The sequence below is a fragment of the Myxocyprinus asiaticus genome, chromosome 5, assembly GCF_019703515.2.
Source record: "Myxocyprinus asiaticus isolate MX2 ecotype Aquarium Trade chromosome 5, UBuf_Myxa_2, whole genome shotgun sequence".
Taxonomy (NCBI): domain Eukaryota; kingdom Metazoa; phylum Chordata; class Actinopteri; order Cypriniformes; family Catostomidae; genus Myxocyprinus; species Myxocyprinus asiaticus.
In genome coordinates this window covers 1850628-1922716 of record NC_059348.1, presented here as the reverse complement: position 1 = coordinate 1922716, position 72089 = coordinate 1850628, and the positions used below count along the sequence as shown (strand labels likewise).

General features: G+C 39.2%; 1 pseudogene; it reads right to left on the bottom strand.

Annotated features, from left to right (window-relative positions):
- Nucleotides 1-17539: 17539 nt before the first annotated feature.
- LOC127440545 (zinc finger protein 850-like) lies at nucleotides 17540-71739 on the bottom strand (annotated as a pseudogene).
- Between the last annotated feature and the right edge of the window lie 350 nt (nucleotides 71740-72089).

Genomic DNA, 72089 nt, shown 5'->3' with positions numbered 1-72089 from the left:
ATGTGAAATAAATGATCAATACAGAGAAAATGAACTTTATGGAGTATGTTGACAATGCCTTAAGAACCATTTATCCTTCTTTGAGTCTACGTCGATTTGCAATCGGATTACCCAAAGTATTTAACTAATACACCAGCACTTTGAGCAAAAGTCTGGAGATGTACTTGCGTGTCGTTGCGTTTCCTTGTGTTGTGTTTCCTCATGTTGCTTGGTTCTTTGGCGTTTGAAGAAAGTTTCTTTCTGTCGATGTCTTGGACTCTGTTATGATCGCTGATAGTTATTGTCTGGATGGCTGATAAAGTGGGCTTTGAAGCGAGGCCTTCCGCAAGGAAGACTCGCGACTCCCGTTGGGTGTGTGAGCCATAGAGAAAGAGTGAAAGGCTTCCTCGGGATTCCGGGTACCGAGTTTTCCTAGACTCTACATGGCACGGAGGATCTGGAGCTGAAGAGCAAGAGAGCCGAAGAAGAGAAGACCATGAGGGAGTTCAAGAGAGCGTTGCAAGAGAGAAGAAAAAACTTTCTTCCTGTTTTGGAAACATTTGAACTGAAATTGGCCACACCCCAAAAGGTGTCCTGAGCCAATCAGAAATTACATTTCAGTCACATGGTCGACTTGTCTGCCCTTTTCAGAGTTGATTTACGATCCTTTGTGTGCAAAATTCCCGCCCAAAAATAGTGAATGTTTAATCATGAACTTTTATATCTTGAAAGCGTTGCAAGAGACATGACATTCGTTGTCATCAACATTCTCTACGTAAGCAAGCAAGTATTTACATACTAAACGTGACATACTTTCATAAATATTACACGTGTAAGTAACAAAACATGAAAATCCCTGATTACCAATCATACTGGTTAATTCATTGGTTTTACAACATGGATAATACTTTACACATTATGAGAAACCTGATTGTTGGGGTATTTTAACAGGTGAAGCCTTGAATAGTACAAGATTTAAAGATTATAATCATCGATTTGTTAGTTAGAAGTGATTACAAATCACTACACATTTTAAAAGGTACATCGGCTATAATCATTAATTTGTCAGTTATAAAAGTAATCACAGGTCAAAGTAATTTTCAGAATTATCTAGCAAGTCTAGGTATTGTGTACATTGTGGATCTAAATGCATTCTGTCCATTTTACAGGGTTGACTCAGTGAAAGTACAACGTTCATGGATTCCTTCACGAGTCTCCGTTTCCTGATATGGCCGTGGATTTATGCATTTATGGTCACAAGGTCTTACTTGGCCATTTGGTCTCACAGAGGGTTTAAGTTTGTGGAACAAAGAAGGGTTGTCCATATGGTTTAGCTCTGTCATTACAAACCCTAGTTTGAGATTAAGCAGGAATAGTAGAGATGGTCTCCTTCAGCAATTTAGACGCCATGGATTCGTTTTATGACTCTCTAATGGCTTGTTGGGCGCTCTCTCTGATCTGTGGAATTTGGTGTTGTGTTCATTTGATGGCTTCATTCGTGGATACTCCTACAGGTGTGTGGTGAGCAGGGCGTGGCCGAGCGGCATCTGGGCAGAGCGAGGCCAGAGAGATAAGTGGTGAATGAGTTCCACCTGTGCGCCACACCGGTCTCGCGTTCCAGTGAGGAGTGGCGGGAGTATTTGAGGAGAGTAGACAGAGACAGATGGGGAAAAAGAGACACACAGAGCTGTGTGTGTCTGTGTGTGTCTGTGTTGGTGTTGTAATATTGAAAAGCAATATGTTTTGGTACACTGAAAAGTGGTGCATTAAAGTGTCTTACGTGGATTGTTCACCTGGCTCCTGCTTACTCCTGAGGAAAGGCAGAGGTCTGCCACAAGGTGAGTGATATGCAGGTGCTGTCAGTCGACAGCTCATGTCTGGTATTCGGGCTGGGTCTTTCAAAAGCCACCATCAACCCAGAAAGACTATGTGCCTAAGGTTCTATCCATGCCCTTCGGGGCTCAGGTGGTCCGCCTACAAGCATTCTTTCCCCCACCGTTTAATTTGGATGAGGAGCATTCGATGCATTTGTGTGTTATGCCTTGTGTAGGCATTACACATGTATGTAGAGTACACCCACCAGTTTAGGCTGTCAGATCAGTTCTCTCACTGGACCGTTGATGCGATCGCCCTCGCTGATGAATCATAGGGCATGAGATGCCCTATTGGTGTGAAAGCACATTCAACTAGAGGCATGGCATCTTCATGGGCATGGACAAATGGTGTGTCCTTGCAGGACATATGCTTTGCAGCAGGTTGGTCGTCACAAATACTATGTGGCGCCCATCTCTTCCAAAGTCCTCTTTGTCTAGAGGGCTTATTGTTCCAACACTCAGCAGGTGAGACCAGGCCCTTTTATTACGGGTGGGCTACCTGACATATGTATATATTAGTACAGCCGCCTGTATATAGGCTGTTGTTGAAATTATCCCAATTAGAAGTGACAAGCACTTCCAATAGGAATGCATTTATTTTCCCAACCTTTGGTTGTGAAGAGGTTACATTTAAACTGTGTATTTATATGGTTCATATAGATTCCCAGGTTGAGATTAACTTCCATCTGGTTTTCACAATGTAGGGTTATTCATAAATTCATACACTTGAAGACATGTCTTTAATAAGTCACAATCCTGTAGGCCTGTGACTTCCTATTCTTTTTCAAGTGTTTATACCTCAGGGGGTATGACATCACTTAGAGCAGCGTGATGGGACTCTGTTCCCCTAGCGAGTTCTCGCAATGTTGAGTGAACTGAATCAAAAGTGAATGTCTCTGGTTACACATAAGAGGAAGGAACTGCGACATTATGAAAGCTAGCCACACTACTGCATCATAGTTTAGAGGTTCGAGCGATGCACTCTTGTCCCTCAGTCAGATAATTCTGAAGAAATGGTGTTTGCGCACCCACTTATAAAGGCCAACTGCGTGCCTAAAGAGGTGGGGTTCAAACACCATTGCAAGTCTCAGGATTGGCGTTATTGTACAAGGGCTTCAACTAAGTCATCGGAAGGAATCCCCTAGCGAGTTCTTGCAATGTCTCGTTCCCTTCATCTCAGGGAACCGAGGTTACATGTGTAAATGGAGATGTTTTCTTCTGGTGATGTTTATTGCTGGTTGGCAATCCAGTTTATGGTGCATTACTGCCACCTACTGAGCTGGACAGTGAAATGTCAGAAGAAAGTCTTTCAGTGGAGTTGAACATCAGCTGAAGATAATGAAATTGGCTAAATTTAATCAAAAAGAGGTCACACACCTTATATAGGATTAAATCCTAAACGGAGTGTACTTTAAAGGTAGCCTACCCTAAGCAGTTTACTTGTAAACAGACAAGTTATGTTTAATTCATTCTTAAGGGCCAACAAACATGTGGAATGCAGTTCTGCCCTGTTAATGATATGAAATGTATATCATGATAAATATCAATATCGAACGATATAAAAAAAAATATTGTGAAATTTATTTTGGCCATATCGCCTAGCCTTATGCTAATCCACTGTAAAGTGTGTATTACATGTAGACCATATATTTATATGATTAAATCACAGCATTTGTGCTTTAAACCTAAATCAACTTTATTTATATAGCATTTAAAACAGAGTTGACCAAAGTGCTTCACAGTAATAAAATGTACAACATAACTTTTCAAAATTACCACAAACGCCAGTTATCTAAAATACAGACACTCCAACAGTGTCCTACATTTAATTTGTCAGACTCAACGGCCAGTGTAAAGAGATGAGATTTCAGACCTTACTTAAATGTCTTCAGTGATTACACTGAGCAGTGTTGCGAACTATTTATCCAGAAAAGTGAAGCTTCCGGCAAAAACGTCATAATAAAAGCACGATTCAAAATAAAAGCTAGATGCCTGAAATTAAAGAAATTGTGCCAGAAATATATTACAACTGTATAGTAAAATTATTATTCTGAAAAAATAATAGGAATAATAATAATGATAATAAAAAGGAAAACATCATTAGGAAAGAATAAAACTTTCAGTAGGCACTACTTAAAAACACTTAAGCAATGCACCCTTGATTTAGAAACACCTGAAGGAAACATGCATTTATTTTAATTTATTATTGATTTTGAAATGTAACTTTTTAAATAGACTAAATGGGTTTGTTCAATAGCACATTATCACATTAGCATATTTTTGCTGTAGCATTTAAACTGGTATCGAGAACTGTGAAATTTCACTGGTATCGGTACCGACTACTGAAATTTTGGTACCGTGAAAACACTAATCGCATGTATGTGACTTTATTTTTTATATAATTTTTTCAACAACTAAAGTATTATTTTGTTGTGGATGTCCCAATGTGGATACTGGATTTGCACTTTTCAGAGAGCTCAATAAAATCTTCAAATTATATTTTGGTTGCATTTGTGAGATAATAAATGTAATTAATTTTGTAATATAGGCACATAGTATTGCTATATCTATTGCAGGCCCCTGAATCAAACTGAATCGAAATCACATTGTGGCAGACTTTAAGGTATTGGCAAACATCGGATCGTGATAAAACTGCCGATTTACACCCGTTATGTTCTAGTGTGGTTATTAAATTACAAAGGCTGTGATTTAATGAGATAAATACTAGAGATGGGCATTTTGTGTACTCGAGTACTTGAAGTAATTACTCGAGTACTGGTCGAGTAATCTGTGTGCGTGCACTTCTCTAGAGTTTAGAGCACTGTCTTTGCCCCAGACAGAATGTCATGCTGCTTTCTGTTGGGGTTTGTTGCTGTGATGATTCATGCATCCTCCCATTTAACTCACACTTTAAGTTGGACTTACAACTCTTGCAGAAATTTTCAGCTCTGATTTCGCTAGTCGGCACCGAGGGAGATTTACAGTCAATGATAAACCTTCACTTTTATTAAATAATTTACACTGAGTCAAAGTTTCCACTTTACATTATATGACAATAAAACTTGTTTAGCAAATGTTTGCAGAGACAGATGTTCAAAACACTAGATTAAACTTTCTTTTGATTATCGTAAACCTGTAGAACAAATGCTAGCATTGCAACATCGTTTATCAGTTTGGTTGCTATGAGACGCCTCTGTTGAAAATCAAGTTACCACTGAAAATCACAACGTACTTAATTTCAAAATTAAAAAAGGCCCATCTTTGACACTTTTGTGTACAGTTGTCTGGTATTTGTCACTGAATTTCAAATTCAGTGAAAAGTCATGTCAAGCATTTTCATTATCGATCATCATTTTCATGATCGATCATTGCTGTCACTTCCGAGTACTCAGGTACTCGAGTACTCGTGCCCATCCTTGGATATTAAAAAAAAAAAAAAAAAATCTATTCTAGAATAAATCTTATGGACTGATGAAAAAAAAAATGTATAGTCTCTACCAGATGGGTTCAAAAGTCTCCAAATATCTGTAAGACCAAGATTTTTACACATGCTGTGAAGCATCAATGTTGCTCTAGGGGGCTTACACACTTTTGCTTCACTATGATCAAGGACTGAGTCCATCAAAAGATTAAAGTCTCCTCCCAAAATTATATCATGAGGGGTGCCAACAGCTTGCAACATCCCTTCAAGATCTATAAAAAAGCCCTGATCATCAGTGTTAGGTGCGTATATATTAGCCAAAATCAAATCTCGTGCCCATCCTTAATAAATACATTTACATTTAGTCATTTAGCAGACAATTTTATCCAAAACGACTTACAAAATGAGGAACATAAGCAATTAGTCATACAAAATCCAACAATATCTGCAGTATAGCACTGCTAAGTTCTAATTATAGCTGGAGTAGTATAGAAGTTAGAGCAGAAGAAAGACAGATATCGAAAAATATCATATGATAAAGGATTGAATAAGTGCTCATCGAAGAGATGTGTCTTTAACTGTTTGTTTTTTTATTAACATTTTTTTATTGATTCCTACAAAATATATATACAAGAGCAAAAAAATAAATAAAAATAAACAAACAAACAAACAAAAAACATATTTATATATATATATATATATATATATATATATATATATATATATATATATATATATGGAATCATTCAAACATTTAAACCCCACAACAACCCCTCCCAATCCCCAACCCTGCCCTGACCCCCAACAAACATCCCTGTGGTCACATAGAAGTATATACACATGATTATAGACACACATAAAAATAAAAAGAATATAATAATAATAATTACACATCCAGTAATATCAGGTATCCACCCCATTTCTCTATAAACAAATTCAATTTTCCTAGCCTTCTAAACGACCCTTCTTCAAAAGCCGCCACCCTCCCCATCTCTGAGCACCACTCATGAAATGAGGGCGCTCCAGCTGACCTCCAACCCCTTAAAAGAACCTGTCTGGCGATCATGACACTAGTTAGGATCCAACTCTTTATGTGCCTATTCTCAACGTCGATGACCGCCCCATCACCCAAAATACAGAGTCTGGGGCAAAATGAAAGCCGAGTGCCCAATACATCACATACAAGACTCTGAACCTTCAACCAAAACTCCTGGATCTTAACACACCCCCAAAAGACATGGGTTATGTCTCCATCCTCAGATTGGCATCACCAGCAGGTGGGTGTGCCTTTAAGACCAAGCCTATACATTTTAGAGGGGGTCCAATAAAATCGATGTAAAATCTTGAATTGCATAAGGCACACCCTTGCATCTCTAGATGCAGACTTGATGTTTTTTAGAATCCTAGCCCACTCTCCCTCCTCCAATAACAAGTTTAAATCTTTCTCCCATAATCTCTTGAGAGAGGTTGAAGCTCCGTCCCACAGACTCTGAATTAGCAGGGAGTAATTCACTGATGCCTCATGACCTTTTCCAAACGCAGTAATCACCACTCCCAGAGTATCTGCTGCTTTAGGGGGGTGTATGCTACTCCCAGAAATAGTACAGAGCAGGTGGCGCAGCTGTAAATACCTAAAGAAATGAGACCTGGGAATCCCAAAATGTTGAACCATATTTTCAAAGGACCTCAACACTCCACTCTCATATAGGTCACCAAGCGTATTAACCTCCCTCACAATCCACTCTGTCCAGCAGAAAGGGGACTTATTAATACATAATATGGGTTCAGCCATATGCTCGAAGCAACATTCAAATAAATATCAGAATTAAACACTCTGGACACTTTTGTCCATACCGAGAGCAAATGCGAGATAACGGGATGTAACGTAACTTCTTAATTTGATAGAAAGGCTTTATAATGGTGAAATAGGGGCAAGAACTTCCTGTTCGATACAAATCCAGGGAGGGGCTCTCTCAGGTGGAAACGACCAATGAGCTAAATGTCTGAGACCGAATGCATAATAATAAAACAAAATCTTGGGTATGCCTAGCCCACCTTTGTCAATCAACCTATGTAACTTATTGAAATGTAATCTGGGACATTTACCATTCCAAATTAAGGACTTCTCTATGCTATAAAATAGCTTGAAATAAGAAAGGGGGACATCTACAGGGAGAGATTGTAGCAGGTAGTTAAATTTTGGAATACAATTCATTTTTATAACATTAACCTTCCCAATCATAGATAAATGTAATGAAGCCCACCTGCCCACATTGCTCGAAAACCTTTTTATTAAAGGGTCCAAATGAACTCTAACTAAATCAGACAAATTTGCTGGGAATAAAATGCCCAAATACTTAATGCCCTGTTTGGACCACTGGAAGGTGCCAACTGAAAAGCCGTTACTGGGCAGTACGCTGTCAGAGCCAAAGCTTCAGACTTAGACCAACTGACTTTGTATCCTGAGAACTTAGAAAAGGAATTAATAATTCTGTGGAGGCAAGGCATAGATATAATGGGGACGGAGACGAATAACAAAATATAATCTGCGTAAAGCAAAAGCTTACGTGCCATACCTCCCGCCACCACCCCTGGAAAATCATCTTCCTTTCTTATTGTGGCTGCTAATGGTTCCATGGCAAGACAGAACAATAATGGGGAAAGAGTGCCACCCTGCCGGGTGCCCCTATCCAGAGTAAAATAATCTGAAATTAATCCATTTGTTTGTACCGCTGCTACCGGGTGTCTATAAAGTAACTTAATCCATCCAATAAAAGTATTCCCGAACCCATATATTTCCAAAACCTTTTAAAAAGATAATCCCATTCTACCATATCAAATGCCTTTTCGGCATCAAGTGAGATGGCAGCGACCGGAGTCTGATCATTCGCCACTGACCACATGATATTGATGAAACTACTAATGTTATCAGAAGAGCTGTGGCCCCGAATGAAACCCACCTGATCTATATATATAAGAGATGTCATAACTTTACTTAATCGATTAGCCAGAATTTTTCACAATATTTTAACATCTAGCTGGATCAGGGAAATTGGACGGTAACTTTTACACTCGCTTGGATCTTTGTCCTTTTTAAGGATCAGACTGATCCGGGCTTGTGTCATGGTTGGCGGAAGCTTTCCATTCTTTAATGATTCCGTATAAACTTCTAGCAAAAGTGGAGCCCGTTCCATTGCATAAGATCTAAAAAATTCAGCAGCAAAGCCATCTGGCCCAGGAGACTTGCCTGTAGGCAAGGCCTTAATTACCTCGCCAAGCTCTTCCAAGTTTATCTCAGAATCAAGAGAATTTTTTTGCTCAGCCATCAGTTAAGAAGTTCTAATGGTTCCACAAGGTTTCTAATATCCTCATAAGTGGATGAAGACATGGAACTATAGAGATCAAGATAGAATTCTTTAAAAGCATTATTAATATCAATGGCTGAGGTAAATATTTCACCACCAGAAGATTTCACTGAGTGAATGGTAGAAAAAAATCTCTCTGTTTTATACAGTGCATCCGGAAAGTATTCACAGCGCTTCACTTTTTCCACATTTTGTTATGTTACAGCCTCATTCCAAAATGGATTAAATTCATTATTTTCCTCAAAATTCTACAAACAATAATCCATAATAACAATGTGAAAGAAGTTTGTTTGAGATCTTTGCAAATTTATTAAAAATAAAAAACAAAAAAAAAATCACATGTACATAAGTATTCACAGCCTTTGCTCAATACTTTGTTGAAGCACCTTTGGCACCAATTACAGCCTCAAGTCTTTTTGAGTATGATGCTACAAGCTTGGCACACCTATTTTTGGGCAGTTTCTCCTATTCTTCTTTGCAGGACCTCTCAAGCTCCATCAGGTTGGATGGGGAGCTTCGGTGCACAGCCATTTTCAGATCTCTCCAGAGATGTTCAATCGGGTTCAAGTCTGGGCTCTGGCTAGGCCACTCAAGGACATTCCCAGAGTTGTCCCGTAGCCACTCCTTTGTTATCTTGGCTGTGTGCTTAGGGTCGTTGTCCTGTTGGAAGATGAACCTTCGCCCCAGTCTGAGGTCCAGAGCGCTCTGGAGTAGGTTTTCATCAAGGATATCTCTGTACAGTGCTGCATTCATCTTTCCCTCGATCCTGACTAGTCTCCCAGTTCCTGCCGCTGAAAAACTGATGCTGCCACCACCATGCTTCACTGTAGGGATGGTATTGGTCAGGTGATGAGCGGTGCCTGATTTCCTCCAGACATGATGCTTGCCATTCAGGCCAAAGAGTTCAGTCTTTGTTTCTCATGGTGTGAGAGTCCTTCAGGTGCCTTTTGGCAAACACCAGGCGGGCTGTCATGTGCCTTTTACTGAGGAGTGGCTTCCGTCTGGCCACTCTACCATACAGGCCTGATTGGTGGAGTGCTGCAGAGATGGTTGTTCTTCTGGAATGTTCTCCTCTCTCCACAGAGAAATACTGGAGCTCTGTCAGAGTGACCATCAGGTTCTTGGTCACCTCCCTGACTAAGGCCCTTCTCCCCCGATCACTCAGTTTAACCAGGCGGCCAGCTCTAGGAAGAGTCCTGGTGATTCCAAACTTCTTCCATTTACAGATGATGGAGGCCATTGTGCTCATTGGGACCTTCAATGCTGCAGAAATTTTTCTGAACCCATCCCCAGATCTGTGCCTCGATACAATCCTGTCTCGGAGGTCTACAGACAATTCATTGGACTTCATGGCTTGGTTTGTGCTCTGACATGCACTGTTAACTGTGGAACCTTATATAGACAGGTGTGTGCCTTTCCAAACCATGTCCAATCAACTGAATTTACCACAGGTGGACTCCAATCAAGTTGTAGAAACATCTCAAGGATGATCAGTGGAAACAGGATGCACCTGAGCTCAATTTTGAGTGTCATGGCAAAGGTTGTGAATACTTATGTACATGTGATTTTTTTCGTTTTTTATTTTTAATAAATTTGCAAAGATTTCAAACAAACTTCTTTCACGTTGTCATTATGGGGTATTGTTTGTAGAATTTTGAGGAAAATAATGAATTTAATCCATTTTGGAATAAGGCTGTAACATAACAAAATGTGGAAAAAGTGAAGCGCTGTGAATACTTTCCGGATGCACTGTATATCTAGCCAGAAGTTTTCCTGCATTTTCCCCTGACTCAAAGTATGACTGTCTTGCCCTGAATAGCCAAAACTCCATCTTCCATGACAAAATAGTATTATATCTGTATTTCAATTGGGTCAATTCTCTGAGGCCTTCAGACAACATTCGGCGCTTCAGCTCTGCCTCGGCACTTTTAATATTCCCTTCCAACTCCACGAGTTCTCGTGCTTTGGATTTTTTGATAAATGAAACATACTGTATGATCCGAACCCTAAGAACTGCCTTAAGTGCCTCCCAAGCCACGCCCACAGAGGAAATTGAGGACCAGTTGGTCTCCATATAAACATTGATTTTAGCCATTAACATTTGTTGGAATTCAGGATTTTGCAAAAGGGATACATTAAAGCACCAACTATATGATTTATTTTTCTCCAAATGTGGCAACACCTATAAAGTCACCAGGGTGTGATCTGAGACTAAGATGTTTTCAATTGAGCAATCCACAACAGATGAAAAGAGGGACTTAGATACAAAAAAAATCTTATGGACTAATGAAATTTTTTTAATAGTCCCTACCAAATTGGTTCAAAAGTCTCCAAATATCTATAAGACCAAGATTTTTACACATCCTGTGAAGCATCAATGTTGCCCTAGGGGTCTTACACACTTTTGCTTCACTATGATCAAGAACTGAGTCCATCAAAAGATTAAAGTTTCCTCCCAATATTATAGCATGAGGGGTGCACTGCTTGCAACATCCCTTCAAGATCTATAAAAAAGCCCTGATCATCAGTGTTGGGAGCATAAATATTAGCCAAAATCAACCTTTGCCCCTGAATTTCTGCTAAAACAATAATGACTCCTCCTAATTTATCTTTAATCTGTTTGAGACATTTGAATTGTAGATGTTTACTTATCATTGTAATGACTCCTCTGCTCTTACTTGAGCCAGCACTAAAGAAAACATGTCCACCCCATATCTTCCCAAATTTTTCAGCTTCCTGCAGGGAAAGATGTGTTTCTTGAAGAAACACTATCAAAGTTCTTACACTTAAGAAGATAAATAACCTTCCTTCTTTTTATGGGGTGCCCAAACCAATTCGCATTCCATGTGGAGAGAGACAATCCACTCATTTGACATTTTGACATATGAGGAAAAAATAGATTGTGTCAAAAACAAAATTATAAAGACTACATTCCAACATTAGTGCAACAATCAAACCCCGAACTTCCCCTCGGCTGTTACATGAGTGTAACAAATTCCTTAATCACTCTAATGATTTGCAAGAAATATTCCACAAAACAAACTCCATTCAAAAGGAGGCATAAACACAAAGAACGTGCAGATTCAACCACAAACTGTCCTGAAGGAGTGTTATTCCACAAAACATACTCAGCCGCTAGGCGGAACCAACACAAAAAGAAACACATAAAGGCGTTCAGTTTCCTCGGACAATCAAGTGCATGTTCAGTGAGTCAGGTCCACTCGGCTGCATTGAGAGCATCACACAATGACTTACTCATTCCATTGACTTTATAAAGGTCATCGCTTGCTGTGGGCATGTAAATATTTTGCAGTCATCCTTAGTATCTATTCTCAACTTGGCCAGGAACATCAGTGCAAAAGTGACCTTCCGTTGATGTAAGAGTTTCTTGTATTCCTTGAATCAATCACGTTTCTCTTTTGTCGAATTCACAAATTCTGGGAACAAGAAAATGCTGTGGTTCTTCTAAGAAAGCCTTTGTTTACTCCTCGCATCGCGTAACACAAGATCTTTATCGGATGATCTCAGAAATTTGGCCAGAAATGATCGGGGCCTGTCTCCCCACGCAGATCTCTAAGCTGGGTCTCTGTGAGCTCGCTCAATTTCCAGCTTATGGCCTGTTATGTCAAGCAGACTCGGGAAGAGCTCGTCTAGGAATTTCACCATATCTCGGCCTTCTTCGTCTTCAGGAATTCCAACAATTCGGAAGTTGTTTTGCCAGTTATGATTCTCAAGGTCTTCCAACTTTTCCCAAACGCGCTCGAAGTCCATCTTGGTCGCTAGGGAATTAGCAGCTAATTCCCTCTCCGATCACTCCAGATAAACTATCAGTTTCTCAACATCAGACACTCTTGTAACCAACTCAGTGAATTTCATCTCCATGGCAGTGATCGATCGACGTGTTACAGCAAGATCCTCCAAGTCAGCAATGACCTTTGTCAGCATTGCCGTCATGTTTGACAGTTGACGCTGAATCTCTTCCACCACACCGGCCAAATTGAGTCCCTGGTCTGGGGCCTTGTCAAGGGTATTAGCTTGAGCACGTAAGTGTCTTTTAATGTCTCTAGAGCACGAGGATTTTGAATTCTTTGACATATTGTCTTCATAGAACAATTATGGACCAGAGCATATTGAATCTCACCGGTTTATGACACAAAAAGCATTAAGACCAGCAAAGTGCGCAGAACTCACCGTTTACACGTCCGAACCTCGCATAGCACCACGCGACTTCCTAAAACTCATTTTATAACCACTCCACAGATTTAATAATAGCAAACTATAGTTTTGGCAAGTCATTTAGGACATCTACTTTGTGCATGGCACGAGTAATTTGTCCAACAATTGTTTACAGACATATTGTTTCACTTTTAATTGACTATATTACAATTCCAGTGGGTCAGAAGTTTACATAGACTAAGTTAACTATGCCTTTAAGCAGCTTGGAAAATTCCAGAAAATGATGTCAAGCCTTTAGACAATTAGCTTCTGATAGGAGGTGTACTGAATTGGAGGTGTACCTGTGGATGTATTATAAGGCCTACCTTCAAACTCAGTGTCTCTTTACTTGACATCATGGGAAAATCTAAAGAAATCAGCCAAGAATCCACAAAAAATGTGGACCTCCACATGTCTGGTTCATCCTTGGGAGCAAGTTCCAAACGCCTTAAGGTACCACATTCATCTATACAAATAGTATGCAAGTATAAACACCATGGGACCACGCAGCCTTCATATCACTCAGGAAGGAGGCACATTCTGTCTCCTGGAGATGAATGTAGTTTGGTGCGAAAAGTACAAATTAATCCCAGTACAACAGCAAAGGACCTTGTGAAGAAGTATCTATATCCACAGTAAAAATGAGTCCTATATCGACATAACCTGAAAGGCTGCTCACCAAGGAAGAAGCCACTGCTCCAAAACCACCATAAGAAAGCCAGACTACAGTTTGCAAGTTTGCACATGAGGACAAAGATCTTACTTTTTGGAGAAATGTCCTCTGGTCTGATGAAACAAAAATTGAACTGTTTGGCCATAATGACCATTGTTATGTTTGGAGGAAAAAGGTGAGGCTTGCAAGCCGAAGAACACCATCCCAACCGTGAAGCATGGGGGTGGCAGAATCATGTTGTGGGGGTGCTTTGCTGCAGGAGGGACTGGTGCACTTCACAAAATAGATCATGAGGAAGGAAAATTATGTGGATATATTGTAGCAACATCTCAAGACATCAGCCAGGAAGTTAAAGCTCAGTCACAAATGGATCTTCCAAATGGACAGTGACCCCCAGCATACCTCCAAAGTTGCAGCAAAATGGCTTAAGGACAACAAAGTCAAGGTATTGGAGTGGCCATCACAAAGCCCTGACCTCAACCCGATAGAAAATTTGTGAGCAGAACTGAAAAATGTGTGCGAGCAAGGAGGCCTACAAACCTGACTCAGTTACACCAGTTCTGTCTGGAGGAATGGGCAAAAATTCAAGCAACTTATTGTGAGAAGCTTGTGGAAGGCTACCCAAAACGTATGACCCAAGTTAAACAATTTAAAGGCAATGCTACCAAATACTAACAAAGTGTATGTAAACTTCTGACCCACTGGGAATGTGATGAAAGAAATAAAAGCTGAAATACATAATTCTCTCTTATATTATTCTGACATGTCACATTCTTAAAATATAATGATCCTAACTGACCTAAGACCTGTTTTCTATGATTAAATATCAGGAATTGTGAAAAACTGAGTTTAAATGTATTTGGCTAAGGTCAAGGTCAAATTTATTTATAAAGCACATTTAAAATCAACCAGAGTTGAACCAAAGTGCTATACAATTAGAAAAGCAAAGCCACAGAGCTCAATAAACACGATACAGCCAGGCTAAGGTGTATGTAAACTTCTGACTTCAACTGTATATTGGGTGATGGGGCAGTTATTAAAGTAGGTGACAAATATACAAAAAGCTGGGTCCAATCTGTAATGATTGACAGAGAGCTAATTCCTTAGAGGATGGAAGTCAAAAGGCGCTCCCTCATTTCAAGAATTGTTCACTGAATTGGTAATGGTGGCGGCATAGCTTGGTAGCATGGTAGATTAGATGCATATGGTAAGAAACGGGACAAATACTTGATCTTTCTGGAGGGCTCTCAGTGAGGACCATGTGGAGAGAAACATGATTGTGGTTGAAATTGTGAATTGTATCCTTTTCTCTCTTTATTTGTTGATTTATATATATATATATATATAGTACTGTGCAAAAGTCTTAGGCACATAAGATGTTTCACAAAAACATTTGTCTTAAGATGGTTATTTATATCTGCTACTTTAGTGTGTCAATAGGAAATATACATTTTAAACTCCCAAACATTCCTTTTGCAAATAGAATAGAAGAACAGGGAGCCCTGCAACAGATGGCGTGGCCCTCACAGAGCCCCCCACTGAACATCGGGTCAGTATGGGATTACATGAAGACACAGAAGTAATTGAGACAGCCTAAATAAATAAAAGAACTGTGGTGAATTCTTCAAGTAGCTAGGAACATCCTATTTGCCAACAACCAAGAAAAACTGTGTAGGAGAATTGGTGCTGTTTTGAAGGCAAATATTGATTTAGTTCTTTTTCTGTTTACTGGACTTTGTATGATGTTAATTGATTAATGAAAACTATTTGTCATTATTTTCTTAAGAAATCCTCACTTTGAAAGTTTTTCACAAGTGCCTAAAACTTTTGCACAGTACTGTATATATATATATATATATATATATATATATATATATATATATATATATATATATATATATATATATATATAAGAAACATCCCTTTTTCAGGACACTGTATTTTAAAGATAATTTTGTCAAAATCCAAATAACTTTACAGATCTTTATTGTAACGGGTTTAAACAATGTTTTCCATGCTTGTTCAATGAACCATAAACAATTAATGAACATGCACCCATGGAACAGTCGTTAAGACATTAACAGCTTACAGACGGTAGGCAATTAAGGTCACAGTTATAAAAACATAAGACATTAAAGAGACCTTTCTACTGACTCAGAAAAACACAAAAGAAAGATGCCCAGGGTTCCTGCTCACCTGCGTGAATGTGCCTTAGGCATGCTGCATGGAGGCATGAGGACTGCAGATCTGGCCAGGGCAATAAATTGCAATGTCTGTACTGTGAGACACCTAAGACAGTGCTGCAGGGAGACAGGAAAGACAGCTGATCGTCCTCACAGGGGCAGACCACGTGTAACAACACCTGCACAGGATCGGTACATCCGAATATCACACCTGCAGGACAGGTACAGGATGGCGCCCGAGTTACACCAGGAATGCACAATCCCTCCATCAGTGCTCAGACTGTCCGCAACAGGCTAAGAGAGGCTGGACTGAGGGCTTGTAGGCCTGTTGTAAGGCAGGTCCTTACCAGACATCACCGGCAACAACGTCGCCTATGGGCACAAACCCACCTTCGCTGGACCGGACAGGACTGGCAAAAAGTGTTCTTCACTGACGGGTCACGGTTTTGTCTCACCAGGGGTGATGGTTGGACTCACGTTTATCATCGAAGGAATGAGCCTTACACCAAGGCCTCTACTCTGGAGCGGGATCGATTTGGAGGTGGAGGGTCCGTCATGGTCTGGGGCGGTGTGTCACAGCATCATCGGACTGAGCTTGTTGTCATTGCAGGCAATCTCAACGCTGTGCGTTACAGGGAAGACATCCTCCTCCCTCATGTGGTACCCTTTCTGCAGGCTCATCCTGACATAACCCTCCAGCATGACAATGCCACCAGCCATACTGCTCATTCAGTGCATGATTTCCTGCAAGACAGGAATGTCAGTGTTCTGCCATGGCCAGCGAAGAGCCCGGATCTCAATCCCATTGAGCACGTCTGGGACCTGTTGAGGGCTAGGGCCATTCCCCCCAGAAATGTCCGGGAACTTGCAAGTGCCTTGGTGGAAGAGTGGGGTAACATCTCACAGCAAGAACTGGCAAATCTGGTGCAGTCCATGAGGAGGAAATGCACTGCTGTACTTAATGCAGCTGGTGGGAGTTAAAAAGGGATAATGGTTTATTATGTACATATATATTGTGTTTTGTTCTGTGTTTATATAAGAATCAGTAAAAAATTAAAAAAAAAATAAAATAAAAAAAAACATCTGGTATTATTAATTTATATATATATATATATATATATATATATATATATATATATATATATATATATATTCACTTACGCATATTTAACAAGTCATCGGCCTGTAGGCCTGTGACTCCTTATACACATCTGTATTTAAGTGTTTATACCCCTGGAGGTGTGACGTCACATAGTGCGGCGGGATGGAATTCTGTTCTCCATAGCAATGAGTGAACTGAATTGAAAGGGAACATTCTCCGGTTACACATGTACCTCGGTTCCCTGAGATGAAGGGAACAAGACATTGCAAAAGCTGGCCACACTATTACTTCAGAGATCTGAGGAAAGAGTAATGCCCTCTGTCTCTCAGATAGAAAATCTTAAGTAATGGTGATTGAGCACCCACTTATATAGGCCAAATGCACACCTAAAGGGACGGGGCTCAAACACCATTGCCAATCAGAGGATTGGCGTTATTGTACAATGATTACAACTAGGTCGTCGAGGAAAGTATTCCCCATAGCAATGTCTTGTTCCCTTCATCTCAGGGAACCGAGGTTACATGTGTAACCGGAGACATTATATTGCAATAAGCTAATGGGAGGCGTGAGAGATGCTGCCTACCTTTGAAACTTGTGGTTTCACTGCTGGGTGTCGCTGTTTGACAGAGTGACTTTACAAATATGACTGCTATACAAATTGTTTGAACTCACATTTTGTAATATTTTATTTGTTTTATTTATGTACAGTCATTTATTTTGCTCATCTGAATTTGAGGAGACACTGCTTCCCTTGCCTACTCACCTGTCTCTATATGAAATGGTACATCTCATAACAAAAACATTTATACACACATTTTGGTGGCTTAATAGGAGTGAATATATCACATATGTTTCACCACATGGAGCACTTTAGGCCAAATTTAGAAATTTAGGCATGCTATATAAATTTTGAGCTATGACCCTACATAGGATGAGCGGGTATAGAAGAAGTTTTTACTCTGCAACGCCAAATTTTACTCGGATTTGGGATATGACACTCTGCAAGTGTTCATTAAATAGGCTACACAAAACAAGTTTTGGCTTCTTTTTTATTTGGTAATTTCAATTAACATATTTGTGGATGGTTATAAGACAAATGACTGACATCATTAATGTTTCTCATTCAAACATAAACTCATGCACTCCTCAGTTTGACTGCAATCAAAATACACAGTAGGAATTGAAATAACATTTCAAGAAATATATTCTCTGGTTAAAGGTAAATTCACCCCAAAATGAAAATTTGTCATTTATTTGCACTTCTGTCCAATATGCTACATCAGACATTTCATGCCAGGTTTTGTGTTATGAAAGAACCAATGATGTTCAATATCATTCACATCAAACATGGTGTGTCTGATGTGCCATATTCGAATTGAATGCAACCATTCTAGAGAGATTTGAGAGCTTCTGCAGATGGAAGATTTCCAGTGAGGAACAGACTTTTATATGTTCCTCACACAAAGCTATTGCTTCAGATCACTTGGAATAGCACACAATATGCAGGGTTGGGAGTTACTTTTAAAATGTATTCCTCTACAGATTACAGAATACATGCTGTAAAATGTTATTTTTTAACTTACTCTGTCAGATTACTTGAGGCCAGTAATGTAATCTTAATACTTTGGATTACTTCTTCAGCACTGGCAGATGGCATTCTTTGAAAAAGCCTAAATATCTTACGCAGAGTAGCTTCTCAAGTAAATTTATTTAAAGGATTTATTAGATGTTTTTACAGGAAAACAAGAAAAAAATTCTTATTAAGAATATGATTTTTGCAGTACACCTTCATCCTAATATTAAATTAATTATAAAATATACAAAAATAATGCATGGTAATAGGTGCAAGATAGGGCTATTAATAGCATTTTTGAATGGCTAAATGTTTTCCAATTGAATAGACCAAATATTAAATGAAACAAATGATAATAAAATGCAAAGTAATCAAAATACTTTTTGAAAGAAACTGTATTCTGATTACCAGCTATTTAAATTGTCATTGTAGTGTAATACAGTTACTAATATGTATTCTGTTAATCCCCAACCTTGACAATATGTATGGACTACCTTTAAGTTGCTTTTTTCCCCACTTTTGGAACTTGACAGCCCCAGTACCCTTAAAAAAAGGACTCTGGAAATTCTACAAAAGTCTGTTTGAAATGTATGGGTTTAGAACGAAATGAGGGTAAATAAAGACAGAATTTTCCACAATGTGAGCACTTGTAGGTTTATCTCCTGTATGAAATATTTTGTGCCTTTTCAAGTATATGACTCACGCTCAAAGCACACATGAGGTTTCTCACAATATGTACAATATTTTCTGGTGCTACAATAAGTTGCCACAATAAGAACAAATGTGTGGCCTCTCTTTTACATGCCTTTTCAGTTGTGTTTGGAGACTTCCTTAAAGAAAGAAGAATGAACAATGGTGTAATTCCCCCCCTCCCCCCGAATGCATTTCTATATGACCTACATAAGAAGATCATGTAAGAACAATGGTGTAATTTCCCCCCCAAATACGTTTTTATATGACCTACATAGTTTGCTCAATATGTGAAACTCTTCCCACACTGAGGGCATGTTTATGGCTTCTCTCCAGTGTGAATTCTACTGTGATACCTAAGCTTTGCTCTATGAATGAAACTCTTTCCACACTGAGGGCATGTGTAAGGTTTCTCTCCAGAGTGAATTCTTGTGTGAACCTCAAGGTTTCCTTTATAAATGAAACTCTTTCCACACTGAGGGCATGTGAACGGCTTCTCTCCATAGTGAACTTTCATGTGATTCTTCAGGCTTGCTCTATGAATAAAACTCTTTCCACACTGACTGCAAGGGAAAGGCCTCTCTTCAGAGTGAACTCTCATGTGATTCCTAAGGTTTGCTCTATGAATGAAACTCTTCCCACACTGATCGCATGGGAAAGGCTTCTCTCCAGAGTGAATTCTAATGTGAACCTCAAAGTTTGCTTTATCTGTGAAATGCTTTCCACATTGAAGGCATGTGAAAAGCTTCTCTCTAGAGTGAATGCTCAGGTGACTCTCAAGGCTTCCTCTCATGGCGAAACTCTTTCCACACTGATGGCATACAAAAGGCTTCTCTCCAGTGTGAGTTCTAATGTGATCATTAAGGTTGTATTTATGTAAGTAACTCTTTCCACACTGATCACATTTATAAGGTCTGTTTCCAGAGTGAACTTTCATGTGCTGCTTAAGCTTTGCTCTATGAATGAAACTCTTCCCACACTGATCACACGAGAAAGGCTTCTCTCCAGAATGAAGGCTCATGTGATTCTTCAGGTTTGCTTTAAGACTGAAACTCTTTCCACACTGATCGCACGAGAAAGGCTTCTCTCCAGAGTGAATGCTCATGTGATTCTTTAGGCTTACTTTATAAAGGAAACTCTTTCCACACTGATCGCATGTGAAAGGCTTCTCTCCAGAGTGAACTCTCATGTGATTCTTAAGGCCTTCTTTTTGAACGAAACTCTTTTCACACTGATCGCACGGGAAAGGCTTCTCTCCAGAGTGAACTTTAAAGTGACCCATAAGTTGTTCTTTAGATGTGAAACTCTCTTTACATTGAAGGCAGGAGAAAAAAACTTGGGCTCCAGTTCTTTGATGTCTTTTTTGTGAGAAATTTTCAGTCTCTGAGCAACTTCTATCTTCAGTTTTGAAATGAGATTCCCCATAAAGATGTTTCTCCTCCAATGTCAGTTCTTGATTTTCCTCTTTCACTTCCATCAGGTCTAAAATGAACATATTAAATTGTTAAAATTAATTTCAAAAGTGACAAATGTGACATGAGTAGAAAGAATAGTGACTTCAGTTTAACGGCAAAAAGCAACAATCCATTTTCTTGTAATCTTTCATTCTTATATTATTTCCATCAAATCTAGTTTATGACATGTACACAATGTTCATTTAGATCAGTGTTTCTTAATTCTTTCCTGGAGGAACACTAACACTACACATTTTGTATACACACACAACTTAAGTGACTAGTGTATAAAACTTGCCGTAGATTTCATCCCAAAAGTGTGCAGATTTTGCATACGCAATATTTTTTTCATATTTATAAAACCATACGTACACCATACGTAAACAAAACTCCCTTCATAAATCCCAGTGAAAGGAAGAGTTATTGTGCATTATAATTCCTCACTTCCTTTCCACCACATAATAAAGCAATATCACATATGCAAGAGTGCTGTTATGTAGTGGTCGACCAATGTTTTTTTTTAATGGCCCATGCCGATATCCAGAGGGCAAGGTGGCTGATAGTCGGATTTAATGCTGATTAGGAATGTCATAAAATATTGATATACAGATTATTGTTCAGCACATTTTCCTGATACGTTTTTGAGCCATCAATATATTTAAATTAGCCGACATTTTGTGCTTTTCAATTCACTGTCAGTTGGCCTTCGGTTTAATGTAATCTGGCGCAATAGCTTTGGGAGACCACAAGGGGGAGGTATAACAATTACTGTACTTAATACTGAAGGATGTGTCGATGCGGTGCAGGTGCTGTCCAAAGTTGTGAATCTAGTCACCATACACACAAAAGATACAAAGGTTTTTGTATTTCTTCAAGAATGACCAAAGTGGGGCCTGGGTAGCTCAGTGAGCAAAGATGCTTACTACTACTCTTGGAGTCATGAGATCGAATCCAGAGTGTGCTTAGTGACTCCAGCCAGGCTTCTGAAGCAACCAATTGGCCCATTTGCTAGGGTAGGTAGAGTCACATGGGTTTCCTTCCTCATGGTCACGATGTGGTGGTTCTCACTCTTGGTGGGGGACGTGGTAAGTTGTGCATGGATGCCGAGGTGAATAGTGTGAGACTCCACACGTGCTAAGTCTCCGCGGTAACGCACTCAGCAAGCCATGTGATTAGATGCGTGTGCTGACTGTCTCAGAAGCGGAGGCAACTGAGATTCGTCCTCCATTACCCAGATCGAGGCAAGTAACTGCGCCACCACGAGGAAACAGAGAGCACTGTGAATTGGGCATGCCAAATTGGGGAGAAAAGAGGATAATATCGACACACACACACACACAAAAAAAAAAGAATAAACAATGTGACATTAATGAGTTTGCAGGTTAGCGTATGAAACTCTTGTAACTGCGCAAACTGGATAATGGGAAATGGCAAAGTTTATTATGCAATTTCTCTGTATGTAGCCTTGAAAAGGTTTCGTTCAAGCTGTCAAACCACAAAAAGACATTCTTGTAACTGTAAATATATTGTGTAGGCTATATGAAAAACTCAATATCATCCAGTGATGGCTAGAGTAAATAATCTTTGCCCATTGATAATGAGTTGAGTCGAATTTAATGGAAAACTATACGAGTTGTGTGCCGTGGTGCTGCAGAATTTGAGCAGCTTCCCGATTCATAGCTGGGCGTCACCAACAAACCATTTATAGGACAAAGGCTATTGAGCAATGAGCAGCCCAATATTGCAGAAAAAAATGCAGATAGAGACTTTTCTCACAAAAGACCAAATCAAACTAATTGCACATACATGGCACAGTGAATATAACATTCACTTATGAAGTTGTTCTCACACACTAGTGTGGATCAAATAAGCAGCAATCTCCTGACAACTTTCAGTTTACACTACCTGGATTGCTTGTTTGAAGTGTGACGGACTGACTGTCATGCAACATTTGTGAGTCAGAGGAACAGGGTTTTGTCTGCTTCTCAGGAAGAAAACGCTGGATTTTTGGGACGCAACTAATTAAACAACAAATAAACATGCAAAAACAAATCTGAGTATATACCTGATATAACGTGAGTTGAGACAGACAGCGTGTGGAGCAATAGACACAGTTTACACAATTATGAGTGCTTTCAGTTTCACTCCCTCCAACACGCAAGCTCTCAGTGTCAATCAAACAAGTGCACTCTCAATCAGTCACTCATCCCAGCGCTATTTTGTGAGAACCCCATTTAAATCATATAAACACTCACTAAGCACTTTATTAGGAACACCTGTACACCTGCTTATTCATGTGATTATCTAATCAGCCAATCATGTGGCAGCAGTGTAATATATAAAATAAAGCAGATACGGGTCAGGAGCTTCAGTTAATGTTCAGGAATTAAAATTTATCTCAGTGATTTCAACCGTGGAATGATTGTTGGTGTCAGAAGGGCAGGTTTGAGTATTTCTGTAACTGCTGATCTCCTGGGATTTTCATGCACAACAGTCTCTAGAGTTTACTCAGAATGGTGCCAAAAACAAAAAAACATCCAGTGAACGGCAGTTCTGCGGACAGAAATGCCTTGTTGATGAGAGAGGTCAACGGAGAATGGCCAGACTGGTTAGAGGTGACAGAAAGGCTACGGTAACTCAGATAACCCCTTTTACAATTGTAGTGAGTAGACAAGTTGAACTTTGAGGCGGATGGGCTACAACAGCAGAATACAACATTGGGTCCACTTCTGTCAGCCAAGAACAGAAAGCTGAGGCTGCAGTGGGCACACGCTCAGCAAAACTAGACAATTGAAGACTGTAAAAAAGTATCCTGGTCTGATAATTGAGGCACACAGATCATAGGGTTAGAATTTGGCACCAACAGCATGAATCCATGGACCCAACCTGCCTTGTGTCAACAGTCCAAGCTGGTGGTCGTTAATACCAATTAATCATCGCTTGAATGCCACAGCCTATTTGAGTATTGTTGCTGACCATGTACACCCTTCATTGCCACAATTTACCCATCTTCTAATGGCTACTTCCAGCATGATAATGCACCATGTCACATAGCAAAAGTCGTCTCAAACTGGTTTCATGAACATGATAATGAGCTCACTGTTCTTCAGTGGCCTTCCCATTCACCGAATCTGAATCCAATAGAACACTTTCTGGATGTAGTAGAACGGGAGATTTGCAGCATGAATGTGCAGCTGACAAATCTGCAGAAACTGTGTGATGCAGTCACATCAACATGGACTAGAATCTCAAAGGAATTTTTCCAACATCTTGTGGAATCCATGCCACGAATAATTTAGGCTGTTTTGAGAGCTAAGGGATTATATACCAGTATTAGTATAGTGTTCCTAATACAGTGCTCAGTGATTGTTTGTCACAATACCACTAATAACAACAATTACAGTTTAACCTTCAATGACGGCACAGCGTCTTCACACAGTTGCTTAATTACTGGTGGCATTAAAACAAAATTGCAAAGATGGTAAACAAATCATACATACTAATGATTTCTCACTGGAGCAGTTATGGGGCTTGTAATGGATATCTCTCTCTTATTTTTGAATGTATCTCTGCTGTGCGTAATGCTCTCATTTACTAGTTTCCAGTATGTCACAATGATCTTATAACTGTTTACGATGCAAATAAAATGTTAGCATTTCACAATAAATGTAAACTGGATTTAATTTTTCAGCATGGGGCATTAACATATAACTGCAGTAAATAACTTGCAAAAGTGTGGCAAAGGGCACTTTTAAAAGAAATACAGTATCTGTGATTGGATCTGTATCGGCCAATCACAGTGTTAAAATATCAGTGATAGTATCGGCCTCCAGTTTCCTGATCGGTGCACCACTACTGGATTTGCTCAAGTTTTGCAAGGTTCTTGCATTACATCTGTTTAAACGAGGTATCCACATATTTGCAGACAGTATATGATAAAAGTTTTATTGATATTTGCTCTTGTCCACTGACCTCATGCCCGTGTGTCATGGCTCTGATACACGGGACAGTTTTAAGATGTTGTACGCCAGTCTATTACTGTAGTAACACGATGGCATGTAACAACAAAACAAACTGGTATTGGTTGTTTACATGTTACAGACAGCTCTTTCACATGCAAGCAGGTGATTCTTTGCGCCCTCACGGCTTGATAAACGATTCGGTCTAACAAGAAATGTAATCAGCCAAAGCCGATAATTACAAAACTTCTGAATATTGGCCAGTTTATGGGCCTCTGCGAGATATTGGTCAATCACTACTGTTATGACCATATATCAGTACTTGGCCTGCGGCACTCACACTGCCACGCTGATAGATGGACAAAACATCATGATACCAAGTATCATATTGCATTCATATAATAGCTCAATGGACAAGTCAATAAATAAGTTAGGGAGAACCAAGAAGCACCCCAAAAAGCCTCAAGCCTCTGTTACTAATTTGAAAGCATCACTTCAGAACTAGTAACGATGGCTTGGGCTGTTTTGAACAAGTTACTGGAGTATGTGAGAGAGAGAGAGAGTGAGCGAGCGAGCGACTGAGCATGTGTGATTACCTGCGTCTATTAATTAAGATTGAATGTTGTTTGTCACACACTGTAGAATGCACATCTGACGGTAAAGCATCTATTTTGATATAGATCATTCATCACCTCCTGAGACCGAAGCATGACTGCTGCGTGCATTTCCCATTTCCCTTTTTGATTTGTAACTAGTAGAACCTAATAAACATGAAGAAAAAAAAAAAAAGAATCTAGAGCAAATAATTTTCATAAAAATGTATGTCCTCATATGTGGACCGGGCCTAAGTTGTGAAATTTTAAATAAAACCAAGCTATAGAAAGTCAGGTTTTTTTTTTAAATCAAATTGTTAATTATGTTTCCAGGAGTGTTATTCATGTTTTTGAGACGTTACAGATATTACAGCTGATTTTATGTAAAGCTGCTTTGGAACAATGTGTATTGGGAAAAGCACAAATAAAAAACTGTACAAACAAAAATGATTTGACTTGATTTGACTTTTATGTTACAATGTTTTTTTCTAATTTGGCATCAAAATCTCAATGTTCTTTCTTTGCACTGTCAAACAATACTGAAGCATTTTACCAATCAGATAATTCATTCTGATTCAAAGTAATGGCTAGCCTCATCCAATCAGTGCAAGCCATGCTAAAATAAAATTAAGCATTATACATTCTGAATCTATGTACTGATCACCATTGTCCCATGTCTGCCAAAGTGCAAATGAACTTCTGAACAAAAAAGCAAATCAGACACACGCATTGCCGGCATTTCTTTCGTCTGTTCATCAAAATATAATCAGGTGTGTTTCCTTAACCACACATGTTTGTGTCTAGCACCATTTTTTGTAGACAGTGGTGGGTAAATATGCGAAATTACCCACCACTGCACTTGAAAACCCTGCTGTTAGAATTTAAATATTGTGGGGGCACGAAATGTAGTTTATGGCATCCAGTTTGATAAGCCTTTTAAAACTAAACTATTCATTAAAGCAGTGTCAGACAGAAACTGCAGAATGACTTCTAACAAATACTCTCCACAACACCTCTCAAAGTTTTGGATTATGCATAATAACTAGTGCCCAATCGATTTTTCGGCTGGCCGATATTATTGTATCGGCGTATATGTTCACCGATTTGCGCAGATATGAAAATTGTTTTTTTTTTCAGAACATATAATGCAGAAAACAAAGCTTGGGGTGATTTAGAATAATGTCATAATGTAGTTTGTCCAAGCGGTGCGGAGTTAAGCGATGTCTTCACGGTAAGTTGCTAACTAGTTTGTGAAATACATACTGGAAAGTTAATAAACAATGAATTTTGTACCCCCTTCAAGCGAACAATTCCAGTCATTGCATTTACAAAATGTAATATTTAAAAGTCTGGTTTTCCACCATTGAAAGTTTCCCCTAAACTTGTATAGCAGAATACGGTGTAACAACGCTGCCGCTGGCAGGTGTAAATGCTTCTTGTTTTACAACCTGCCCCTAATTGACTGGCAGTATTAATATAGTCAGCATTTGACTGATACTAAACAGTACTACTGATATTTATTTAGCTATTTATTTTATTTGTATTTATTCTTTATTTAAATGGTCAGCATTTGACTGATACTAAACAGTACTGATGTTTTAGCTATTATATTTTATTTTTATTTATTCTTTATTTAAATGGTCAGCCATTGACTGATACTAAACATACAGTACTGGTTTTATTTAGCTATAATTTTAACTTATTATTTATTTAAATAGTCAGCAACTGATTGATACTGAACATACAGTACTGATGTTTATTTAGCTATTTGTTGTATTTTTATTTATTCTTTATTTTCTCAGTGTTCATTTCTATAATTTGTTGACAATGTATAATAATAATGCCAAATATTCTTTGATAAAAATATTTAAGAAAGCAGCCTTCTTAGTAACTTTGCATATTCATATCGGTGCAAAATCAGTGCACAATCCACATAGAAAAGGTCAGTTTTCATTCCAGCTCAAAAACTAACTATATCGGCTACCATATCGGTAATCGGGGGATATTTTACAATATTATTATAACCCAATAATATTATTTACAATATTATTAATATCTATTATATCTAGAATGTTTTATCATTGTAGCATAAAGATAAACATGTTTTTTTAATTTCTATTTTTATTTTTATAGATTTTTCATCAGGGAGACGATTTTAAAATCGTCTGGCTCAAGAATCGCAATTTTTAACAGAACAGATTTTTTTTTCCCCCAGCCCTAGATGCTAAGGGAGTAAATTGCAAGTTTCATCATGATATGATCTTGTATCGATCTCTTAGCCTGCGATCCGATGTTTGCCAATACCTCAAACTCTGCCACGATTCGATTTCAATTCAATTCAGAGGCCTGAGACTGATATTATTTGCCTATTTTACACAATCAATTACATTTCTCCCAAATGCAACCAAAATGTAATTTGAATATTTTCAAATATAACTCTCTGAAAAGAGCAACTCCAGTATCCACACTGAGAAATGCATAAAAAATACATTTGAAATCAGAAGTTTACATACACTTTAGCCAAATACATTTAAACTCAGATTTTCACAAGTCCTGACATTTAATCGTAGAAAACATTCCGTCTTAGGTCAGTTAGGATCACTATTTTAAGAATGTGATATATCAGGATAATAGAAGAGAGAATGATTTATTTCAGCTTTTATTTCTTTCATCACATTTCCAGTGGGTCAGAAGTTTACATACAGTTTGTTAGTATTTGGTAGCATTGCCTTTAAATTGTTTAACTTGGTCAAGCGTTTTGGGTAGCCTTCCACAAGCTTCTCATAATAAGTTGCTGGAATTCCGGCCCATTCCTCCAGACATAACTGGTGTAAATGAGTCAGGTTTGTAGGCCTCCTTGCTCGCACACGCTTATTCAGTTCTGTCCACAAATTTTCTATTGGACTGAGGTCAGGCCTTTGTGATGGCCACTCCAATACCTTGACTTTGTTGTCCTTAAGCCATTTTGCCACAACTTTAGAGGTATGCTTGGGGTCATTTTCCATTTGGAAGACCCATTTGCTGTTGCTTCAATATATCCACATAATTTTCCTTCCTCATGATGCCATCTATTTTGTGAAGTGCACCTGCAGTAAAGCACCTTCACAACATGATGCTGTCACCCCCATGCTACATGGTTGAGATGGTGTTCTTCGGCTTGCAAGCCTCACCCTTTTTCCTCCAAAAATAACGGTGGTCATTATGGCCAAACAGTTAAATTTTCTTTGTCCCCATGTGCACTTGCAAATTGTAGTGTGGCTTTTTTATGGCGGTTTTGGAGCAGTGGCTTCTTCCTTGCTGAGAAGCCTTTCAAGTTATGTCAATATAGGACTCGTTTTTCTGTGGATATAGATACTTGTCTACTTGTTTCCTCCAGCATCTTCACAAGATTCTTTGCTGTTGTTCTGAGATTGATTTGCACTTTTCGCCCCAAACTACACTCATCTCTAGGAGACAGAATGCTTCTCCTTCCTGAGTAGTATGATGGCTGCATGGTCCCATGGTGTTAATACTTGTGTACTATTGTTTGTATAGGTACAGATGAACGTGGTACCTCAGATGTTTGGAAATTTTTTTTATTTTCCCATGATGTCAAGCAAAGTGGCACTGAGTTTGAAGGTAAGCCTTAAAATACATCCACAGGTACACCTCCAATTGACTCCAATTAGCCTATCAGAAGATAACTGGCTAATTGCCTAAAGGCTTGACATAATTTTCTAGAATTTTCCAAGCTACTTAAAGGCATAGTTAACTTAGTGTATGTAAAGTTCTGACCCACTAGAATTGTGACATAGTCAATTAAAAGTGAAACAATCTGTCTATAAACAATTGTTGGAAAAATTACTCATGTCATGCACAAAGTAGATGTCCTAAATGACTTGCCAAAACTATATTTTACTAATATGAAATCTGTGGAGTGGTTCAAAAATGAGTTTTAATGACTTCAGCCTAAGTTTATGTAAACTTCTGACTTCAACTGTATAATACAGGAAAATAAATAATATTAAAAAAATAAAGTCACATACATGTGATGTTTAATCAATCGTTTGATAACAGCTCATTGCCTTGTGGAATGGGGGAAACACTACAGTGACACTTTGTCTTCTCTACAACAGTCAAGCAAGTCTTTCGATCCAAAATACTTACATACCCATGACAGGAGAGTATGTGCTATCCGCGTTTTTTTATGGATACAACTCCCACAGATGTGTTGAAAAATTCTGTTTCAGTTAACTGTGATAAATGTGATGTGAATATTTGAAAAGTCTTCTAATTGATGTCGGAGCAGGGCAGGTGTTTTCTCTTTCCCTCATCTGTGCTGTTTAGAATATTGTGGCTATTTAGCCATTTGACATGGTTGAATTGTTCCATAGTGCTTAAAATAGAAAATTCTCATGCAGAATCCAAATGGTTTATATTCACCATGATATCGAGGGTAGCCCGATTTAAACGTGCATTTGAGCTTCTCTGTGCTATCCTGTCACCAGAGCTCACAGCCCTGTTGACGGGCATGCACGGATAGAGCAGAGCGCAACTTCAGGCTTCAATCACTCTGCGCACATTCGTGTCCTACATGAGAAGTATATTTAGCACTTATAAAACAAGATGAATATCATAAGGTTGCTGCATCACCAGATGGAAATGTGTACAGACGTGGCTGGCATCAGAATGTGAAAATAAAGGTGCATCTTTATAAAATAGACATCAATGTTTTCATGTTGAATCGATGACATCACATCACTGGTGATTAGATCAATGCATCGATACAAATCTATGGATCGTTACAACCCTACTGGATGCATTAAAGCGAAAGTTCTAAACCGTTTATTTGTATTGTTGCAATGAGCTCATTATTAAAACAGGTGAATCATGTGGTGTGGGTTCACAGAAGTCAGCACAGAGCAGAAAAATCTGCAAACTGTGTCAGCTCTAGACGACGATAATCCCTCGTAATACAAGCAAGCTGTTTTACCATCTCAAAATGAAGCACGCAAAAGAATATTATGAAAGCCAAAAGATAAGCTCTGCATTAATTCGGTCAACAACAAAAAAAATCTGCAAGAACTGTTTATTTTCGTTGGATATTTTTTTACTTATTGTATGTAGGGGAGAGCGGGGCACAAACTAACACGGGCTAGTTGTAACACACATGGTTTAAACGTTTCCACACACGCTGGTAATTCAAAACTTCATTTGTTTACTTGTTGCCATATCAACACCATATCATATTTGCGAAAAAAATTGCGCAAAAATAAAAAAAATCTTGAATTTTTAAGTAACAAAAGTAAAAAATTCACACGAAAGTTCATCTTCATCTCTGTTTTGTTTTTTTATAAAAAAAATTATTGATTCGAACAAACAGGATTACACAAACAGAGCATAGCAACACCTCCTGAACCCCCCCACCTGCTACACACAACCAGTGGTCTGACACAAAATGAAAATAACCACACATATATATACAGAAAAAAAACAAACAAAAAACATTTAAAAGGAAACACTTAAGAATAAATAAATATATAAAAAACAATCTAATTTAACAAATATATATCCAAACCAAACAAAATGTCTCTCTCCACAACCCGTCACCGAGCACCCCCCATAAAGGGCAAAAACCTGCCCCATTTCTTATCATATGCAGTTGAATTGCCAAGCCGTCTACATGACATCTCTTCAAATGACGCTACCTTGCCCAATTTGGTGCACCATTCATAAAAACAGAGGGAGAGCCCGTCGACTTCCATCCCCTCACAATTATCTGTCTCCCGATCATCACGCCGGTGAGGACCCACCTCTTCACATACCCATCAGCTATATCCATAACCGCCCCATCACCCAACACACAAAGTCTGGGACAGAAAAGAACCTGAGTGCCCAGGACCTCGGAAACAAAATTCTGGACTCTCAACCAAAACTCCTGAATCTTCGAACAAAACCAGAAGGCATGTAATAAATCTCCATCCTCCAACTGGCATCGCCAACAGGTGGGTGTCTCTTTTAAACCCAGAATATACAATCTAGAGGGGTTCCAATATAATCAATGCAAAATCTTAAATTGCATCAGATGGACCCTTGCATCTCTAGATGTAGACTTGATGTTTTTCAGAATCCTATTCCACACTCCATCCTCCAATACCAAGTTCAAATCTTTCTTCCACAATCTCTTGAGAGAAGTCGAAGTTCCGCCCCCCAGACTCCGAATTAACAGGGAGTAATACACTGATGCCTCATGACCTTTTCCAAAAGCAGAAATCACCTCTCCTAGAGTATCTGCTGCTTTAGGGGGGTGTATGCTACTCCCAAAAATAGTACAGAGCAAGTGGCGTAACTGAAGATACCTAAAAAACTGAGATCTGGGGATCCCAAAATATTGAACCAAATTTTCAAAAGATCTCATCACACCACTCTCATAAAGATCACCGAGTGTATTAACCCCCCTCGCAATCCACTCTGACCAACAAAAAGGGGACTTATTAATGCATAGTTTGGGGTTTAGCCATAGGCTTGAGGCAACATTTAGATAATTATCCGAATTAAACACTCTGGACACTTTTGTCCATACTGAGTGCAAATGTGAAATAACGGGGTGTGATTTAACTTCTCTGGTTAGTTTGATGGAAAGGCTTTGCAATGGCAAAATAGGGGCAAGCAGTTCTTGTTCAATGCAGAACCAGGGAGGGGCTCTTTCAGGTGGAAGCGACCAATGAGCCAAATGTCTGAGACCGAATGCATTATAATAAAACAAAATCTTGGGTAAGCCTAGCCCACCTTTGTCAATCGGCCTATGTAACTTACTGAAGTGTAATCTGGGACGTTTACCATTCCAAATGAAGGACTTCGCTATGTTATCAAATTGCTTGAAATAAGAGAGGGGGGACATCTACCAGGAGAGATTGTAGCAGATAGTTACATTTTGGAATACAGTTCATTTTAATAACATTAACCTTCCCAATCATCGATAAATGTAATGAAGCCCACCTGCCCACATCGCTCGAAAATCTTTTTATTAAAGTGTCAAAATTAACACTAACTAAATCAGACAAATTTGCTGGGAATAAAATGCCCAATACTTAATGCCCTGTTTGGGCCATTGGAAGGCGCCCGGCTGGAAAGCCGTTACTGGACAGTACGCTGTCAGAGCCAAAGCTTCGGATTTAGACCAATTAACTTTGTATCCTGAGAACTTGGAAAAGGAATGAATAATTCTGTGTAGGCAAGGCATAGATCTAGTAGGTTCAGAGACAAATAATAAAATATCATCTGCGTAAAGCAGAAGCTTATGCATCACACCTCCCGCCACCACCCCTGGAAAATCATCCTCCCCCCTTATCACGGCTGCTAATGGTTCCAGGGCAAGACAGAACAATAAAGGGGAAAGAGGGCAGCCCTGCCGAGTGCCCCTATCCAGAGTAAATTAATCTGAAATTAATCAATTTGTTTGTACCGCTGCTATAGGGTGTCTATAAAGTAACTTAATCCAACCAATAAATGTACTCCCGAACCCATACATTTCCAAAATCTTAAAAAGATAATACCATTCTACCATATCAAACTCCTTTTTGGCGTCAAGTGAGACAGCAGCGACCGGAGACTGATCATTCGCTACTGACCACATGATATTGACGAGACGCCTGATGTTATCAGAAGAGTTACGGCCCCGAATAAACCCCACCTGAACTATATGTATAAGAGATGTCATAACCTTAATTACTCGGTAATCCCAAATTTTTGACAATATTTTTACATCTAGTTGGATCAGGGAGATTGATGGTATCAGACTGATCCGGGCTTGTGTCATGGTTGAAGGAAGCTTTCCATTCTTTAATGATTCAGAATAAACTTCTAACAAAAGTGGAGCCAGTTCTGTAGCATAGGATCTAAAAAATTCTGCGGCAAAACCATCTGTCCCCGGAGCCTTGCCAGTAGGTAGGGACTTAATTACATCGTCAAGCTCCTCCAAGGTTATCTCAGAATCAAGAGAGTTTTTTTGCTCAGTCTTCAGTTTAGGAAGATCTAATGGTTCCACAAAGTTTCTAATATCTTCATCAGTAGACGAAGATGTGGAACTATAAAGATCAAGATAGAATTCTTTAAAAGCATTATTAATATCAATGGCTGAGGTAAACATTTCACCACCAGCAGATTTCACTGATGGAATGATAGAAAGAGACTCTCTCTGCTTTATATATCTTACCAAAAGCTTCCCTGCTTTGTCACCTGACTCAAAGTATGACTGTCTTGCCCTGAATAACCAAAACTCCACTTTCCGCGACAAAACAGTATTATATCTATATTTCAATCTGGTCAATTCTCTGAGGCCATCAACTGACATACAGTGCTTCAGCTCTGCTTCTGCACTTTTAATATTTCCTTCCAACTTCACGAGTTCTCGTGCTTTGGATTTTTTGATGAATGAGACATACTGTATGATCCGGCCCCTAAGAACCACCTTAAGTGCCTCCCAAGCTACGCTCACAGAGGATACTGAGGACCAGCTGGTCTCCATATAAACACTGATTTCAGTCTTTAACATTTGTTGGAAATCAGAATTTTGCAAAAGGGACACATTAAGGTGCCAACTATATGATTTATTTTTCTCTATATGTGGCAACACCTCTAAACTCACCAGGGCATGATCTGAGACTAAGATGTTTCCAAATGAACAATCAACAACAGACGAAATGAGGGATTTGGATATATAAATAAAATCTATTCTAGAATAAATCTTATGGATGTCAGGTGTATTTTGTTGATTCATGTCTTTTATTTTGAAAAGTTTAGTTCCTGTTCCCTAGTCATGTGATGTCTTGTTTTCCCTCCATGTTCATGTGTCATGTTTTCATTGGTTTATTGTTTAATTATCTTGTTATTAGTTCTGTTTGTTCATTGGTTTATGTTCTCCCATGTCATGTATTTAAGCCTCATGTTTTCCATTGTGTAGTTGTCAAGTATTGAATGTGAATGTATGTGCTTGGTACGCTGTAGTCAAGTCAAGTTTAGTCCATGATCATGTTTTGTTTTGTAGTCAGGGTTATTGGTTCACACTTTGTAAATAAACTGCACTTGGGTTCTTCATCTTCACGTCTTCGTCATAGTCATTGCCAGCAGTTCCAGCATTCGTTACAATGGACTGATGGATAAAATGTATAGTCCCTACCAGATGGGTTCAAAAGTCTCCAAAAAAACATGTCCACCCCATATCTTCCCAAATTTTTCAGCTTCCTGTGGGGAGAGATGTGTTTCTTGAAGAAACACTACATCATATTTCTTACATTTAAGAAAAGTAATAACCTTCCCTCTTTTTATGGGGTGCCCCAACCCATTTACATTCCATGTGGAGAGAGATAGTACACTCATATTAACATTTTGATATAGTAGAAAAAATATATTGTGTGTCAAAAACAAAATTATACAGACCACAATCCCCATTAGTGAAACAATCAAACCCCGAACTTCCCCCCGAACAAAACAAACAGAAAAAAGAAAAACGTGCACATTAACCCGCGCACGAAAGTGTCAACCAGCGACAATCCCTCTAAACTCAAAAGGTCCATGAACGCCCACGAGCCCCCACGACAGCTTTGCCATCGGATTGCTCAATTTTGCCTCACACATTTGTGAGGCAAAATTTCATAACAGAAAATACTTTGTAAAATAAACCCCAGCCAATAGGTGATCTTCCACAAAACAAATTCCAGCTGATATAAAACCATTCAGACATGTTCAGTGAGCTGAATGTTATGAGGCTGTTATGAGTTCAACGAATGACGTAATCATTCCAATGTCCCGTAAAAATACTCAACAAAACACTCCAGCCAGCAGGAGGAATAAGCACAAAGAACGAACAGATTAATCCACAGCTGTTCCAAAGGAGTGTTATTCACAAGCTCCAGCAGCTAGGCGTAACCAACAGAAAAAGAAACAAAGCCGGCATCCCGGTTCCCCGGATGGTCGAGTCACTTCACTCGGAGGCCACATAAAAGTATATACCATGACTTACACAATCCGTCAACTTTATAAAAGACATCCTTTGTGTAAGCATGTAGATATTTTGCAGTCATCCGTAGTGTCCACTCTCAATTTGGCTGGGAACTTCAATGCAAAGTAATCTTTCATCAAAGCAAAAGTTTCTTTAAGGAAAAGTGTTATTCACAAAACAAGCTCCAGCCGCTTGGCGGAGCCAACGCAAAAGAAAAAAGAAACCAAAATGATGCCCAGCTTCCTCAAAAGCCAGAGAAAGAACAGTGAGTCGACCCACTCACATGAGAAACACCCAATGGTTTACTCACCCACTGATTCAATAAAAGACATTGCCTGATTGGGACATGTAAATACTTTGCGACCGTCCTTCGTTTCTATTCTCAGTTTGGCCGGAAACATCAGAGCAAAAGTGATCTTTCGCTGATGTAAGAGTTTCTTACGTTCCTTGAACCAATCGCGTTTCTCTCTCGTCGAACTCGCAAAGTCCGGGAACAAGAAAATATTATGATTCTTCCATGAAAGCTTCCCTTTGCTCCTCGCCTGGCGCAACATAAGATCTCGGATGATCTCAGAAATCTGGCCAGAATCGATCGGGGCCTTCATCCCTCAGCAAATCTGTGAGCTGGGACACTGTGAGCTCGCTCGATTTCCAGTTTATGGCCTGTTATATCGAGCAGACTCGGGGAAAAGCTCATCTAGGAATTTCACCATATCTCTGCCCTCCTTATGCTCAGGAATTCCAACAATTTGAACGTTATTCCTGCAGCTTCTATTCTCAAGATCTTCAAGCTTTTCAAGGAGATGTTCCAAATCAACTTTGGTCGTGGGCGAATTAGCGGTTAATTCCCTCTCCGAAGATTCCAGAAAATCAATACGTCTCTCAACATCAGCCACTCTTGTGACTGTCTCAGAGAATTTTATTTCCATCACCGTAATCGATCAACATATTACAGGGAGATCCTTCAAGTCAGCAAGAACCTTCATCAATATCACCGACATGTTGGACAACTGATGCTGGATCACCTCTCCCGCCGTGCCATCCAAATCGAATCCCCGGTCTGTAGGCCTGTTGGGGCTTTCATCCTGAACACGCAAGTGTCTTTTAATGTCTCCAGAGCCTGAGGATTTTGACTTCTTTGCCATGTTTTGCCTCAAAGAGCAAATGTGTAACTGGGTGTATCAAATTTCACCAGATTATAACATGAAAATAATTAAAAATTTAGCAAAGTGCACAGAGCTCGTCGCTCACACGTCTGCTTCTTGCAAGGCGTCCACCTCACCCATCTCTGTATTTAGTGTTTATTTAAAAACGAGGCAAACTTGGTATCATTTTAATCTACAATCTGTTAGCTATCATTCTGCACAATCTTTTAATTCTCAGATAGACAGTTTAAGTGACCAGCCAGGTTTTAATCCCAGTTGCACCAAGGGAACACGTTGTAACACTACATTACAACATGCCCCAATTAGAACAAACTATATTCAATTCCATGCAGTCACATATGTAATTTAGATAATTGCTCCTTATTATGCTCATGCGCGTGTGTGTATGTGTGTGTGTGATCAATCCATGCAATATTTCGGTCAATGCTGTGGCTTTGTTGTGTAATTGTTGTCAAAATGATTACCATAATATATATGTAAAATTTAATAAATGGTTTATATTGACAATATTTTAGTTTATCTTCTATTCATTTTAATTAGATCAGATACAGTTGTTAGAGGGGGATTTTAAGCTGTCATATGGTCATGTCAAATAGTGATATTTTTCATAGTATTTTTCAGTCTAGTTCTTCGATACAACCATGCAACTACTTCATACAGTCGGCACACTCTCTTGGATATAAAACTCCGCTACACATGCACTGTATTGAATGAAGTACTCAACTATCATCATCTACCACCAGAGATAGTAAGGACACCACACTCGAGTGAACCAGCCAGTCCGTTCAGAAGTAACTGCCGCTGGCACTGAAACCGTAAACAAAGACAAGGTAAGCGTGAAGGTTTGCAGGCGAGGCTAAAGCTAAACCCGCAATGAACAGCGCTACCTAGCATGTTCCTTGCCATTGTTTATCTCTGGCGAACAGGATGGAAAACTTCGACTCTAGCTTATGCAGAAAATGTTTATGGACTGTAACGTTATGATTTTCACGGAAACTTGGCTCAACAGCAGCATTCCAACCAGCGCGACTGAGCAAGAGGGACGTAACATCTTCAAGGGGGTTTGCATGGTGCACCTGATGCCATCATTACTGAATCTCACTGTTCTGCTGATCTTGAATACCTCATTATTAAATGCAGACTTTTTTATCTGCCTCGTGAATTCACGTGCACTATAATCGCCGCAGTGAATGTTCCTCTGGATGCTTATGTTAAGCTAGCAATGAGAGAACTAGGTGCTACTATTAGCAGGCTACAAACATCACACCCAGATGGAGCCTTTATTGTTTTAATAAAAACGTCTCCTGCCCCACAAGAGGAGACGATACCTTGGATCAAGAGTACTGCAATGTACCTAAAGCTTACAAAGCCATTCCCCTCTGCCATCTTGGACAATCCGATCACCTTTTCATATTTCTTCTCCCCAAATACACCCCCACCATCAAACATATGGAACCCACTGTGAGGACTGTAAAAGTGTGGCTTGAAGGGACAGACACCTCAATGCAGCAGCAGTTTCAGCACATTGACTGGAATATGTTTGCATCTCAGGCCACCCTGTACTTCCAAATAGACCTTGATGTTTACACAAACTCTGTTCTTGATTACACCAATAAGTGTGTCAACTCAGACACAAGCCATAAGGAAATCAAAACATACCCAAATAAGAAGTCCTGGAGGAGTAGAGAAGTACGCCTCCTACTAAAGTCACAAGACACTGCTTTCAGATCTGGAGACTGGGAAGCCTACATTTCTGGCAGGGCAAACCTGAAGAGGGGAATCTGGGAAGCCAAACACAGGTACAAACTGCGGATGGAGGACAACTTTACTAGCCATGATCCATGATGCATTTGGCAAGGCATTCAAACATTCACAAATTACAAACCAACCAACACCTCTACCCCTATCAGCAACACTATGTATGCTCGCTTCAATCAGGAGAGCTTGGTACCTTCCATCAAAGCCAAGTTGCAACCCGTTGACATTCCACACACAATCTCCACCAGTGACATGTGCTCCACCCTGAGCAGTGTGAATACATGCAAAGCAGCTGGCCCTTATGGCATCCCAGGCCATGTACTTAGGGCCTGTGCTGAACAGCTTGCTGGGGTCTTCACTGACATTTTAAATCTGTCCCTGGCCCAAGCAGTTGTCCCTACCTGCTTCAAAACTACAACCATCGTACCTGTGCCTAAACATGCTGAAGCTTCAGCCCTCAATAACTTCCGCCTTGTCGCTCTTACCCCCATCATCGCCAAATGTTCTGAAAGGCTGGTTCTGCCCCACTTCAAAACCTGCCTGCCTCCAACACTGGATCCACATCAGTTCACCTACTGCCCCAAAAGGTCCATTGAGGACGCCATCGCCTCAGCTCTTCACTCTGCCCTGACCCACCTGGACAACAGCAATTGCTTTGTCAGGATGCTATTCATTGATTTCAGTTCTGCATTTAATCCTGTCATTCCATCTAAGCTGATCTCCAAGCTCACTGACCTTGGTATTAGCACCTCCCTCTGTAATTGGAGTCTGTTAGGATTAACAACCACAACTCCTCCATCCTCATACTGAGCACAGGACAAGCAATGCCTTCAAAGAGCAAGAGGTATCATCAAAGACACCTCTCACACCAACCATGGACTCTTTAACCTTCTTCCATCCAGAAGACGTTACAGAAGCCTTCGCAGACTCAAGAAAAGCTTTTTCTCCTCAGCTGTCAACCTGCTGAACTCTGAAGGCCCCTCCATTCACATATACTCACCATCTAATAACTGTTGACTGCTCTATTGCACATTCTTGCCACTTGCATAGCATACTATTCTGTGCCTCTCCGTAACTACTATTATTTATTTATTTATTTATGTTACTTGCACATTTCATTACTGTACCACTTCTTCCACAAACCAAACCAAGTCTCTGCACTACAATGATCATTTGCACTATTCTATTTATGTACCTCATTCGCAATTTGCACTTTACCCATACTTATTTATACAATATTACTATTTCCACTTCTGGTTAGATGCTAACTGCATTCCATTAGCTCTGTACTTGTCCTATGCATAATGACAATAAAAGTTTAATCTAATCTAATATAATCTAATGTTACAATGTGCCCCTTGCTTGTTACAGCGTGCCCTGCCTATAGGGTATGTTGTAACATTTCACTTTCCTTTTTCCAGGTAGAAAAAAGTATACGCTGTATTCATGAAACAAGTCCACATATTTGTACCAGAAGTGTAAAATGAATGTGAAAAATGAAAAATACTTTGAACCCCAAGTGCATATAAACAAATGTAAGAAAACCAAAAAGTGTAAGTTTGTGCTCTGCTCTCCCTGTTATTTTCTTTGTTGCATTCCTTTGAGAAATGAGTCTCTTGAGGAAAGTTTATAATATACATATGTTAATAATAATAATAATAATAATAATAATAATAATAATAATATTGATTAACTAAATATCAGAAAGAAACGTTTAATCATTTAGCATTTTGGTAAGGTTGATTTTTAAAATCTGGTTTATTTATTTATTTATTTTTATGTTTGTCAGTTTTCTAATAAAGAGAAAATTATAAAAGTAATTGTGACAGGTCTCTAGCTTTCTTTGTTAAGGAGGAAGCGGGAGCTGGGTAAACATCCAACATAAGACTTTTATTTCTCCACTTTTCAGTGACACACATGGGTTTGCTTTTCAGCATAACAAAAAACACACAGAACACTCTGCTGCATGCGTCTCTCTCTCTTCTCTTCTGCAGTCTGGACACCCTTTTTATAATTTCCCACAGGTGTCAATCCTTATTGTTCTCCTTCCAGCCTTGCTCTCCAAAGACGTCGCTCAGCCACGCCCACATCACCACATACCCAAATCGCCCGACTCAGGCCGGGGAGCCATGCGGCCTGTGACTTACTCCCCCCCCCCCAACTTAAAAGGCTGGAGAGTCAGATACCAACGGGTGATCCGCGTGTTGGCATCTTTCCTGTGATGGAGCCATTGGAGCGGGGCATGGTCCGAACAGAGGGTGAAGGCTCTCCCAAGCAGGTAGTACTGGAGGGTGAGGACCACCCATTTGATGGCCAGGCACTGTACTTAGTCTCCCGCATGAGAGCTTCTGACTGATGTACAGCACAGAGCGCTCCTCCCCCTCCACTACCTGGGATAATACAGCCCCCAACACCCTATCCGTCTGCAACAAAAAAAGGGAGATAAAAGTCAGGGGAATGCAAGAGCGGCCCACCGCAAAGTGCAGCTTTCACCCGCGTGAACGCCTGTTGACAGCTCCATTCACTGGACCGGATCTGGTGCCCCCTTTTTAGTGAGATCAGTCAGCAGGCTGGTGACGGTCGAATAATTAGGCACAAACCTACGATAATAGCCAGCCAACCCCAGGAACTGTCTCACCTCCTTTTTGGTCTTAGGTCTCGGGTAGGCTGCAATCACTGTGGTTTTATAAATTTTGGGCCGCACCTGCCCATGACCCAAGTGGAAGCACAGATACCATGATTCCACCCGCCCAATTACGCACTTCTTTGGGTTTGCCGTGAGTCCCGCTCGACTCAATGATCTCAGGACAGCCCTAAGATGCTGCAGGTACCACTGCCAATCATTACTGTAAATAATTATATCATCCAGATAGGCAGCAGCATATGCAGTGTGTGGTCTGAGGATTCGGTCCATGAGCCACTGAAACGTAGCCGGGGCCCCGAACAAACAGAACGGAAGCTCACGAACTGGTGTAATATGAACGGTATAGAAAATGCCATCCTTTTACGGGACATGGGAGTTAAGGGATCTGCCTATATCCCTTTGTTAAACCCAGTGTCTAATAAAAGCAAGCCACGCCTAACCGATTGAGCAGTTCATCAATTCGAGGCATTGGGTACACATCAAATTTAGACACCGCATTGACTTTTCTATAATCCACACAGAACTGGACCGAGCCATCACTCTTCGGGAACAGCACCACCGGGCTGGCCCTGTCACTGTGGGATTCTTCTATTACTCCCATGTCTAGCATGGCCTTTAATGCTTCCCGAACCACTTCTTTGTTGTGCTCGGGTAATCGGTAGGGATGACTGCGTACCACTACTCCTGAGATCATCTCGATATGGTGGTCTACGAGATACTTAAGACCAGGAAGAGGTGAGAACACGTCTGAGAATTTTCTCTTGCAACCTGGCAACCTCTGTAACTTGTGACGTTGGTGTCTGCAAGTGACCGGGGTAACTCGATTGGTGGCTTTTAAGTTCTCCTCCGATCCGAGCTCCTCCCTCTTTGGAACCACTGTTGCCAATGTCACGTTGACCGCCTCTCTCCACGGTTTTAGGAGACTGAGGTGGTAAATCTGACATGCTCTGCCTCTATCTGTTCGTTTAACCTCATAATCGATTTCCCCGACTCACCATGAGACCTCAAAGGGCTCTTGCTACTTGCCGAAAAATTTAGAGCTCGATGTGGGGAGTAATACAAGGACTTTATCTCCTGGTGCAAATTCCTGTAACCAAGTACCCCTATTATACAGCCGGCTTTGACATTCTTGAGCCTGGAGCAAATTCTCCTGTGTTAATTGCCCCAGTGTGTGGAGATTTACTCCAAAATTGAATTTTGTTTTTGCTGTTTGAAGGTCCCTCCTCCCAATTTTCCCATAGGACATAGAGCACGCCACGTGGTCCACGCCCGTACAATAGTTCAAATGGGGAGAATCCCATGGAGGTTTGCAGGAGCTATCATACTGCAAATAATAGGGGCTCGTGCCACTTGTCCCAATTTCGAGCGTCTTCGTGCACGAACTTACGAATCATATTTTCAGCATTTTATTAAATCATTTGATCAAGCCGTCCTTTGGGGGTGGTAAATGCTGGTCTGAACTGATTTAATCCCCAATAATTTGTACAGTTCACGTAGTGTACGTGACATAATTGTCATGCCCTGATCAATTAGGATTTTTTTAAGAATCCCCACTCGGGAGATTATTCTGAAGAGTGCCTCCGCAACACTACGTGCTGACATGTTGCGCAGAGGCAATGCTTCCGGATATCGCATTGCGTAGTCCACCAGAACCAACACAAAGCGATGCCTGCATGCTGTCCGCTCTGATGGCCGGATGAGGTCCATGCCAATTCTTTCAAAGGGGCGGCCGTGCTCACCAAGCATCCACGAGCGGAAGTGTTGCCGATGTTGTTCTAGGCTGCAGCCAACCCACTGCAGGATGGCCTTCCTCAAGTCCTCGTACATTAGAAGATTAGTCGCAGGAAGTTTTTGGGCTAGAAGTTGGGGTTCCCCGGACAACAGCGGCAGTAGGCGGACCACCCGCTGGGTGCTCGGCCACTTCCACGCTTCAGCCGTTCACTCGAAGTGCTCAATAAAAGCTTCCGGGTCATCCTGAGGTCCCATCTTGGTCAGCGTGAAGTGCAGCATGGCCATAGGTGGGTCCAGGGTTGCGGCTGAAGACCCCTCCTGGTGTACGAAGCTCCGTAGTACCTGCCTGTCATCCGCTTAAGCCTGGAACAGTGCCTGGAACCGCTTCTCCTGTTCCACACGTAGCTCAAGCAGAGCCTAATGGGCTTGGTGGATGCCGGCGAGGGTCTTGATTACTTCGGCCAGCAGCGAGGACTCCATGACGGCGTTTCTTCCTTCTAATCCTGGGTTTCGGCACCACTGTGACAGGTCTCTAGCTTTCTTTGTTAAGGAGGAAGCAGGAGCCGTGTAAACATCCAACGTAATACTTTTATTACTCCACTTTTCAGTGACACACAAGGGTTTACTTTTCAGCATAACAAAAACACACAGAACACTCTGCTGCATGTGTCTCTCTCTCTTCCCTCCGGCAGTCTGGACACACTTTTTATCCCCCTCTAGCTCTCAATCAAACACAGAACAGCTGTTAGAGATAATTTCCCACAGGTGTCAATCATTACCGTTCTACTTCTCCTGGCCTCGCTCTCCACAGACGTTGCTCGGCCACGGCCACATCACCACAGTAATATATTAGAATCAGTAAGAACAACAAACAATCTGCATAATTCTACACAATTGTAGGTAAAGGTGAGCCCGCAGCTGATTAGCAAATCTATTTCAATACAATAACATTAGCTAACAGGTTAGCAGAGGCCTACAGCTGTGCACTGGGTGTACACCATAGCTACAACACAAAACTCCGCATTTGAACTCTCGGTAGCAGATAAATCTACAAATAATCAAGCATACTTACAGGTTGTGATCCTGAAGCGCCAGATTGTCCCAACAAAGTGGGAACTGCACTATCTTTCAGGAGTTACCATCTTGAAAATCTGGCATTGGTTGTGGTTGTACTGCTAAATAATTAAAATTTGAACCACTGATTCTTCAATTCATCTGCCTTTGGAAGTCCAAAAAAAGAGGTTTTGCTTTCGCAGTGAAGAAAACAGCGTCCTCTCGACATGGCGAAAACACTAACCCAACTCATCCCGGCCTCAGCTAAAACTACATTTGATTGAGGGCGGCCCAAAGTAGCCCTTAGGCGGGCATTATGCAAATGTGTTACATAGTGATGTAGATACTTTACGGAAGAAATGGCTGAACAATAAACAGCCCGTTTCTTGTAATTCTTGAGCAGTGTTTTCTGTGGGACAGAATAACTCCCTTTTGCGTGGACTTTTGTGCTTTGTAACTTTGCAGACAAAGAGCTATGTTACACACTAAAGGAAAGGTAAAATCCCAAAAAGCATTATAGGGCCTCTTTAATGGTCAACATTACATTTAAGTTGTTTCTGAAGTTGTATATTTATATATCTTAATGCATTTATTTATAAAATGCACATCCATTGTTAAATAAACAGGGGAAAGAACATTATGTCACCATTATATAAACATTTATGTCACCCCTTCTCTGTAGGGTTTGAAGGGGTTGACTGCAGACTGCACGCCACTGATACATACACCGATCAGCCACAACATTAAAACCACCTGCCTAATATTGTGTAGGTCCCCCTTGTTCTGCCAAAACAGCACCAATCCGCATCTCAGAATAGCATTCTGAGATGATATTCTTCTTACCACAATTGTATAGAGCGGTTATCTGAGTTACTGTAGACTTTGTCAGTTCGAACCAGTCTGGCCATTCTCTGTTGACCTCTCTCATCAACAAGGCGTTTCCATCTGCAGAACTGCCACTCACTGGATGTTTTTTGGTTTTTGGCACCATTCTGAGTAAATTCTAGAGACTGTTGTGCATGAAAATCCCAGGAGATCAGCAGTTACAGAAATACTCAAACAAACCCATCTGGCACCAACAATCATGCCACGGTCCAAATCACTGAGATCAAAGTTTTTCCCCATTCTGATGGATGATGTGAACATTAACTTAGGCTCCTGACCCATATCTGTGTGATTTTATACACTGCACTGCTGCCACATGATTGGCTGATTAATTGCATGGATGATTGTTGGTGCCAGAAACATCCAAAAACATCCAGTGAGTGGCAGTTCTGTGGACGGAAATGCCTTATTGATGAGAGAGGTCAACAGAGAATGGCCAGACTGGCTCAAACTGACAAAGTCTACGGTACTCAGTAACCACTCTGTACAATTGTGGTGAGAACAATAGCATCTCAGAATGCTATACTGAGATGCGGGTTGGCGCTGTTTTGGTGGCACAAGGGGGACCTACACAATGTTAGGCAGGTAGTTTTAATGTTGTGGCTGATCGGTGTGTATATCAGTGACTGCATACACCTTCCAATGGACCATTCTACCACCGAATATGTACTGCAGTAAAAAGTCATTATACCATCTATTGCCAGCCATCTTCTTATAGTCATGCACATCACAGACTGATGGTTATTTGAGTGAAAACATTTTCTTTGAACACGATTTCTGCCATTTAAACACAATTCAAAGTGGAGTTATCCTGAGCCAAATCATTGCTCTCATTAAAACGTAGAATGTCATGGGAAAAGTAATTTATATTTATCCACCTTTTTCCTCACTTCTCCGCGTGTTGCGCTATTACGACGAGAAATTTCTTCTTAGATGCACAGCACTTTGCTGAATTGTTGTTATGGCTTATGGGAGAATTTGTTCTGTTAGAGCATGTCATTACAGTTACAGAATGCTTTAGAAACTACTGGAAAATGAAGGTTATGACAATAAGTCATAAAAAAAGCTGTCAAATATGTGTATAAAATGAAAAGCACAGCTATAAATCATTCTGTTCAGTTCTTACTTGGCCAATGTGCAGAGTGTAAGGATGGTGCACACATATTAAGTTTTTCATTATAATTTCATAAATTCTGATATGTGCGTGAAAAATAGCGTACACGTTTTGATTCCCATTTTGTGGGTATGCAACGTTTATACATCAGGGTAGGGTTGCACCAGCTGTGCGTAAGTTCTCACGTAAGTTGGGACGTAAAGTTCACACTAAGGGCTTAGTAACTACTAGTTAGTTTGTAACTAAGTCAGTGCTTAATTCGGTTGCACCACCTGTTCTTAAGGCAAGACTTAAAGGGGTCATCGTATGCTTTTTTACATTTTCAACTTCTTTTAGTGTGTAATGTTGCTGTTTGAGCATAAAAAATGTCTGTAAAGTTACAAAGCACAAAGTCCACTCCAAAGCGAGTTATTGTCTATATTAGTTCGGCACTGTTTCTGAACTCCCTAAAAGGACCACATTGTCGTCCTGAGTTTTTTTCCGGGATCCATCTACGTCACAGAATCCATCTACGTCACTAATTTAAATAATTCCCGCCCAAGGCATGTTCAAAAAATAAAGGAGGTGAGGCCTGGTTGAGTTGCTGTATTAAAAAAAGCGAGCCGAGCCGAGCTGTACCGTGCAGTGGAAAAGCGCCAGTGTGTTGTCAACATGTCAAAGAGACGCTGTTTTTTCAACCCCGGTTCCAAACCCTCTTATTTTGGCCTTTCTAAGGACAAAGAATGTAGAGAACAGTGGTTAAAATTTATTTTTAACACTGTTCCTGCACATTATATCCCTAAAGTTTATCTGTGTGCTGCACATTTTACGGAGGACAGCTTCCATAACTTCGGGGAATACAATGCCGGCTTCTCTCAAAAGCTTGCCTTGAAAGACGAAGCAGTTCCTACTTTGTCGGGACAATGTTGCGTTTCTGGATCACAACCTGTAAGTATGTTTTATTATTTGTTAATGTTTCTCTTATTGACAGTTCAGATTCACAGTATTGTGTTGTAGCTACAATGTAGACTAAGTGCAAAGCTGTTTGGCTCTGCTAGCTAAATTGTGTTGATATATTTTTTTAGCTGCGGTCCCACTTTTTTCAATTTTTTAAATTTCTGTTCAACGTTCGTAGTTCTGGCGACAAAGATTCGGCTACACCCATTCTATGAAAAGATAATTAAATATGCTTTACATTCTGTAGCACCGTGGGGCCTCGAGAACACCCTCCGACTTGCGCGTGCGTTAGACTCCTTAGCCTGCGAGCCACGATGGGTATCGTCATCTGTGAAAGCTATTTTGTGTAATACATGGATATTGTGTATACAGAAACTGCAGTTACTTTTGAATCATTTGTATCATCGCATCTGAGATGTACAAGAGAATAACAAAATAAAAACATACCATTGTGAAACGTCCTGTTCAAGTCTTGCTTGTAAATGTGGTTCTAGTCGATTCGCTTGTTCTTCTACATTCTCATTATCTGACTCGGGCTCGAATTGATAAGGCAAAACTGACACCATTGTAAATGTTTACATCTGAGAAGCTGAATCTCGTGGTTATGGTAAGGAGCATGACATATTGGACACACCCTCGAAGTGGTCGACCAATCACAACACTCTGGTCCACCCGACCAATCAGAGCACATTGCTCTTTTCAGAAGGAGGGGCTTCATAGAAACCAGAAATAAACAGAAGCGTTTCAGACAGACCGGGAAGAGAGGTAATGCAGAAATGTATAATATGTGAAAAATAATGTGTTTTTAAAAAAAAAAATAAAAAAAAAGCATAAACACCTATTGTAGTAAACCCACCCCAAAAAATAAACACTTTGTAAAAGGGCATACGACGACCCCTTTAACTAGTAGGTCATAAGCTCTCTGTAAAGTAATGCGTAGTCTCATAATATGACGTTTACCTGTACTGAGCCAATAAACAGCCTTCACATTTGTAAACAGAAGTGTTAAAAAGCCGTGAATTTGATCTTGTTACAGCTGATGTTCAAACCTTGTTTGCTCACGTAACTGTCAGCTGTAATAAATTATATCCCCATTAAAATACAATACGTAATAAAAGTAGATTTAATAAATAGTATATTTGCCCTGTGTAAATAACAATATAAAGGAACCTTATCTAAAATAAATACTAATACAACAGGCTGGAAAAATAGACATTTATTCATTTTAATATCCTATATATATTTTGAATGTGTTGAAACTTGACACCGGGCGAAGCATCCTGAAAACTGCACCGTTAGAATGCTTTCATGCTGAAGAGCTGCTTAAGAGTACATTTTTTTTTCTCTCTCGCAATGGCGGCGGGAGGGAGGGGCTAGCGGGGGCTTAAGCACCCCCTGAAAAAGGCTGAGCCCTCCCTAAGCCCCCCGCAAACCCCCAGTAATTTTGTGATGAAAAATATTTATGGAAAAAAATATATATATGAAGACATTGGACTGACTTATATGTAACAAAACTAAACTATGAAATCATATTTTTCATTTAAAGCTGGAGTATGTAATTTCTGCAACACTAGCGCCACCTTTCTGAATACGCCCCTTGCATGCAGTTGTTCAAACAGTCAGATAGTCCCACCCCCAACTCACGCCACTGAATAGACGGGGAGAGTGTGCGGACAAGTTGCGGGGCAGTATGCAAATATAGATTGACAGACAGGAAGGACATCCTATCATTACATTCAGACCGAATGCAATGATTGGTCGATCATTTTTTAGTCCTGTCCCTTCCACAGAAGATATATATTTTTTTTACATTTAGACCACCTAAGTTATTGATTGCTATCAGGATGTGTAGAGACTTTCAACCAGTATAACAAAATAAATTCTGGAAAAGATTGCACATCCTAGCTTTAAGTAAGTGATGATGACCGTTGACCTTTGCTGCTGTGTGTGATTTGATTGGTTGGTTCATATCACTGCAAGTGTGATTGCGTGTGCGTGATAACGTTAAGGTTAGTCTATCAGTTTCGAAGTGTCAAATCGATTCGGTGAAAAACAATAAGTTTGTAGTTATGTTATAAGTAATGTTCTAGTGAGCTATTTAGCTGATTATGGACCACTTTAGTGGTCCCAAAAAAACGAGGGAGAGTGGATGATGTCGCTGCCGATCCACAGATTCCTAATTCCAGCAATGTGAATGCTAACGCGGTGGAGAACATCGTGATGCCAAACATGGAGGATAATGAGGACGAGGAGGACGATGAAGAAGAGGAAGAGGGGGTAACATTAGTGGCCGTGGGGGGGGGGGGGGGAAGAGTTAGCTTCCACTGCCATAGCTGCCGTCACTGGCAAGAAACCTGGTGGTCCTGTGGATTTAAGCCAAGATCCAGCTGAGGGACAGAAGCGTCCTCAATTAAAGTCTTACCCGACTCGAAAATTTGGATCTCAATCAAGGGGGTTTAACAACTCTTGGTTCAAACAATACTCATGGCTGGAATACTCGCTCTCAGTTGATGCTGCTTTCTGCTATGCATGTAGACATTTTTTCCACCATGGACCAGGTCATATTGAAAAGAGCTTCACCCATGCCGGGTTTCGAAACTGGAGAAAAGGAGCAGAGAAACTGGTCCAACACAATGCAAGTGGTTCCCATAAACTAGCCATGGAAGCATGGTGTGAATTTAAGGTGCGATCGAAAAGTGGGTCGAAGATTTTAACACAACTTAACGTTGGACATTCCAAGACTGTACAAGAAAACAGGTAGTACATGCGAGCAGTAGTTGAGTCACTACGGTTTACAGCTTGTCAAACGACTGGTCAGTGAGGGCACAGAGAAAATGAGCAATTCACCAGCAAAGGTAATTTCCTTGAACGGTTAAACCTGCTTGTAAAGTTTGACAGTACTGTGTCAAAAAAGTTAGCTTGTGGGCCTGGCAATGCTAAATATGTGCACCATGACATTCAGAACGAATTGATTGACATTATGGCTAGCATGATAAGGGGGCAAGTAAGCGACGAAGTTAAGCTGGGAGAGCACTTTGCTTTAATGGTTGATGAAACCAAAGACATAAGCAAGAAAGTGCAGATATCTGTTGTATTGCGTTACCTAAAAAATGACAACATTCATGAAGAATTCTTGGACTTTATTCTGGCATAAGGCTTAGATGCACAGTCTTTACTCGAGTGAGTTAAACAGACATTGGCTAAGTGTAACATAGACAAAAACACATGCATTGCCCAGTGCTACGACGGGGCATCAGTTATGTCTGGGTGCAACAACAGTGTCCAGGAAAGATTTCGCCAAGAAGTGCCACATGTGCTTTACATCCATTGCTATGCACACAGACTAAACTTGGTTTTAGTTGACTGTGTGCATAATGTGAAACCAGTCGCAGAATGTTTTGCAGTAGTGCAGATGCTCTACAACTTTTTTCCGGGTCCGTTATTCACAAACTATTTGTCGAGAAGCAGCAAGAACTTTAGCCCACCAAACAGATAGTGGAACTGAAAAGATTATCAGACACGCGATGGGCCTGCCAATATTCTACACTGTGGACAATAAAAAGAGCTCTCCCTGCTTTTTCAGCGACTCTGAGCGACCAGTCAAATGCTCATAGGGTGACCGAAGCAAAATCACTGATTGGATTGATTGATAGACAGTTTGTTCTGCACGTCACTATGCTGGAAAGCATATTCAGCCTCACAAAAACCATATCCGATCATCTACAGGCCACAGATTTGGAGCTGGCATCTGCCACTAATCTGGTCTGTTCAGTTGTCGATACCCTCAACGAGAAATGAAATGTTGAAACGTGGAATGCAATCTGGGAGTGTGCCAGTGACCAGTGTGCTTCGGTGGGCATTGAAATGCAGCGACCACAGGTGAGGAGAAATGCACAGCCTCGCCACCTGCGGGAGTTTGTGGTGAACAGCCAAACAGGGTCAAGAGAGCAACTGGAAACTTCAGACGACTATCCTAACCACTGTTTTTTCCCAGTAATCGACCAATTGGTTAGTGAATTGAATGGACGTTTTTCATCTGAAAGCTGTCACATTCTGAGAGGAGCAACAGCCCCCAACCCCAAGCACAAAACATTCATGGACAAAGATTGCCTTTTGCTAATGGCTAAACACTATGGGGTAATAGAGGAAAACCTCTCTGCAGAACTTCACCAGGCAAAGCGACTTATTGAAAGGAAAAAACAAAATGGGGATATCGTCAACACCACCCATGACGTGTTGGTGCTAATAAGACCATACAAGGATGCTTTTGTTGATTTATATAAACTTGTGTGCATCTCCATGACACTGCCCGTCACATCAGCTGCGTGTGAGAGGAGCTTCTCTTGCTTACGCCGTTTAAAGACCTATCTGAGGAATAGAAGCGGAGACGCTCGAACCAGCAATCTGAGTGTGCTGGCGATCAGTTCCAGAAGGACAAAAGAATTGGACATTAATGCAGTGATTGACCGCTTCGCTGCAAATCACAACAACAGGCGAATTGTTCTCGTGTGACATGCGAGTACAGTACACCAGTCTTTGTTGATATGTTGGTTTAAATGACTTTGTTTGCGTAGGTTGATCATACCGTCAGCATTTAACCTGTGTGTGTGGGAGTTCAGTGTTTTGGGAGGAGGGGGATGGATTATGTTTTGTAAGAGTACATAAAGAAAACTTATTGGCCAGTAAATCCACAGATCATTTCTGTGGTAAATATGATTTGGATTGTGATTGTTTGTTCGTGCTTGTCGTAAACTTTGTGTATGCATTTGATTTGTTCATTCTAAATTCACAGAATTAATTGTGCTTGCGTTGTTGTATAACTGTATAAAGCTAAACATTTAGTAACGTGCATTTCAATTATGTAGCCTATTAGCCCGAGATCATTGAATCTCGTTTTTCTGTAGTAGTATTATTATTTGTTATTGTTTGTTGTGTTAAAGTTCTTTAGCACCTGCTATAAACAATCCAGCCCCCCGTAGCTCCCCCAATCACAATTCTCTGGCGCCGCTGCTGCTCTCTGGTCAATGTAAACGAGTGTAAATGCCAACACCATCATATATATCGAAATAACTGAAGACTGCCATGCAAAACATGAGCTCATTGATGTCATTTAATATCATTCTGCTTTTTTGTTCCATCAGTTACTCCTGGTCGGAGTCTGCCGTAAATATTTATTTTATACGTAGGGTTACGTCCTACATAAGTTTAATGGTACAACGCTCAAATATGTAGTAGTGCGTAAATTGTGACTTAGTGCCCATTTACGCCACAACTAGCCTAAATTTTAACTTACGTATAGCTGGTGCAACAGGCCCCAGGCCCAGATTATGGAGCAAGCTACTAATGATCTAATCAGTACAATCAGGTGTGTTAAAGTAGACATCCAAGATGTACTATGTTAGTGGTCCAGCAGGAATGGATTGAGAAACACTGATTTAGATGCATTTTCCTCTGTCTGTCCCTACATGATTCAACTGTGTTATTTGACAGCTCCTATGATTTTCCTAACTATTGTGACCAAGTTATAACTGCATGAGGCTGTGTTGCACTATGTTCCTCAGCAGTGATTCATGAAGAATCAAGAATGGACACAAACCTATTTGTTGCTCAGTATCTTCATGTTTCACTCTGCAGGGTTCTTGATCACTCACGTCCACTCTCTCTTCTTTAATAAACTCCATCTGTACAATAAAGTGTCGCGCAGATTTCAGTGAATAAACCTCAAGTTATTCCTGCTTGTACAGAAACGTTTATGTTGGTGAGATTGATTAGCCTAAATATCAACTCGCATACTTCTAGTGCGAACTTTTGCGCTGGTTATGATGAAGTACGTACTTTATAGGATGTACAGTCCAATGTGGGATATTTCCACTTGATTTCTCCGTCTCTCTCGACTATCCACACAGAAACACAAAGGCAATGCTATTTAGCCAATTGTACAACTACCAACTGAAAAGATAATTTACCGTGTTTAACATGTTTGTTTTCACCAACGTTCACTAAACAGATTCCATGATTGTGTAAGGTGGGAACTTGGACTCAATTATACATTTTGTTAAAAGTGCTGCTTAAAAAACGAATGTTTGTGGTTATTTATAGTTAGCTGTTTACTTCTCCCTGTGTGCCGCCATGTTTGCGTGACGTCACACATCACCCGCCACTCAATCGGAGCAACACCGCCATCTAGTGTGTGTGTGAGTGTGTGAGTGTGTGCGCGTATGTGAGTGTGTGCGCGTGTCCATGTGTGAGTGTGTGTGAGAGTGTGCGCGTGTGAGTGTGTTAGATATTATCTGCCGATATTAGCTTTTCACAGATATATCGGTATCAGCGTATATGTATTACAATATGTGCAGATATGAAAGCTTTTTTTCAGAACGTATAATGCAGAATACAATGCTTTAGAATTGGTGTCATAACGTAGTTTGTCCAGCAGAGTGCGCTCCGACTCCATTGTTTACAGAGCTGAAATGACAGAGGTTCTGCAGACAGTGCAGATTTAAATGGTGACTTCATGTTAAGTTGCTAAATAGTTTGTGAAATACATACTGGAAAATGAATAAACAATGACCCCATCATTTTCCCTTTTCAATATAACTAATATAACATTAACCCTGTCCCAGACAACCATGTCACTCATGTTTATCACATCTGTTTGGTGTTCGCCAGCTATAGTTTGTCAGTGCAGTCAGTAACGTAGCAGATTGAAAGGTAAGCAGAGCATCTTTTTGCAGCTCAGCAGACAACGGTGTGGTGGTGGATTGTGTCTGTTGAGTGTTGATTTCACGCTACGTTGTTACCTAGTTGGTGAGATGCAATGCAGGAAAGTAAATAAACAACGTCCATCTTTTACTGTCCATGACAACAAGCTTATAGCTAACTATCTAACCACGTAGCTACTTTCATACATTGTCAGCTGAGTGGAAGCTAATGTGTAAACATATATTTACCAAACTGTTTTGTTCAGGATTCGCAGTTTGGTACCCCCTTCAAGCGAACAATTCCAGTCATTGCATTTATAAAATGTAATATTTAAAAGTTTCCCCTGAACTTGTATAGCAGAATACGGTGTAACACCGCTGCAGCTGTTTATCTCTTGACTCGGCAGGTGTAAATGCTTCTTGTTTTACAACCTGCCCCTAAATGACTGGCAGTATTAAAATAGTCAGCATTTGACTGATACTAAACAGTACTACTGATGTTTATTTAGCTATTTATTTAATTTAAATTGATTCTTTATTTAAATGGTCAGCCATTGACTGATACTGAACATACAGTGCTGATGTTTATTTAGCTATTTATTGTATTTTTATTTATTCTTTATTTTCTCAGTGTTCATTGATAAAAATATTTGTTTATGAAAGCAGCCTCATGAGTACCTTTGCATAGTCATATCGGTGCAAAATCAGTGCACAATCCACATAGAAAAGGTCTGTTTTCATTCCAGCTCAAAAAATAACTATATCGGCTACCATATATGTAATCGGTGAATTTTCCTCCTCTGCAATCGGTATCGGTCTCAAAAATCCCATATTGTTCAGGCTCTAGTGTGTGTGTGCGCGCCATCGAAATAAATTGATCGTTTAATTTCGATTATGATTAGTGGATGCAAAGGGCTCTATCTATTTTTGGGAGAGTTAATGTAACTAAAATGGAAAGCCTTGCTAGATGTATCTACCCGGCATCTTGTCTCACTATTTCTGAAGAGCTGTTAAGACCAGGGTAGGGTTGCACCAGCTGTGCGTAAGGTCTCACTTAAGTTGGGATGTAAAATTCACACTAAGGGCTTAATAACTACAAGTTAGTTTGTAACTAAGTCAGTGCTTAATTTGGTTGCACCACCTGTTCTTAAGGCAAGACTTAACTAGTAGGTTGTAAGCTCTCCGTAAAGTAATGCATAGTCACATAATATGACATTTACCTGTATTTATCCAATAAGCAGTGAATTTCAGTTTGATCTTGTTCAAACCTTGTTTTCTCACATAACTGTCAGCTGTAATAAATTATATGCCCATTGAAATATGATACGTAATAAAACAAGATTTCATTAATGGTATATTTAGCCTATGTAAATAACAATACCCACATAGCAAATTTGTCTGGCCCAGCTCCGGTCCACATAATCTGTTTTCCCTCAGCCCATATACAGCAATGAATTACGGCCCTACAGTGGCCCAGATCTGGATTTTCAAGGGCCACTCATGGGCCATAACTGGCCCAAATCTCAGCCAATCAGTAGCCCATAACCGGCACTGGGCCGGAACATGTATAATATCAGTACCGAATCTCAGCCTTATGTATACCATATCAACACCAGCCTTTAATGAGAAACCCCAAACTGATCCACACCCAAGCCTCATCTAACCCAATTTCTGCACAGAATCTCTTCTCAGCCATAATATCCCCAAATCATATACACGTTGAATAAACCACAAAACAACATTGCATGAAAAGGTTTTATTTTTGTATATAAAAAAATTCAGGTCCTTTAAACAAATTACAAATTTGTTAATTTAGTGTGTTTTTTGTTCAGTGCACATACACAAAATATTTACAATGATTTAAACTAAAAGTAAAATAAACCAACTAAATTAAATCAAATTAAAACCTGCAACAGGTAAAATGCAGTTAATTCAGTGTTTTCCAATTAACACAGTTATACATTTTGCAGAGGGGACAGAAGGAAAGCCTTGCATAAATGCAACATACATGCACATTCTAAACATATTAAAGGGATCAAACAACAGATAAAAAAAACAATATATTTGTATGATCACAGTAGTTATTTTATTGCCCCACCCTAATAGCTGCATTTGTTTCTGTGTGTGTGCGTGTATGCATGTGCGTTTGTGTGTGTCTGTGAGAGAGAGAGAGAGCGAGAGAGAGAGAGAGAGAGAGAGAGAGAGAGAGAGAGAGCGAGAGAGAGTCTAGTCAGAATTGTCCTAAACAAGTGAGTTAAAGTGTCCTGCCCTTCTTTTATCCTCAACCACTTCCTCCTTCCTCAATCCCTTTCAGGGGCAAACTGAAGCCATCTCTTTACATTAACTTCAGTCTCCTGGTTGGTGGTGTTGCATGTCAAGCAATGTTTTTTCCTCACAGCAGCTAAGGACACAAAATTAAAAAATAAATAATTACAAATAATTAAAACACAGGCATTGCTAGATACTATTTAGGGGTGCTTCAGAAGGGTTGAGTGCAGGACGAGCAAAGATCAGGATCTGCTGACCGACTGAATGAGAGGAGATGGCTTGTCATTCTTTTAGTTTGGCAGTCTTGTTTAACAGGAGAAAGGGGCTGGATAAATTATGAGTAAAAGTAACTTATGACATCAGGACGAAATTGAACTTCGAATCATTTTTGGGCCATATTGTTGCCTTTTTTGCATAGTCATGCACAGCAGTTCACAAAATGAAAGATATTCTTTGTTTAGATTTGTGGGAAAAACTCTTTTAATGCTTAAACACTGCTCTCTTGGTAGATTTGTAGACACGCAAATATTAATAAAAGATAATTACATTTGTTTCAGTCATGAACAACTCAGTATGTTGTCAGTGGTTTAAATGGATAGTTGGTTAGAAAAATGAAAACTCTCTCATCATTTACTCCCCCTCATGCCATCCCAGATGTGTATGACTTTCTTTCTTCTGCAGAACACAAATGAAGGTTTTTGGAAAAATATTTAATCTCTGTAGGCCCATACAATGCAAGTGAATGGTGACCAGCACTCAGTAGGTCCAAAAAGGATATAAAGGCAGCATAAAAGTAATCCATATGACTCCAGTGGTTAAATCTATGTCTTCAGAAGCGATATGATAGGTGTGAATGAGAAACAGATCAATATTTAATTCCTTTTTTACAATAAATCTCCACCTTTAACCAGCCCCGACCAGTATGTGGCTGAATGTGTGGAAGTCACTTCCACACCAGAATGTGAAAGTGTAGATTTACAGTAAAAATGGACTTAAATATTGATCTGTTTCTCACCCACACATATCATATCACTTCTGAAGACATGGATTTTAACACTGGAGTCATATGGATTACTTCTATGGTGCCTCTATGTCCTTTTTGGACCTTCAAGTTTCTCATCACCATTTACTTACATTGTATGGACCTACAGAAAGACATACACATCTGGGATGGCATGAGTGTGAGTAAATAATGAGAGAATTTTCATTTTTGGGCAACCATTCCTTTTAAGACTCTTTTTACAAAAACAATCACTTAACGAATCAGTGAATCAATCTTTTTGGTGAACAAATTCAAAAGAATCGAGTTGCAAGTTAATGACAGACAAATGGACATTATCTAAAGTTATTTCACTCTAATAAATAAATGTGACTGGAGTGGTTTGCAGAACAAAGCATATCAGAACATTTTACAGGTTGAATAAATAATTAAATCACAAATTAACAAATTCTTACATTTTCCATGGACTTGCCAAGGCGTTCTTCTCAGTGGTGACAGCACCTTGAGAGTTAAGAAGAGATGAATGAAAAATCTGCTGTCCACTAGGCAGTTCTTCTGGTCCGCACACTATACGAGAGAGAGAAATCTAACTGACAGTTTATAAACTGACTATAGAAAAACAAACTTATAGCAACTGAAACTTATGCTTTCCTTGGCTTTGGTTTCTTCTTAGCGAAGAAATCACCTTGGAAGTCAGGGACCAATGTGTGTAAGATCTTCGGTGCACTAGACAGGTTTTATGGTCTGTACAGAAAGAGAGAGAGAGGCAAATTTAATTTCATAAATTTCTTATAGGAAGAAAAAGTCAAATGCAACCGAAACGTACATTTTATTTGGCTTCATTTTTGCCAAGACAGACTTCGGGGTGAACAAATACCCTAAGTTGGGAGTGAGGAATAAATGAGTAAAAGATGTTTGGTGCACTAGGCAGTTCTTGTGATCTGTATACAGAGAGAGAGATATGCAAATATAATATTGATGTTTTTATATTGTTTACAGAAAATTAAACCCATAAAAAACTATAGAAACCTACATTTTACTTTGATTAGCTTTTGAGAAGTAATTTTTGACTTCATCTTCCCCAGGAAAAAGGATGTTCTTCAGTCTAATGAAGCACTTTATTAAATTTTGGTTGGATGTCATAAATTTTCTCACACAGAAAAAATAAAGATAAACTTATATTCTTCTTCATTTGACTTCTGTTGGAGAACCCTCTGTCCCAGGGTCTGTGTGTTCAACATCTTCTGGTAGCTTTAACCTTGCTTCATTGTAATTATCTACAAAAAAGGACTGTCCCAATACAGTCCATTGTTTTGCACCGGCAACATTTCAGATGAATCAATTTGACAGAACTCTGACATTAAATTATACAGTATGGCTTTATGATATGTCAAGGTAAGATATTGTTCTACACGTGTGGGACATGACATGTCTACTAATGAATACACAGATATATCACTTGATTCAACATAAACAGAATGTACAAGATTGCACTAACCTGATGTGAATATTCTTGCATGCTGTGGGGTCCATCCTTCTCCAGATTCTTCCTCATTTTTTATTGCCTTGACGACATCTATTTTGTTTGGTGTACACATACAGTACATTCATTTGTACATTACATAAAATTTTGTTTAATGCTTGTCATCTCATGTTGCTCCTGTTATTAGAAGTCCATACCGATGTCAGTTTGTCTCAGTTCTAATTTTCATTGACCCCAAAAAGAGCCCCTGCAGGGAAGGAAAATGAAAGATATACAACCCTTTAACGTTCTCCTCAACTGTTTGGTAGAGCACATTTTGATGTGCTCTACCAATGTGTGAATGTGTTAAACTCAACCTGATTGAGCCACCTCTACCACTCAGTTTAGGTATGTCATGCAAAAAACAATCCACTAGACGCCACTGTGTCTTTAAATCATATGCCTTGACAATAAGCCTCCTTGCAGGAATTTGGCGATTAAAAAATCTCTCCAGAAATGAGGACTCGTTTTGGTGGAATTTTCAAAGGTAAGCATATTTTTTCGACATATTATAGTTTCAAAGGTCTTACTGAAGAGAATTATATAACTTGATACAGCAAAAAAAAAAAAGGGTCAAATAATTTTCTAAAAACATGCTCGACCAAACGGTTCAATTGTCATTTAGTGGTAAAGGTAGTGATGCTATGGATTTTCACTATTTCTGAGATGTTTTCAAAGTACTGTAAATATGGTATACATATTATATCTAGAATAAATATGTGGAAATAATACTAGTACTGGTAATACTACTAATTCCATGGTAACAGACTGACATATGTTGGTATCCTAACATTAACATTGTTACAGTACATTGTTTGTCATTTAGATTTTTTCTTTCTGCTTTACAAATAGATGGACACTAAAACATTATGTTGCAAGGCCACGTACTTTTCAGGCCTTTATACCAGAAAACCAGATGTGCATTATGATAACTGCGGACATTGGCCACTTCACTGTGACAAGCGGGGGCGGTGCAACCTCTGTCCGAAGGGTGTGTCGAGATGGAAATGTCACATATGTGATGTTTTCCTGTGTTTGAATGCAAACCAGCAATGCTTCGTAGCATACCACCAGAAGTAAAGTGGATCTAATGCCCAAAAAACATTTGTGCTGTTGCACCACCAAACAGACTAGAAAATCTGATTTATTTAGTCATAGAATAAGCATTTTACTGGAGTTTTTCTACTTTTATCTACGTCTTGGGGTGACATAACGTCTCAGTTGTTTGGTTTGGTTTATTATCGCCCCAAGGAAATAAAAAAGGCAAAGAAAACATTTATACATTGCTTTTTTTTATTTTATTTTTTTTATGTATTTGGATAATTTACCATTATGTGAAAAAATAAATAAATAAGCATTGATTGTTGTTATTATTGGCCCAAGAAAATAAAAAAAAATGCAAAGAAATATTTTGTCATTGCTTTTTTCTTAGTGAGGACTTTAAAGGGTTATAAATCACTAAACTGTTTTGTTTCAAGACACTAATCATCATGAATCATCATTATAATCACAATAATGTCTGGTGTACTACATAGATGCATACTTAAATATATATATACATTTCTGCACTTGTTATTTTTAAATCATGCTGCATTATCAGAACCTGCTAAACAATAAAGCACTGTAAATTATCACAGATTCCATCAGGAGATGTGAGATAAAGTTACTTATGGTCAGTGTTGGGCACAACAGACTCCATCTGTATAATACAATCGATTACTGTTTCATTATGATTACATATTGATTACATTACATATCAGGCATCGCAATAAATTAATAGCTAATGAATTTGTTTGGTAGGCCTTGTGTGATAGAGTTAAAACACTGAAAGTGGTCTCGTTCCTCATTTACTTAGACTACAGAAATAACACAACGATAATATCACAGTGCAATGCAGTGTTATCATAGAATCATCACTTACCTCGCAGCACTCATGGAAGAAAAAAGAGGCACACAGAATCCATGTATCATTCGTTCATCTTAGTTACTCCTGATTGGAGGCTTCCGTAAATATTTAGTTTATACGTAGTATTATGTCCTACCTAAGTTTAATATTGTTAAATATGATTGGTTTATGTCGCCTTTGTTATGTCTCCGACGACTGTCATATTTCTCCCCCAGTGGCATTCGCAACCTAGTCATACAGTCATGTTACAATTTTAATGTAAAATATTTTACATTTTGTCATCAGTGACAGTGTGTAAGCAGCATACAGAATGTATCTAACATAATTCTGTAATATTAGCTAATATTTCCATTTTGGGTCACCATTGCCCTGTTCTGGGCTGTTTTTAGTCCCAGTACATCTCTGATGGATCATTTAGCACTTTTAAGAACAATACTTTTAACTTCATTTTTAAGGAAACAAACTGTTTTGCATATGTCAATAAAGTACTAAACAATAATAAAAATACAACTTTCAATCTTAACATTTCTTGATTCAGGCTTAAAGAATCGTGAAATGAACCGAACCGTGAGTTCAGTATCGTGAACCGAATCGTGAGATAAGTGAACCGTTACACCCCTATTTTATATATATTTTTGCAACATGAATGATCATTTCAAAACTGTGCAGTCTATAGAAGTAGCAGGCGTAGAATAAAGTTTATGACAAAACCCGTCAGTGTTTCATACTTTCTGCTCATAGTTTTGAATTAATTCACATTCAGTCTAGTCGCACAAATATTTCAACGTATCCGACACTCAAATTGGATTAGAAATTCCGCCTCTGCAGATGGTCAGAACTCCACACAGCCGCCGTGCGACACTCCATTTGAAATGACTGACCTCTGGTCTGTCGCTTCTCAGATGCAATGAAAAGATGGCTTCAGTCCAGTAAGTGTAGTGTGTACTTTTCAAGTTTAAATAAAACTGTAAGGAATAAAAAGTACTATTTTTTCTTTTGAAATGTAATTAAGTAAAAGTATTGTTTCAATTGGTTAAGACCATCAACCAAACTTATTTTAATTGAATATGGTGAAAGTGTATGTTATGAGAGCAGAACTCACACAAGATTATGAGAATTGTGGATAACAAGACATTCATTTTAGTGTAAAGATTGTATGTTGAAGATCAAATGGCTGAAATATTTTATAACTAATGCAAATAATTTTTGGTTTTGCATTCCTATGGAAATATATACTGTATATATAATGGGTGAAAATCTATTAAGATGTGATTTTTGTTTGTTTGTTTCAGAATTGCCAATCAAATTATCTTCTTTTCACCAACAGATTTTGCTGTATTGGAAGTTATTGTATAATCACACTTTTTCCCCACACAGAACCCCCATTTGGAATAACAGATTTATTCTGTCTAGTAAATAAGTCTCTGTGCATTCATGCTTGTCTTGAAAAAAGTATTTGGTCTGTGGTCCATGTAATGGGTGGGGATGGGAATCTGTTTACTTTCAGGGATATTGTATCAAATACAATCCATATTGTGAATGTAAACAATTTGAAAATCAGTAAAAAAAAAAAAATCAGTATAAAGACCCTTTCTTTATTATTATTATTATTATTTTCTCATTTCAGTTTCATTAACACTTTAATGAATTTAAAGATTCGATTTCATTGAATCTTAGCGCTGACATCCCCTGCCAGCCCTTGACACAAATGCATGCAGAACAATTCCAAAACACTTGTCTTTAAAGTATAACAAAGTTAATTTTTCTGACTAACATTTTTTTTATTTTTATTGATTCACACAGATAACAGAGAAAAGCAAAACATATATACACAGAATCAACATTTAACCCCCACTATTACCCCTCCCCAATCGCCAACCACACCCTGACCCTCAACAAACATCCCTGTGGTCACATATAAATATACACAGAAAAAATAAATAAATAAATTAAATTAAATAATTAAAAAAAAAAAAATATATATATATATATATATATATATATATATATATATATATATATATATATATATATATACCTAAAATACAAAATCTGGGGCAAAATGAAATTTGAGTGCCCAATATGTCACGTAAAACTCTGAACCTTCAACCAAAATTCTTGGATTTTAACACACCACCAAAAAACATGGGTTGTGTCTCCATCTTCTGATTGGCATCTCCAGCAGGTGGGTGTGTCTTTAAAACCAAGCCAATACAATCTAGAGGGGGTCCAATAGAATCTATGTAAAATCTTGAATTGCATAAGACGCACCCTTGCATCTCTAGATACAGACATTTTTTAGAATCCTAGCCCACGCTCCTACCTCCAATACCAAGTTTAAATCTTTCTCCCATAATCTCTTGATAGAAGTTAAAGCTCTGTCCCCCACACTCTGAATTAGCAGGGAGTAATACACTGATGCCTCATGACCTTTTCCAAAAGCAGTAATCTCCACTCCCAGATTATCTGACACTTTTTATGCTACTCCCAAAAATAGTACAGAGCAGGTGGCGCAGCTGTAAATACCTAAAGAACTGAGATCTGGGAATCCCAAAATGTTGAACCAAATTTTCAAAGGATTTCATCACTCCACTCTCATATAGGTCACCGAGTGTATTAACCTCCCTCACAATCCACTCTGACCAGCAGAAAGGGGACTTATTAATACATAATTTTGGGTTCAGCCATGAGCTTGAGGCAATATTTAAATAAATGTCAGAATTAAACACTCTGATTAGTTTGATAGAAAGTCTTTGCAATGGTGAAATAGGGGCAAGAATGTCCTGTTCAATACAACACCAGGGAGGGGCTCTCTCAGGAGGAAACGACCAGTGAGCCAAAAGTCTGAGACTGAATGCATAATAATAAAATTAAATCTTGGGTAGGCCTAGCCCACCTTGGTCAATCAGCCTATGCAACTTACTGAAATGTAATCTGGGATGTTTACCATTCCAAATGAAGGACTTCGCTATGCTGTCAAATTGCTTGAAATAAAAGAGGGGGACATCTATAGGGAGAGACTGTAGCAGGTAGTAAAATCTTGGAATACAATTCATTTTAATAACATTAACCTTCCCAATCATAGATAAATGTAATGAAGCCCACCTGCCCACATCGCTCGAAAAACTTTTTATTAAGGGGTCAAAATTAACTCTAACCAAATCACACAAATTTGCTGGGAATAAAATGACCAAATACTTAATGCCCTGTTTGGGCCACTGGAAGGCACCTGGCTGTCGTTACAGGGCAGTACACTGTCAGAACCAAAGCTTCGGATTTAGACCAATTGACTCTGTTTCCTGAGAACTTAGGAATTAATAATTCTGTGGAGGAAAGGCATAGATCTAATGGGGTCAGAGACGAATAATAAAATATCATCTGCGTAAAGCAAAAGATTATGCGCCATACCTCCCGCCACCACCCCTGGAAAATCATCTTCCCTTCTTATCGCAGCTGCTAATGGTTCCAGGGCAAGACAGATCAATAATGGGGAAAGAGGGCAACCCTGCCGGGTGCCCCTGTCCAGAGTAAAATAATCTGAAATGAATCCATTTGTTTGTACCGCCACTACCAGGTGTCTATAAAGTAACTTAATCCATCCAATAAAAGTATTCTCGAACCCGTATATTTCCAAAATCTTAAAAGCGACCAGAGTCTGATCATTCATCATTGACCACATGATATTGATGAAACACCTAATGTTATCTGAAGAGCTGCGGCCCTGAATAAAAGCCATCTGGCCCCGGAGCCTTGCCTGTAGGCATGGCCTTAATTACCTCGCCAAGCTCCTCAAAGGAGCTTTGCTCCACAAAGTTTCTAATATCTTCATCAGTAGACAAAGATATGGAACTATAAAGATCAAGATAGAATACTTTAAAAGCATTATTAATATCTACGGCCGAGGTAAAAATTTCACCACCAGCATATTTAACTGAGGGAATGATAGAAAAAGACTCTCTCTGCTTTACAATAAGAACAAATTGGTGGCCTCTCTTTTGCATGCCTTTTCAGTTGTGTTTGGAGACTTCCCCAGAGAAATCCCTGCCATACTAAGAACAATGGTGTATTGTCTCTCCCAATGCATTTTTATATGACCTACACTACATAGTTTGCTCGATATGTGAAACTCTTCCCACACTGAGGGCATGTGTATGGCTTCTATCCAGAATGAACTCTCATGTGATTCTTAAGGCTTGCTCTATGAATGAAACTCTTTCCACACTGATCACATGTGAAAGGTTTCTCTCCAGAGTGAACTCGACTGTGATTCTTAAGCTTTGCTCTATGAATGAAACTCTTCCCACACTGATGGCATGTGAAAGGCTTCTCTCCAGTGTGAATTCTTGTGTGAACCTCAATGTTTGCTTTATTTGTGAAATGCTTTCCACATTGAAGGCATGTGAAAGGCTTCTCTCCAGAGTGAACGCTCACGTGACTCTTAAGGCTTCCTCTCATGGCAAAACTCTTTCCACACTGAGGGCATGTGTAAGGCTTCTCTCCAGTGTGAATTCTAACATGCTCTTTAAGGTTGTCTTTATGCAAGTAACTCTTTCCACACTGATCACATTTGTAAGGCCTCTTTCCAGAGTGAATGCTCATGTGACTCTTCAGGCTTGCTCTATGAATGAAACTCTTTCCACACTGATCGCATGTGAAAGCCTTCTCTCCAGAGTGAATTCTACTGTGATTCTCAAGCTTTGCTCTATGAATGAAACTTTTTCCACACTCAGGGCATGTGTAAGGCTTCTCTCCCGTGTGAATTCTTGTGTGAACCTCGAGGTTTCCTTTATTTGTGAAATGCTTTCCACACTGAAGGCATGTGAAAGGCTTATCTCCAGTGTGAATTCTAATGTGAATCTCAAGGTTTGCTTTATTTGTGAAATGCTTTCCACAATGATGGCACACAAAAGGCTTCTCTCCAGTGTGAATTCTAACATGCTCTTTAAGGTTGTCTTTATGTAAGTAACTCTTTCCGCACTGATCACATTTGTAAGGCCTATTTCCAGAGTGAAGGCTCATGTGACTCTTCAGGCTTGCTTTTTGAATGAAACTCTTTCCACACTGATCGCACGAGAAAGGCTTCTCTCCAGAGTGAATGCTCATGTGATTCTTTAGGCTTACTTTATAACGGAAACTCTTTCCACACTGATCGCATGTGAAAGGCTTCTCTCCAGAGTGAACTCTCATGTGATTCTTAAGGCTTTCTTTTTGAACGAAACTCTTTTCACACTGATCGCATGGGAAAGGCTTCTCTCCAGAGTGAACTTTAAAGTGACCCATAAGTTGTTCTTTAGATGTGAAATTTTCTTTACATTGAAGGCAGGTGAAAAACAAATGGGCTCCAGTTCTTCGACGTCCTTTTTGTGAGAAAGTTTCAGACTCTGAGCAACTTCTATCTTCAGTTTTGAAATGAGATTCCCCATAAAGATGTTTCTCCTCCAATGTCAGTTCTTGATTTTCCTCTTTTGCTTCCATCAGGTCTAAAATTAACATATTAAATTGTTAATTTGTCAATACAAGAGTGACAAATGTGACATGAACAGAAATAATAGTGACTTCAGTTTAATGGCAAAAAGCAACAATCCATTTTTATGTGATAAATAATTTTTATGTTATTTCAACCAAATCTAGTTTATGACATGTACACAATGTTCATTCAGATCAGTGTTTCTTAATTCATTCAGATCAGTGTAGTGTTAGTTTCACTAACACTACACATTATATCTCACTTATTCTACACACACAATTTAACCCTCATATAGTGTTGGGGTAAAAATATTACCCCTTTTGAACTTGCTTCTTTCATCTCAGTGGCATGAGGTATGGTGACTTTTCCAACATTTGCTATCTATACACACACACACACACACACACACACAAATTGGGCTGGATTGTGGTGGTGTGACAAAAATACTCACACTCATTGTGTTTGGGGTCAAATCTGACCCCACATAGGAAATGAGTGGATGAGATGAAAAAACGAGGATTTTCTGTTTTATTTGTCAAATAAAATCAATAAATTAGCCACAATGCAACAAGCAACACACACACAAACACACACGCACACGCACACACACACGCACACAGCGAAATGAAGGGGTGATACTATAACACATCCACAGTGCTGAACGGACGTGCTCTCTCTCTCTCTCTCTCTCTCTCTCTTACACACACACAACACACACAGGAATGAAAAGGTGATATTATAAAAGAGAGCATTTTTTAATTAGATAATTGAATTTGTGAAATAAAATCAGCCACAATGCAGAACACACAGAAATGAAGGGGTGAGGCCATAACATATCCACGATGGGGAACACACACACACACATAAATGAAAGGGTGAGACGATAATACTTGGCACACACCAAGCATTCTCACACACATGCACGCACACCAACACGTGTACACATACACACACACACAGATCAAAGGCTGTGTTTGAGAAAATTGACCTTTCCTACTGTGAGAAAGTTTATGCTTCGTTGCCATTGCAAAATGTTTATTATAAGTCTTATGTTTGTACACAAAATGAATTATCACTGTTCATTCCTGCTGAATTTTTGCGCCAGGAGTGGCATAAAGTCACCCACCAGCAATGTGAAAGACTGGTAGAGAGCATGCCAAGACACATGAAAGCTGTGATTGAAAATCAGGGTTATTCCACCAAATACTGATTTCTGAACTCTTCCTAAGTTAAATCACTAGTATTGTGTTGTTTATAAATGAATATGAACTTGTATTCTTTGCATTATGCAAGGTCTGATAACACTGCATCTTTTCTGTTATTTTGACCAGTTGTCATTTTCTGCAAATAAATGCTTTAAATGACAATTTTTTTATTTGAAGTTTGGAAGAAATGTTGTCAGTACTTTATAGAGTAAAACAAAAATGTTCATTTTACTCAAACACATACAGTACCTATAAATAGTAAATCCAGAGAAACTGATCATTTTGCAGTGGTCTCTTAAATTTTTTCCAGAGCTGTATATAATTTATAATTTATATATACACTGGTGGCCAAAGGTTTGGAATAATGTACAGATTTTGCTCTTATGGAAGGAAATTGGTACTTTTATTCACCAAAGTGGCATTCAGCTGATCACAATATATAGTCAGGACATTAATAAAGTGTTTCTTAAACTATTTCAAAAAGTTTTCATAAAAAAATCCTCCACATGCAGCAATGACAGCTTTGCAGATCCTTGGCATTCTAGCTGTCAGTTTGTCCAGATACTCAGGTGACATTTCACCCCACACTTCCTGCAGCTCTTGTCATAGATGTGTCTGTCTTGTCGGGCACTTCTCACGCACCTCACAGTCTAGCTGATCCCACAAAAGCTCAATGGGGTTAAGATCCAGAACACTCTTTTCCAATTATCTGTTGTCCAATGTCTGTGTTTCTTTGCCCACTCTAACCTTTTCTTTTTGTTTTCCGTTTCAAAAGTGGCTTTTTCTTTGCAATTCTTCCCATAAGGCCTGCACCCCTGAGTCTTCTCTTTACTGTTGTACATGAAACTGGTGTTGAGCGGGTAGAATTCAATGAAGCTGTCAGCTGAGGACATGTGAGGTGTCTATTTCTCAAACTAGAGACTCTGATGTACTTATCCTCTTGTACAGTTCCACATCTCCTTCTGTCCTTGTCAGAGCCAGTTGTCCTTTGTCTTTGAAGACTGTCATGTACACCTTTGTATGAAATCTTCATTTTTTTGGCAATTTCAAGCATTGTATAGCCTTCATTCCTCAAAACAATGATTGGCTGACGAGTTTCTAGAGAAAGCAGTTTCTTTTTTGCCATTTCTGACCTAATATTGACCTTAAAGGTGCTATATGTAATATTTTTACTGTACTAAATCATAAAATGATCATAATATGTCATTAGAGAATTAGGAAACATGCTAAGTTGAAATACTGTCTTCTCCAATAACAATGTTCTCCAATAACAGATGTGTGAATGGCTTTCGCCTTTATGGCACATCAGAGAATGGGCACTTGAGAGTATTTGAGTAGATTTGATTCCTTTTGTAGACTAATAAAATAATAATAATAAAATAAAAATCACATGACATTTTCTTGTAAAATGTCTCTACGTGAATGATCCTACAGATGTAGGTAAATTTGCACCAGATTGCTAATAACTATGCACACCAGTGTGTTCATATTGACTGATTTTGACCAACTGAAGAATGTAAACAGAATTAGCTGTCAGCCTCAAAGTAGGTGGAGCTCTAGGTCACAACTACGGAAGACGTGGACCAATGGCAGTAACGCTGTATCCTAACTAGACACAGTGCTGCAACACATGATGAAAGGCAGTGTTGGGGTGTAGCTAACTATAAGTAGCAACGCTACTAACTTAACTAAATTTTTCAGTAGCTTGACAGTAGCTCAGCTGTGTTTAAAACAGTGTAGCTTTTCCAGTAGTGAACTACTTTTTCCCAGCAATTAGCGGTGTAGCACGACCAAACACTACATTATGTTTTGGTCAGATTATATGGTCTAATAGCCTTCTTTATTGCGTAGAAGCCAAACTTCTACCGGCAAAAACGTCTACAAATTTAAAGCGTATTCTGACTGCTGCTCTGAATCAGGCAGCGTCTTTCTTCTTCTTTGTAAAGGCAGATTACATTCTAAAATGGTGCATTACCGGCATCTACAGGCAGCTTATTACAGCTCACGATAAAAAGAGATTGTCTGATGGTTATGTAAAGCGACCAACCACAGTTTGTTTACTTTTACAATTCGTACAAATTGATATAAGAACAACATTCTATTCTATGAAACAAACAATGTTTAGACACTTTGTTGTTAATAGACAACATAACAGCATATTTTCCCAAAATAAAATAATTCAAAAAGTTATTGCCTTTTGAGGGATTTTTTTCTGTTCTGAATATGTTTATTTAGCTTTTCATTATCTGTGCATTATTGGGAGCAGTGAGAGAAATAATTCCCATCATTCATAACTATTTGATTTCTCAGTTTCATAGCATTTAGTTAACTATTATTTTCATGTAAAAAAATAAAACAAATTATTGGTAATAGAAGTCATTTATTATGGCATGTATTATTATGTGACAATCTATTACAGAGTGACCAAAGTCCTCTTTTTTGGACCTGAACAAAGCGTCCGGCCGGGATTTCAAAATTGCCTCTAAATGGCCAGGAGATTTTTGTAGAGCAACCTCTGTATGTGACCTGTAAAGCTGAAACTTGCATGTCAATGGCAAAAAGTCAGAAAATACAATGAACATGAACACAGTTGAGGGGAGAAACAAGCCCTGAGTCTCTATTCACATAATATCCATACTAAATATTATGTGACAAACACAAAACATCAGCCCAAGTAGAGTTTGCCATAAAAATTTGATCTTTAGAGAAGTAGGCTACACCTGGGCACAGCATGAGGACTGAAAAGTGTGAAGAATAGCATAAAAAATGGTGTCTGATCTTTTCTGTTTTTATTTTATGTTGTTGTATTTTATTTTATTGTCATTATTAACTGTATTAATGTTACTATTTAAATTACTGAATAGAATTGGTGAAATGGTTCTATTTCTGTGACATCGCGCCTGCCAGCGCAGTCACCAAATGGATCTAAAATGATTCTTTTTGCAGTATATTAAAGTCGGCATCTCACTAGCCAGTTCACAACAACTTGATTTTGGCCGATGGTGTCACACACCTACCGAATGTTGTGCTTAAAGTCTCACTTTTTTCAGTCGGCACTCTGTCACACACATACACACACACACCAGTTCAGATTAATAATGGCAGAGGGAAGACTTTCACTCCGCTTCCCTGTTACATGGAGATCGGCAAAATAACAACAGGAGTACCGCGTGAACATAAACAATCGTAACAGACTTAATAAGGATGCGATTCATAAAGTAACTTTGCTCTGTGTATGTGTGTGATTATGTATTTATCCTCGCCGTATTTGCCATAGAAAGCAAATGTCCATATGGAGCTTCAGTGAGAAAATGAGTTGCGTTCAATAAACAGACTGTTTCATCTGTAATTGCTCTGTTTTCTACATTTTATTGTCAATTATCCTCATTTTAGTGTATTAATATTGCGGTGTCGCATCACACGGTGTGGACAGACCGATTGCATTTCGCTGGAATCTTATCGCATTGCGTCTGCTTAGGACAAGGTGTAAGAAAGTGTTTAGCAGCTGGTCAGAAGTTTTCCTAAAAGTTTGCCCCGGGGAGATGTTAGATGCACAGCACTTTGCTGAATTGTTGTTATGGCTTATGGAAGAATTTGTTCTGTTAAATGATGTAATTACAGCTTCAGAATGCTTTAAAAACTACTGATAACTAACTAAGGTTATGACACAAAGTACAAAAATAGCTGTCAAAGAGAAGAACCTGCATTATAGACCTTATTCAAAGTAGCGCCATCTTTAATTTTGAATGCGAATGAAAATGAGGCTGTGAGGGATAGACATACAGTCTCTTCAGTGGCACGCACAGTATAAAGCTGTATTAAGCTCCTAGATTCCAGATTTTTTTGTCTCTAAATGTTCTTGGAAAGATATCTTTCAATGTTTTGTCTGCAGAACGATCCAAAAACATTTTAAACTGCAATACAGCACATTAAAGAGATTGTACGTCTATCTCTCACAGCCTCATTGTCATTCCCGTTAAAAATCAATGATGGAACTGCTGTGAAAAAGGTCTATTTGCATTACTTCTGTGGCTGGAACAGTACGTTAAACACCGTGACATCACCCTAAAGAAACCAATACATTTTTAAATGATGTCGCACATAGTATAATCAGAATCAGAATGAGCTTTACTGCCAAGTGTTCTCACATACATTTGTTTTGGTGATAGTAGAAACAAGTGCACACAGTACATTACAGTGAGACACAGAATATAAAACAAGGTAAGAGTATAAATAGACACAAATAATAGGACATTTAACAGAATGGTGTATGTACATGTGCAAGTGGTAATATATGTGCAAGGTTGGGGTATGTACAGTTATTGAATTAAATATGTGAATTTGCATATGTACAGTTGAAGTCAGATGTTTACATACACTTAAGTCATAACTCATTTTTTTAACCACTCCACTGATTTCATATTAGTAAACTATAGTTTTGGCAAGTCTTTTAGGACATCTACTTTGTGCAAGACATGAGTAATTTTTCCAACAATTGTTTACAGACAGATTGTTTCACTTTTAATTGACTATATCACAATTCCAGTGGGTCAGAACTTTACATACACTAAGTTAACTGTGCTTTTAAGCAGCTTGGAAAACTCCAGAAAATGATGTCAAACCTTTAGGCAATTAGTCAATTAGCTTCTGACAGGCTAATTGGAGTCAACTGGAGGTGTACCTGTGGATGTATTTTAAGGTCTACTTGCAAACTCACTATAACTGCATGAGGCTGTGTTGCACTATGTTCCTCAGCAGTGATTCATGAAGAATCAAGAATGGACACAAACCTATTTGTTGCTCAGTATCTTCATGTTTCACTCTGCAGGGTTCTTGATCACTCACGTCCACTCTCTCTTCTTTAATAAACTCCATCTGTACAATAAAGTGTCGCGCAGATTTCAGTGAATAAACCTCAAGTTATTCCTGCTTGTACAGAAACGTTTATGTTGGTGAGATTGATTAGCCTAAATATCAACTCGCATACTTCTAGTGCGAACTTTTGCGCTGGTTATGATGAAGTACGTACTTTATAGGATGTACAGTCCGATGTGGGATATTTCCACTTGATTTCTCCGTCTCTCTCGACTATCCACACAGAAACACAAAGGCAATGCTATTTAGCCAATTGTACAACTACCAACTGAAAGGATAATTTACCGTGTTTAACATGTTTGTTTTCACCAACGTTCACTAAACAGATTCCATGATCGTGTAAGGTGGGAACTTGGACTCAATTATACATTGTGTTAAAAGTGCTGCTTAAAAAACGAATGTTTATGGTCGTTTATTGTTAGCCGTTTAGTTCTGCCTGTGTGCCGCCATGTTTGCGTGACGTCACACATCACCCGCCGCTCAATCGGAGCAACACAGCCATCTAGTGTGTGTGTGTGTGTGTGTGTGTGTGTGTGTGTGTGTGTGTGTGAGAGAGAGAGAGAGAGAGACATTTGACATTTAAACCCACTTTATTTTACCATCATATTATTAAAAACATTTTTTAAAACATTTTTATAATTGATAATACTTAATAACAGTTAATAATAAATACAACATCTAATTCAATATAAATTCCATCAAAATTTCAACAATACCAATAAAACACTAATTTATCATCACTCACAGAATTAAAATTGGCATTTATACACCACTTCCTTTTAAAGATTAACATATTGTTCA